The sequence below is a fragment of the Ursus arctos genome, unplaced genomic scaffold, assembly GCF_023065955.2.
Source record: "Ursus arctos isolate Adak ecotype North America unplaced genomic scaffold, UrsArc2.0 scaffold_20, whole genome shotgun sequence".
In the NCBI taxonomy this organism is placed as follows: domain Eukaryota; kingdom Metazoa; phylum Chordata; class Mammalia; order Carnivora; family Ursidae; genus Ursus; species Ursus arctos.
The window spans coordinates 16,040,937-16,113,025 of record NW_026622875.1 but is presented as its reverse complement, the minus strand read 5'-3'; the positions used below and the strand labels follow the sequence as shown (position 1 = coordinate 16,113,025).

The 72,089-nt window shown below is 36.7% G+C and overlaps 1 long non-coding RNA gene across 1 annotated transcript; it reads left to right on the top strand.

Moving 5' to 3' along the window:
- Positions 1 to 19,699: 19,699 nt before the first annotated feature.
- LOC123000957 (uncharacterized) lies at positions 19,700 to 65,954 on the top strand. The gene is made up of 3 exons (XR_006409378.3): positions 19,700 to 19,789; positions 50,731 to 50,832; positions 64,692 to 65,954. It is a non-coding gene; the product is annotated as an uncharacterized LOC123000957 (long non-coding RNA).
- The last annotated feature ends 6,135 nt before the right edge of the window (positions 65,955 to 72,089 follow it).

Sequence of the window (72,089 nt, the reverse complement as noted above, 5' to 3'; positions counted from 1 at the left end):
GGGCATAGGGGATATATGGGAAACCTCTGGACCTTTTGGTCAATTTTCCTGTAAACCTAAAACTGCTCTAAAAATAAAGTCCACTGAAATAATTCCTATTTCTACCAATACAAAAAGGAATTTTTCTAAATATAATAGTAATATGTAAGTAGAATAAAATTAAAATACAAAAATTTTCAAAAATTAACAAATGACGTCTTCAATACTTTTTACTTACTATCATAAACCTAATCTCAGTCATTGCGACTTAATTCTTATTACTGAGTGTGTTGTTTTTTCCTTCTGCAATCCTGTGTAAAACATAAACACCCAATCATACTAATATCTCTTTGGACTGGTACCCAGATTTACTATTGCCAGTCCCACATCACACTCATGAGCCTTCCTCATGTACTCTGAGAAGGGCATCTCTGAGAAAAGTCTGTGCACATTTAGTAACTCTAGAATAAAGACTAATAATTTTCCCCCGTATGTTTTATCTGCTTATTTCTCATTTTGGAGAATCTCAGGACAGCAACAGCTAGAATAAAGACTACATTGCCCAGCCTCCATGCAGCTGCATTTGGCCATTTGACTAGGTTTTGGCCAACGGGAGTTGAGAGGATGTGTAGTGTTCAACTTCTGAGAAGTGTTCGTGGAGATAAGAGTCATATTGTCTCTTTTTCTTTTCTCTCTGCTGTATTGGACTGTTGAAAGACTCTAGCAGCTGGCTTTACTTGAGGATGGTGAAACAAGCCAATAAAGATTGATGCTTGACAGTTACAACAGCAACATGGCTGAATAAGACATCCTTCATCCGTGTCCACCCCCCCCCCCAACAAAAATTTGGCATTCATCCATGGACAAAAATGCTTTTGTGGGATATAGCACCATATGCTAAGAAACCCAGAATCTCACCCACATGTGCTTTGGGGAATATACATACACACCTGTCCTGGCTATAGATCCTGCAGTGGCCCATAAACCTGCTTCAGCCCCTCTTGGACATGGTCCAGAAGACCCTGGAGAGCAGTCTCAGAAAATCACCCACCGATGAAAAAAACCTTTATGGAAGTGCAGGTTTCCTACAACTAAGTTCCAGTGCATTGTTGGAGCAAAAACAATACAACTTTGAATGCACTGGAGAGGGTAAGAATAGCTTGACATTACCTGCGCCACTGCTCCCCAAGGGCAGCACAGCTCAAGGCCAAGAGAGATCTTATGGCCCATGATTTCTCCTGTGAGGGAAAGTGAGGATGTACGCATGGCCCCTGGCTTCTCTAACAGCAGGACAGTGCCAAAAAGGCTTATTTCAATCTTACCCTAACCAGAGTACTGAATAGGGTGCTGTATGACAGAAGGGTGGGAAGGGCTGGTGCAGGGAGCGAAGATAGAACTCTCAGAAAGCATTAAAGAGATGTGGATTCTATTAACTGCATCTTTATCAAGAAGCCCACTCAGAAGGCACTGGGATGGCTCACCCACAAATCTCCCCAAATGGACCAATGGACACCCCTGGCACTCCATGCACTTTACCCACACACACCCCCACCCTGTCTCTGGATCTCTGTGTGCTCTCCTGATAGTGAAGATAACAGCAGATTTTGGCATACAGCTGGTGAGCGGGCACAGAAACCCTGCCCAAATTTGTGGAACAAGGAAAAATTAATATTGTTAAAATGTCCATACTACCCAAAGTTATCTATAGATGTAATATTATTCTTATCAAAATTTCAATGGCATTTTTCACAGCATTAGAAAAAAATCTTAAATTTGTATAAAACTGTAAAAGACTCCAAATAACCAAAGCAATCCTAAGAAAGAAGAACAAAACTGGAAGCACTGCATTTCATGATTTCAAAAAACCTTACAAGGGTATAGTAATTAAAACCGTATGGTACTGGTATAAACCTAGACATATAGACCAATGGAAAATAATTAAGACATCAGAATTAAACTCTCTCATGTATGGTAAACTAATATTTGACAAGGGAACCAAGAATAATCAAGAGGGAAAGGATAGTCTCTTCAATACATGGTGTTAGTGAAACTGGATAATCACATGCAGAAGAATGATATTGAACTCCTATCTTATACCAGTTAAGAAAATTGACTCAAAATGGATTAAAGACATATATAAGTCCTGAAACCATAAAACTCCTAGAATGAAAACATAGAGAAAAATCCCTTTGACATTGGTCTTGGCAATGATTTTTTGTATGACAGAAATTTTTTATATGACACCAAAAGTACAATGGATGAAAGCAAAAATGAATAAGGGGGACTACATCGCTTCTGCATAGTAAATACAAACAGACACACACACATACACACACACACACACAAAACAACAAAATGAAAAGGCCAACTGTAGAAGAGAAGAGAATACTTTCAAATCATATATCAGATAAGTTAATATCCAAAATATATAAGGAACTCAGACAACCCAATAGCAGAAAAAACAAACAATTGGACTAAATATGGAGAAGGAATTGAATAGATATTTTTCCAAAGAAGACATAGAAATGGCCAACAGATACATGGAAAGATGTTCAACATCTATAAGCATCAGGGAAGTGCAAACCAAAACCACAATGAGGTAACACCTCACACCTGTTAAAATGGACATCAAAAGAAAAGGGATAAGTATTGAGGAGGACGTAGAGAAAAGAGAACTCTGCACTGTTGTTGAAATGTAAATTGGTGCAACCACTATGGGAAAACAGCATGGAGATTCCTCAAAAAAAATAAAAATACCATTTGAGCTAGCAATCCCATTTCTGGGTATGTATCCAAAGGAAATAAAACCAGGATCTCAATGAGATATCTGCACTCCCATGTCTTGCAGCAGTACTCACAAGAGCCAAGATATGGAAACAACGTAAGTGTTCATCTATAGATGAATGGATGAAGAAGATAGGGTATAAACATATACAATGGAGTATTTATCAGCCAGGAGAAAGAAGAAAATCCTGCCATCTGTGACAACGTGGATGAACTTTGAGGGCGTTATCCTAAGTGAAATAAATGAGACAGATAAAGGCAAATACTATATGATCTCACTTATATGTGGAATTTGAAAAAGCAAAACTCATTAAAACAGAGATTAAAATGGTGGTTACCAGGGGCTTGGGAGGGGGCAAAAAGATGTTGGTTAAAGGGTAATAATTTCTAGTTATAAGATGAATATATTCTGAGATATAATGTACAGCATGGTGGTTATAGTTAATAAGACTGTGCTACATACTTGGAAATTGCTTAGAGTGTGTATTTTACATGTTCTCGCCACAAAAAATGAAAGGTATTTATGTGAGGGGATGGAGGTGTGTTAACTAATCATACTCTAGTCACAAAACGTAAGTGTATCAACTCATCATATTGCATACCTTAAACTGACACGAAGTTACAGGCCAATTATATCTCAACAAAACGGGCAAAAATAAATAAAAAATAGACTGATGATTGGTAAACAAAATGTGGTATATACATTCAATGGAGTATTTTTCAGTCTTGAAAAGGAAGGAGATTTTGGCACATGCTACAACATGGATGAAACTTGAGGACATCATAATGAAATAAACCCGTCACAAAGGGACAAACGCTGTATGATTCCACTTATATGGGATACTAGAGTAGTCAAAATCATAAAGACAATGGCTAGACTAGTCTGGTTGCCATTGGTTGCCAGGGGCTCAGGGATGGGGTAATGGAGAACTATTATTTAAGGGCTACAGAGTATCAGCTTTGTAAGATGAAAAGAATTATGTGGACGGACGGTAGAGATGCCAGTACAGAAATATGAATGTACTCTGAACAGTACACTTAAAAATGGTTAAGATGGTCAATTTTATGTTATATGTATTTTACCACAGTTTATAACAACAATTTTTAGAAGGAAAAAAAACAAAAGCCCCCAATGATTATGTAATTACCATACCAAGTATGAACTGCCTATGTTTATGTGACCCTGAGGTAAATTTCTATCATGTTTGATGCACTATTTTCCCCCCATACAGGGTCACTATACTTTTTTTTTTTTTACCTTTCCCAACTGATTTAGAGATTCTGGCCATTCATCTTCCTGCTCAAAATTTATAAGTAACCATTAACTCCAGCACATTATTAAGTGTTTATGACAAGACTAAATGACTCTAAGGTCAATATCTCAGGAGTAGTTTCTCTCTCGAACGATCTAGGAATGAGAATGCATAATATAATGAAAACTAACAAAAGTTTTAATTAGGAAATAAAATCAGAATTATGACTCTGTAGATCCCAGTTTCTGTTTTCAATATTGGTGCTGTGAGGGGCTTGGGAGAAACCCCTGCTTATCAGAAGCCTCATTTCTTAGTACCCATAGCCCATTAAAACGAACTCCAATTTTGCTTCAAGAATACTATGGAAATATTGCTTAAAACTACAAACTGTTGTTCAGATTGTAAAGTTGGAAGTGATCTATATAAAAAATACATTCACATGTATTCCTACGTTCTTTTCTGTAGACCATCTAAGATGTGGGAAAGGATATATTAGAAAAGAGTTAGAGATGAATTTGGGGGATTGAAAACATATCTTTAAATTTATCTTCCACAGTAGGAACAAAAGGTCTTTCAAGCCAGGGACTGGGGTGGGTGGAGTCCTAATTACAGAGAAGATTCCTCTCTGGTACAAGTCTGAGAACTGTGACTTTTATCACACGGAGACATCCCAAGACAGACAGCCTTTATCTTCTAGTTCTAGGAGAAGTGATGTTTTATTTCTGGCTGATGTCCTCAACATTTCAGAATATCCAGAACTTCCTCCGCATCCTACGTACACCTTCTCCCACAAAAACTTAGGACTTAGACAGAATCATCCAGCCAACTGCATTCCCTTCCTTTTTCTGCTTCCTGTCTCCCCTTGGCTTTCTAAGTGGAAAGGGACAAGAAGAAATAGATTAAAAAGTGCCTCAGAGATGCGTTGATTTTCCTAACTCCCCTTGAGTTAAAGCAGTTCAAAGGTAAGGAACCTTAATTACGGCTTGGAGATTCACACGGCATACATGTATAAAACAGGTACATTTTTAGTGAGGTGTGATGTCAGGATCTGACTCTTGCTCAAGAATAACCAAGTCCATGTGAATCGAGTTAAGACCAAATGAAAAATTTTATTAATACTCTGGGTTAAATGTTAAAATACTCATATAAAAGTTTCACAAAGAACGAAACAATTGAAGCAGGACACATATCCCCATGAGTTTTATAAAGGAGAGTCAATGTCTTCTAATAGCTTGAAACATTGTGCCAGTTCACAAAACTCCTAAAAACCAGGGAAATAATATTTTACTTTTGGAGAGCGCATGACAAGGGCTTTACTAAGTCTGTCTGTGGTAATCAGAGAAATTTGCATGACTGAAATAACAAATGTGCTGGCCTAAACAGATGACGTTTTAGGTGAAGAGATAAAGAAAGATATTTTAGAATGAAGGTATGCATTTCATAAAATCAAAAAAATGTGAATACGCATGTGGTGAAGAGTGAAGTAGTAGTTCCCATAATGTCCAACCCGTCCCCAGGTTAATTTTGTTCCTATCTGTACAAGTTGAAAATGGATGGGGCTGCAAATAAGACAACCCTTACTTACAGTGACTTAAACAAGTAAAGAGGTCTTTTACAGCAAAATGTCTGGAGATAGATGGCTTTTAGATTTTGTTCTGTGCAGCTCTACCATTTTTTAGTATATTGATTTTCTTTTAAAAGCCTGTTGCCTCTTGGTTGAAGGTGGCTGGCTGCCATATGTTCAGACACTGTCTATAGTCAAGTCAGAAAGAGACAGATGAAGCTTGGCCAATTAATGTAGGGGAAGACGAAGTTTTCCTCAGCCCCCTTAAAGTTCCAGGCTGGGTCTGACAATTAAGCGGACAAAGACAGATCAATGGAAGAAAAGCCTACAAATTAATTTATATGAGTTTTATGTGACGTGGGAGCCTTCATAAAGAAATGAAGACGGGAAAAAGCAATGAAACCTGGGTGTTTCTTTTATCCCAACTTTAATAGAGTGTGGACAGTCATGTATAAATATGATAGATCCAAGAGTGTGAATTAAGTGTCGTGAACTGGGAAAAACTTAGCAAGACCTATTTGTTCAGATTCTCCTGGCATCCCTTTGACTTCAGAGATGAGGACATTCCTTTTCTGTGGGATTAGGGAAGGTGCTCTCTTCGGAGGGCTTTATGACCTAATTCAGGGCAGACAGGTGAGTGGAAAATCAGAGTGACTTTCCTGCTTCTGCTAGTCTTAGAAGCCCCTTCCGCTTAACTATTCAGTACGGCCCCCATCACCAGCCAAATATCAGAAAACAATACCTTTTTCCAGATATCCCCCACAGATTTTACTTACTGATCTCATCGGTTAGAGCAGGGAACCCATGCAATCCCCCAATGCACAGAAGGCTGGGAAATTAGAAAGTGGAATGCTTATATTTGGCTTGAAACAATGATTATTCATCTTCTAAGCTTGGCAAGTAGCTGTCCTTCCCCACCACCACAACAAAAATTCTGTTAGTAAAGAAGAGAAAGTAATATCTGCCATATTAGCCCATATATGCTTAGTCCTGTCTCTATGTCTATATCTATGTTATTTCTCCAGAAATAGATCTCTTTTTTTAATCTTCGTTACTCTTCAAAGGCAGACCATAGTACCCCCTCCTTTGCAAGACTTCCCTATATAGTCTATTCCTAATGGACTAGTACTCTTTTTGATGCATATCACATAAAGCTGCCACTAATTACATCCTGTCTTCAATTGCTTGCTAATTGCTATGTATATAAAATTTCTCTTCTCAAAACAAATGTAAATATTGTTAAGGGAGATAGTAACTGCAACTTATACTTTTCTTTTCCTTTCAATGCCCAGAACAGTACTGGGCACATACAATATACATTAATTAATAAAAAAATTGTTGATCCATTTCAGTTTTGCTTCACGAACATTTAGATTCTTAGAGTTGGTTAACTCATCCTTCCTTCATAACAAAATTCATTGAAAAAAGGAGATTTAATCAGTATGGTGGGTATTTATTGTCCATTCCATGTTCTTAAGCACAGGAAAGCTCCCTTTCTCCCACTTGTGTTTGGATGGAACTTTCTCCCCCTATCTGATTCCTGGAAGGAACACAGATCCAAGGCATGAACAGGTCATCCGTTGGCCTCATTTATTGATGGAGCAACGGGCATCTGATCCAAGCCAGGCAGGCCAACATGGTTCAGTTAAAATATTTTAAAACAAACTATTAGGAAAGAGAAGCATTCTCTTACTTTGGAATTGAAACTGGTGGGATAGAGGCCAAAACCCATGTCTTCCATGGAAGAATTTCTGTTTTCAGGACCTAAGGGTTTGTTGTTTTGCTTTGTTTTCCCCCCAGTCTTTCTGCATTAGCATTCTTGGCAGATAAGAGTAAGGTCAACCCAGAAGAGTGCAGAGCCAAGGGAGGGAAAGAGAAAGAATCTAGTCCTAACAATACCATTTATATTCCAGGATCTAATCAAACCTGAAGTCTGAGTATTTCAATTAAGCAATAAATTTCTTTTTGACAACAAATTCCCATTTCACAGTAAATCCCCTTTTTGACTTAATACCACTTTTGGCTGGATTTCTAGCACTTGCGACAAACCATGACATTTAGATTGATGCTTTCCCTCTTTCACTAGGAAGTCTCTCATTGGTTCTGACAACTCTACACAGCCTGGCAGGATGGAAGCAGCATTGCTCTCAGAGTCAAACACTTACCATAATTTGGGCTCTGCCACTTTGAGCGATGTGACTTTAGACAGATGTGTTGGATTGTGGGTCATCAAGTTGGCACTTCCACTCTCATTTAAGGATGGGAATTACATTTCCCAGAACTCCCTTCCCTGCCTGGTTCTGAGTTAGAGTTAACCAAGAAAGGCATTTGCATGATATCAGAACGTAGAAGTGAAGAAGAAGACATTACCTTTAGAAGGCTGTGGGGATCAGACATGGTGAAGGGTGGTACAAAGGTCCTCAGTGGGCCCCAGCTTGGCATTGCTGTTCCCCTGGTCTGTGTCCAGCTTGTCTCTCTGCTTGCTGGCCCTACCAGCCCACCATTGCATACTTGGCTGTGAGATTACAGAAGCAACGCATTCCTGAGGGGACAGTTTCCACATACACGTCCAGAGGAACTCATCTCAAATTTTCCTGTAAGTTCTCCCTTGTCCTCCTGGGCTAATGTTTCATTTGGACCTGGTTATTACTGTACCTCTGAACTCTACCCTCCTCCCTCCTTTACAGACCTGTGTTCAAATACTCCCCCCACATTTGGAAAAGAGCTGACTTCTATGCTGAATCTCTGATTCCCAAAGTATTTTTACTGGTTCTGTTTTCTTTACCGTATCTAATAGGGCCGGTTACTCTTTTAAGCCTTAGTTGCTTTGCCTGTAAGAAATGGGTTGTCCTGCCTGACTCGCACAGCTGTAGTGAGAATCTAGTGATAATGAGGCTGGTGTGTAAACTGTGACTATGTGGCATTATTGCAGCCTGATTGTTGGGCCTCGGGAGCAAGTGCCTTGGCTCCAGCACACAGGACTTTACTACGCTTCTTTCTTGGGTAAACAGACCCTCAAAAGACAAAAGAAAAAAAGTGGTTTCTATTGTCAAGCAAGTGTTTGCCTTAGAAGTAAAAATAAATAAATAAATAGGCAACTGCAGTTGAAATTCTCTTTCAAGAGTGTGCCTATTTCTTGATCCTTCCCATTTTGTCTCCTTCTTTTTATTCCTAGAAAGAATATTGAGGTTTCCTTATGAGTCACTGATTAACATTAAAATATACGTTTCCCCTATTATTCCCAACTAGATCCTGCAACTCCACCTCCTTCCATTTCAAACCTTTTTAATTCTATGCCTATTTCTTTGCACAGAAGATACAGAAAGAATGAATGGTTGAAAACTTCAATGAAATAAACAGCCATTGAAAATATGTCTTGAGATTTATCTATAGACTCAATCTTGCCCTTTTTATCTGTACAAAGCCCTTCTATATAGTTAATTGAAGATTAACATTATATATATACCCACGCCACATGCGTATTTAAGCCACTTCCCTTTTGTGTTAAAAGGTGTATTTATTTAAAATATATATACAAAATATATTATATATATTTAAAATAGATATAAATATTTTAAATTTAAGATATACATAAAAGCTACTACCCAGTTTTGTTTCTCAACAAGACTCTTTCATTAGCTGAGAAATCTTAAACTGAACGGAAATGTTATGGAGAAAGATATGTTTTAACTTGAGCTTTTGCTCAGGATTGAGAATTGCTCTTCTGATGCAAGCACCTCTTTTCCCTTGTAAGAAAGTATAAAATGGGCATTCTACAGTGAATGCTCCCTTCCTACGCAGTGATTTCCATCAATGTATAATTAAAAGTGGATTTCCTTTTCCTTTTTGGTTGGTGGGAGGGAGGGGCTGGTAAACCTGGCTAAAGAAGGGAGAACAAAGAGAACTTTCATGAGTTCCCCTGCAAACAGTCTATCAGTTACAATTCCTAGTGTTCCAATAGCTGCACCATTCTAAAGAAGTTCTGGAATAAAAAAAGTCAAGCAGGGGGTCCAAGGAAAATTCCACCCGCATGCCAACTAAGGGAAAGAAAGAAAAAGGCAGGGGGAAAAACCCTATCTTTTGTCGTAAAAAGAACTAATGAAGCCGCTGTTAGAACTGTCCACAGCGACACAACAAGGCTATCCACCCACACGGACTGTGAAGGTGTCAGTCATCCGCCGTAATGGGAGAAGGGAACGCTGTGACGCAGAGGCGGCGGCGGCGCACGCTGCTTTTAGGGCTTGACTTGGGAACTCGCAGTGAGGGCACACTCTGGCCTGCCGTGGCTCCCAGAAGTAGAGCACAAATGCATAAGGTTGTCTACTTCGGTCTTAAGGAAGAGATGGACTAGTGGGGGGTAAAATCCCATTGTCATTATAAATTGCTAATTAAATAATTATCAATTAGTTGGCAGACAGAACTCATTCCAGTGTATTCCTCAGAGAGCCGTCAATAAAGAAAAACAGTAATTTGGGGTTTTTTCCCTATACAATATTCTTGCCTAGAGGTGCTGAATGGAGATAACATATGATATATTCTACGTAAGATGTTTCACATAGGCTATTATGCATTATTGATCAAAGATAAACACTAATTATAACAAGCAAACATGAATTTCCATTATTCTAGTTACAGGGCTTTAATTTAACCATATTAACTGATCGACTGGGTCATTTTTTCAATGAACAAGACATTATACTATTTCTTTTCCAGTAAAGGAAAAAATCCCAACACTAAATTTTCTAAGCTATCACACAAAGTATTTTGGAAAACAAAATGTCAACCGATATTATTTCTTAAATCACAGACTGTATCTCTGTATTTTTAACTGCAAAACTATTTTATTTAAAACTTCCTATCTATCTAATCCATCCATCCATCTATCTATCTATCTATCTATCTATCTATCTATCTATCTATATCTATCATCTATCTACCTATCTGATCTAGATCAATCTATCTAATCTATCTATATCCTTTGTTGTGAATTTAGGACTTCAGGATAAGTATTGGTACCATCCTCCTATTTTGCAAATGAAAAATCATGTTTGGTTTTCAGAGAATGAGATTTTTTCCCTCTACCTTTGCAGAGAAATATGAAGCTCCAAGCCTCTCCAGCCATCTTCTCTGTTACCTATGAATTTGGGAAGAATTTTAAATTTTTAAAAAACCTTAGTAAAGTCAGTAGCATGTTATGGAAAACAACTAATAAGTAAAATAAATTTATCTTAGCAGCCATTGAGAAAGACATTTTTCTTTGTACCAAGATATTTTCTACTGCAAATCTGCATAAAGGTCCATTTTGTTATAAAAATAATAAGATTTTAATATTTGACGTTAAAACTACCTATTTACTCATGGCAGACATCTTGATTACACAAACCCAGCCCTCATTATATTCAGTTAATTACCTCACAACAGAAAAAAGGTGTCTCTTGTGACAGCCTGATGTCCCTTCTAGACAATAGTTTACTTTTGGAGACTTGGAATCAATTGACATCTCAAAATCTTAAAAGAGCTTCATTATGGCAAGGTCCTTAATTTGATTTACTTTAAGGAATACTTAATGGTTAAAGGTCCTTACTGTGTTGTTTTATTGAATTCTTGTTCATGGTTCAGGATTGATCCACTTCAGCCTTTCAGCAGGGAGCAGTTTTCCAGGGAGGCCCAGCAGGACTCCAAATCAATAAGGTTAATAGATGTGGGGCCACGCAGTCTGAGGTGAGATGGCTGGCATTTCTGATGCCAATGAAGACAAGTTCTGATGTCACTTTTGCACTGGCAACAATGTAATCCTGATTACCTGGTGCATACAGTGGTCATAGGTTCACAGGACTGCAAATGGCCCATTAATCTGAATTATCTTAGGGGAATACATTTTTAAAAAATTTTTAACTCTTCTTTAAATCACCGGTCTCCATGATTTCTGAAATATCAACTGCTCCGTTGATGTGGAAAACAGCAGTGTACAGATCTTCCTTGTGCTTCAGTACCCCCAGCAAAAGAGTATAACTCTGTTAAATGTTAGCCCCTAAAACGAGAGGGCATTTTGTCTGGGGGAAAAAAAACCAAAACTATGTTTCTCTTATGAAAGGACCCTCATCTAAAGAAGGGGTGTTTAAAGAACAAAATCTGAGAGAGGCAACTCAATCTAGAAAACTCCATGTTTGGTTAGTCTATGTAAAACAACATAAAATATAAACTAGTTAATCAAAGAATGGATAATCAAGTTTTGTTTGTACTGCTTTCTAGTAACTGTTCTTTTTAAGAAGTTAATAGAAAGTTATCAACCCCTTCCAACATCTATCAAAATGTACCATTTATAGACATGCCACAGGGACTAAAGCAGCTGACTCTAAGAGGAAATAGATTCATCTCTTCCAATGCTTCCCATTAATAAATATGCTGATAAATAAACAAGTGCAACATAGAAGTACTAGTGAGTAGTAATTTGGAAAATTTGCTTACCTGCCCTTTAGGGAAAAGCTTGACAGTGCATATTAATTCAAATAATGGATGCTGATTTTACTGTACAAATTAAGGAATCATCCTTGCCCTCACATCATTCACAGAGGGGTCTGTTTCACTATTTTCTACTTTTTCAAATCTTTCTTTCCTTCCCTCTCCCTCCCTCCCTTCTTCCTTCCTTCCTCCCTTCTTCCTTCCTTCCTTCCTTCCTTCCTTCCTTCCTTCCTTCCTTCCTTCCCTTCTTTCTTTTCTTTTTCTTTCTTTTTTCTTTCTTTTCTTTTTCTTTTTTCTTTTCTTTTCTTTCTTTCTTTCTCTTTCTTTCTTTCTTTCTTTCTTTCTTTCTTTCTTTCCTTCCTTCCTTCCTTCCTTCCTTCCTTCCTTCCTTCCTTCCTTCCTTCTTTCCTTCTCTTAAAAACAACAAGCCAAACCCAATGAACAATCTAAAGTCCGTAATGCCCCAAGAATTTCCTTGACAAACTCTACCATGTTCATATATCCATCCTGGATGTATCCAACTTTTGTTTTATCATTGGCTGATTTGCCATACTCTTAAAATAAAGATTTATTATTGGTAAATTTGGAAACATCAGATACTAATTATTATTCTCTTCAGATAAATATTGCCAGTGGAAACAGAATATATGTTAGTAAAGTAAAGCAGCAGATTAAATTACAGTATTCTTTTTACTGTCTCCCATACTCATTAAACCTGTTAAATAGTAAAACATATTAGGTAAACTTGGAAATGCTTCAAGTCTGAAGGAAACTAGATTTTTAAAAAATTGCACAGGGAGATCCTCTGTTAATTGAGTTGTAATCAGTTAGTATTGATCGTGAGCCCTTTCCTTTATGATGAGGATGTTAGTGATGATGGTGCTGCTGATGATGTAATGTGCACACAAAAGGATGGAAATGTGTTCTGTTAATCTGAAGAGGATTCGTTTTTATGCCAAATGTATATAGGTTTACATTTGTCACAACCAAGAAAAAGGCAGGAACGAACATTCCGGGTTTTTAACTAATCTAAAAGGAGGAATTTCCTTAATCTTAAATTACCTTTTCCATTTTCATGTTTGAAATGCTAGCCAAGCCTGTCCTGAAATTGAAATTGTTTGCTGAGGATAAATACCATTCTTCTTCTTCTTTTTTTAATGTTTATTATACTTATCTTCTAGGAAGAAAGCAATTCTTTGGCCAGTTGCACATTTTTAAAAATCATGTCTAATTTGAATAAATTAACATATTTTGTCGTCAAAAATTAATTCTAAAAAAGGACGATAACTAGGAAAGCAATTTAATTGTGTATTTTATAAGAAGAGAGAGAGAAAAAAAACTTTGTTATTCACAGGGCAGCTCAGTGAATTTGATGTGCTTTGATGTAAATTTGGGGGTTGCTTTAATTTCAAAACATATTTTTTCACTTAATAAGGGAGACAAAAGAAACTTTCAACCAGCATCTCCAGTTTGTTATCTCAGAATGTTTTGGCTTCTCAAATGTGAGAACATGATTGTTTTTATTTCCAGGAGGAGATAATAACACTGAAGCAATAAAAAAGAGTCAAGGCAGCTTGCACAGCACAGGAAGTTCACAGCCAGAGACTTAATTTCTCACACAATGTGCTGTGCAATGGGCCCATTAACATAGATGAATAGGCTCTTTAAAGGTTTTTTTTTTTTTTCCTTCTCCTTCTTCTTCCAGATACGCAGCTGCCGCTGAATGGTGATATGTTAATAAGGTACTCACTTGCCTATTCTTCAGGTACTCCGGCATTCTCTACCTAGGTAATCTCCATAGAGGGAAAGCTATTAGGGGGTTGTATCTGCTACCACACCTTCAATTATATTAACACCTGCACTGATAATCCACGTAAGGTAAACTAGTAGGGGGCCTATGGCCTTAGTCCACCCCTTTCCTCCCTACAAAGTTACATCTGAGGAGGGGGGGAAAGGAAGAAGTAGAAGGAAAAAAAAGGAAAGTCACTTTTATTACACATCAGTGGGAACCTTCTGAAAAAGCTTTCATGCCTAGGAAATTGTTATTTCTTCAAACAGCTGACAGCCTGCAGAGGAAACTCTTAATAGAAACCCAGCTCCTGCATTGTTATGCATGGCCCGCATGTAGATTCAGGGGGGTGGATTAAGTTAGCTTCCAAAGGGTCTATTGTGTGTAGCATTAATTTGCAGGGCTCTTGATATTTGAGTTTGAAGGTTTATAACCTCAGTGTTTACTTAGATGAACTACATCCTAGGTTTGTTTATTTCCGTCTGCAGTCTCTTATTTCCTAGTAAATGTTACATTTATATTTGTTAACAGCAAGAACGTTGTTATAAATCTGAAGGAAATAATTACACATGCTTACATTCATTCGTTTTAAAGCCTTGATCCTGGTCCTCCAGGGTCACCCTTCACTGTTACATCTATAGAAGATTATACAGATAAATTGATTTTTCAAGAACATTTATGCCACCCACTTAAACATCAGTGGGAAGACGATATAGTTTGGAGTGAATGCTTAATTATAACCTACCCCAAAGTGGTAACATCCTAGAAAATTAACGTAACTGTCTCTTGTTTCTTTCGTATAGCAATATTCTGAATACATGCCCCCCCCAATCTGCACCTTGTTCTTCCAGATGAACAAATCTACTATAGAATTCATCGTCATTTTCTTGTGCCTGTTTGAATTTTTATTTGTAAAGAGTCAGTTGCAATTGTGTAATTACGAGATTTTTTAAAAAATATTTCCAAGTTGCTATTTGCAAACAATTCTGTGTGGTGTTTTTGATATAAGAACCCTTCAAAAGTCTCATCTTCCAGGATTAAATTGCAAACTTACATTCAGAAACTTGTTTAACACCACCCCCAACCCTACTCCCTCCTTTTCCTCCCTGGATTGTATAGGCAGTTGCTAACGTGAATTTAAAATACAATATGAATAGCTGGGAGGAAAAAAAGGCATGCCCATTGGAACCTACTCCGGTCTTAATCTGGATTTAGGGGATCAATTGTATAGAAGTACATTATGCTTGAACAACTGACGGTTCTACTATTTTTAAGCCTTTTTAATAGAAAACAACACCAATTGCATGTTGAATATTTTATTGCACATTTTCTGCTTTTGGTTAGATTTTTGATGTTTTACAGATAATTTAAAATGTGTTCGTGGAATTACCCATGTTAGCATTTATATTTGGAAGGTCCTATGATACACTGGTGAGATATTTATATTCTTAAACATCAGAGCCAGGAAACTAGTTCTGGCTCCAAGTACCTTGGGTTGGTCTTTGAACCTCTTTTGGGTCTTACTTTTTCATCTGTAAAAATTAAAGTGGTGGTCTGATTTCTAAGGTCTCTAAGCAATTAAGTCCTATGATTCCCATCAAAATATACTACTTCTTTCTTATAGAAGGAACTCCCAATAAAGCTATCACACCTAGACCTCCCCTCCTGCCAATAATTAGATCTGCCAATCTTTATATAATTCCACTGTTGCTTATAGCTGTTACTGCTTTTCAACTACTATTCATTCTTTCTTTTTTATTTCAAGGGAAAACTGCTGATCGGGCAACTGTAGTTGGAAAAACTCTGACAGAGCTCCTGGGTGGCTCAGTTAGTTAAGCGTCTGCCTTCTGCTCAGGTCATGATCCCAGGGTCCCGGGATCGAGTCCCACACCGGGCTCCCTGCAGGGAGACTCCTTCTCCCTCTGCCTCTGCCTCTTTCTCTCTCTCTGTCTCTCAAGAATAAACAAATAAAATCTTAAAACACACACACACACACACACACACTCAAACTCTGACAGGTCCAGCCGAAAACATACTGGCTCATAGTAGTGAAACCTAGAAGCAAACTTTTCAGATTTGATGACACTTAATCTGGCAAGCAATGTGAAAGACGGGTCAGATTACCAATACATTGTTTGTTGTGTTTGTTTTCACCATGCCGTTCTCCAGGCTGTTCCTGTGTACCCTGAAAGGAATCCATCAAAAAGTGGAATTTCATTGATCCGGCAAATATTTCTTGAGCCCCTCTCAGATGCCAAGCATTGTGCTACATATTGAAGATATGTTTATATACAAGAAAGAAATGGCTCCTGCCCTTGTATAGATTAGTCTGGAAGCAGCGCCTGTCGTGCTGTAGACATGTAACAAGTATTTTACTGAATGAATGAAGGCACATGTGATGTACAAATGAATGAATAAAGCATACCTTTAATGAATTTGTGTTTTGCCTAAGGCAGATAAGATAGATAGGTTCAGTTCAGCTCCTTTTAACAGTAACTTACTGAATATCTTCCACGTGCCAGGTTTTGTGGTCACTCTTGGAAATTTTTATTTAGGGAAATAAAATACTAGCAAAAGTTGATATAGCAAGGTAGGAACCCTTGTATGGATTAGACTCTTAAATAATTGCCAGGAGACATTCATTTCCAGTGCTACAATGTCTGTGGAAGAGCTGGCCCCTGTAGGCTTCATGTAGTACAGGTTTGGTCTTGGTCTTAAAGTTGTTATGCGAGTTATGTATTTTATTATAGTGTGAGGGAAACAACATTAAGAAAATACTAAGACCTCGAAAGTCACTCATAAGTTTGATAAAGTACCATATGGCTCAGTACATAGTGCCAGAAGGAAGAAGGAAAGAGGAATGCAGTTTTTAGTTACTGCATAGTTATGATAAAAGTGAAAATGACCATGATGCTGTCAGCGGTCTTTTATACTGAGCTTATGAAATACCATATTTTGTCCTGAATGTTCTCTATGTTACATAATTCAGTTTTTTTGTTTTTTGTTTTTTTTAAGTAGGCTTCACATCCAGCATGGAGCCCAGCACAGGGCTTGAACTCATGATCCTGAGACCAAGACCTGAGCTGAAATCAGGAGTCAGATGCTTAACTGACTGAGCCACCCAGGTATCCCAGGTTTTCTGATAGCCTTTAGAGGCAGGCATTATTATCCCCATTTTACAGATAGAGAAACTGAGGTTCAGAATGTAACTTGCCTAAACCGCAAACGTAGCAAGGGATAGAACTGAAATTCAAAGTCAAGTTCCCCTCACTTCTCAGTCTTTCCTCTTAATCACTGCATTACTGTTATCCTATTCTTGCGGCCAAAGCCCTCTACCTATTTTGGGTCTGCTAGACGCTAGCTCTGTTCTTTCTGCAATTCCTTAGGAGACTGCTGGGTACAAACATTAATTGCAGCTAAGTACAAGAACAGCTTTCAGGACTGCAATCCATCGAAGAGAATTTTGTTAAGCTCTTGTCCAAAGTCTAGAAATATAACTTCTGGAGCAATTTTAAAGACTTCTAATGAAATATCAAGTGTCTGCTTATTAAAAGTAAATACGTGTGCGTGTGTGTGCGTGTGTGTGCGTGTGTGTGTGTGTGTGTGTGTGTGTGTGTGTGTGTGTATCATTGCAAGAATAAGATGAAGGAGGTGGTAATGATTGAACAGTGGGTTTATGAAACTTGCAAACTGACCTGTTTAGAGAATGACACCTGCATGTCATCATCATAGCGGAAAGTATGAGAACTTCTAAATCTGAATGAGGAACATAAAGGAACACATAATATTTTTATTCTCCCAAAAGGCAAATGTAATACAGGGAGGGAAGGATGGAGAAAAGCAGCTGCAGGCAGGCCGGGATTAAATGTCTGATCCACGACTTTGACAACTGTAAAAACATATTTGATCACTGATGTCATTACTGGAAAGCCTGATATCATGCTACGGGTTTGCAGACAACACGACCTCTTCATGCTTCTAGAATTGCCATTTCCTGGTTATTTGACTTACAGGAACTTGCTATCACAATTTGTTTACATTTCCACCCATGTGTTAGTAAATTGGTGTATGTACAAAGAAAATTTGGACCTAGTTTTAGTTAACAATTTTGTTAAGGGCAGTAACTTGAGATTCGAATTTCTTTTTTTTAATCACAAGTAAAACTAATGTTAAATGCTATTAAAAAGAAGATGTAAGGACTGATTTTTATTTAATCGTTTCAGGTAGAAGTACAAACAAATAATGAAGTAAGTATACACTTGTGGCGTTTAACAAGTGAGCATATTTTCCCCTATCCGTTACAGAATTTCAAAACATACTTTTGATGCTCTGCCTCAATATGATTTAGTTAAAAGAGAAGGTGAGTTGGTGCCTAATAGTTCTGGGAACAAATGCTTGCTATCACAGTTACTGTGTGGCCTTAAGACAATACCTTTCATCAGGCCCAGTACCAGAGGGGGATGAGAATGCCTACATTTCAGGGTTGTAGCAAGAGTTCAAAGGAATACCCATGAAGCATTGCACACAGGGCTTGTGCTAAGTGTTGACTAAATGATGGGCACCTTTTAGTAATAACTAGATGCCTGGGAAATCAAGGCACCAAGAGAAGAATGAAAAAGAAGGATATTAGTAATAACAAAGGCAATGCAATAGATGAAAAGATAATTTAAAATGGCCAGTACTGGTTGACAAAATAAAGATGTCAAAAGCCAAAATATTAAAAGATAAAGACACTCAACAGAAAAGTTTGTCCATAGAGTACTATTCTGATTTTTGGAATTGTATTTTTACAAATAAGCACAATGCCCCAGAAGAGAAAAGAGAGAAAGAAAAAACCCAACAATATAAAACTATGGGGAAATTAAACGAAAAACAAGAAAATTAGATTAAATGTGGAACTTTTGTCAAAGAGCAGTTGAACAATACAAAGAGAACAATATGATAAAACAAAAGCCCCAGGAAGTCTTGAAAAGAAAACAAAAGAAAAGCAAAGAAACATGGGAAAGACAGGCAAACAGCACACACTGAGAATGCAGGGTTGAAGCGGGCATGTGTTCAAGCCAGTGAACATGCACAACTCTGCTTTTAATTTTGACTGCAAAAAGATACCTGAATCGAGCAGATTTATTATAAGAAAAGGGCATATACGATGTTAGAAAGCAATGCTTTTCCAATTCCCAAAACAGAAGGCTATGTTTAAGCATGATATACCGGTCTATGTTTTAAATGCGTATGGCATTCTAGGTTTGGGGCATAAAGAAATCACTTGATTTCATTATAAATTTACCCATCTGGATGCCAGAAGTGAAAACCCTGATTGTTTACTCATCCACCCAATCAGAGAAGATACTTTTTTTTTTTTTCAAATTGTAGTTCTATCAATAGATGAAGTAGAGATCTGATCTAGTTAAAAATCTGTTAAGAGTCCTTTTCCTGAGTGGATAAAACAACAACAGCCAAAAAACTGTTTCTGGCCAGACAAAAAAAAAACCCTAAAAGTTCTTTGGGCATCAGTTCTTTCCCTTCTCTAGCAAAGTAGCATGAGTCTATCCACCACAAATCTACAGGCAAATCGACTTGCTCCTGTTCACTTGTCCTTGCAATGAGGCATCTGTTCCCTGGTGTTTGTGTGTGTTTGCTTGTTTGGTTGGTTGGGTTTTTTGCTGTTGTTATATTTTTGCCCAAATGCTCCAATTCAAAACATCATCCCATCACCTTTTTTTAGTTGTTAATTCCTCTTGTCCTTGTGGCTACATCTCTAGGATCTCATTAACAAACTAGTTCTGCGCGCCCGGAACACTGAGGCCCCTCGCCTGCAGCTGGCGGCAGCTCTCTGCTCAGACTGCAGTGCCGAGTGACACAGCCAGGCGACATAGTCACTGAGCACTAACTTCTATTAAATGCAGGCAGACCGTGAGAACCGTATCGGAACCGCGTCAAGACATGAGAGAAGCAAAGGTAATTCTGTTTCTATATCCAATTTTTTGCAAGAATCAGATATTTCCATCTGGAAGGGACGAGTGAGCAAAAGGGGAGGTGGTATGTTCAGTGTCAAAACTGATAAGCAAGGAAATAAATTGATCAATCAGCTAGGAAATCGGTTGCCAACACAGAGAAGAGACTCTGATAATTTTTGTTTGTTTGTTTGAATGAAGGTCTCATGCACAATGAATGCAGTGGTTTAGGATCTAGAGAGAAGGGGAGTGTGCTAGTGAGGGTTTTGTTCATGAGAAGTGAACTGCAGGCTAATATCCGGTCATGAGAGGAGTTTTTGTCTTTCTGAAATCTCTAAGTTGGAGAGGACTTTAGAGATCATCCAGTTTGTCATGAATGATCACATCTAATACTTTTCTTTTTTTAAAGGGATAGCTGCAAAGTTTTGGACAAGGCCTCTGCAGGCAATTGGAAGCACAGTGTACCCAGGTGGTGGGACTCGTCTGTGGCAATATATTTTTCTGTCTGTCCAATTGAATATGGCTGTAAAGGGAATAAAACCCATGTAATCTCCAGCAGTGACAATTTAATCAGTTGTAGAAGGGGAAGAAGCAGAGTCCCCTCATTTTCATATTTGCATATTTGATTTTTGCGTTGGGGAATAGAGGTTATGTTTTTCTATTACTTCCCATTCAATTTTAATAGTTAACTCTTTTATGAGTAAATTTTTGCACTGATAGAAAATAGTGAGTCAAATTGGTCTAAGAGGAAGATTCCATGTCAGCAATAAAGCACTGGTGCAGCGTGCTTTGTGTAACATTTTTCCCCTACAAAGAATCTATATGCCAAACATGGCTTGCGTGCTCCAGCCTCTGCACGTGATGCGTCCGCTATTAACATTCAGAGACCTACCCTGAAAATGAAGGCAACTGTTTGGAGAACAATGCAAAATGATGAGGACTATACCATAATATGCTCCCCCTTCGCGTTAATATTTCTTAAAACCTTAATAGCTGCATCTATTTCTGAGGAAGTAGGGTTTCTAAAATACCTGATAAACCGAGGGGTCAGTTTTTATGAGGTTGGAGAGGAACAATAAAATACAGTTATATTAATAAAACCTCATTGTTTTTTACAATTAACAGAATATTATCGCCCATAATGTAGTAACAGATTATGGGATAGATTTTAAGAGAAATAAGATGCAAGTAATTTGAAATCATCATCAATTACCCTTATGTGACTCCCATGAGTATATTAAAACTCTATTCAAAATGGCGTTGGATTTGAATTACTGGAACATGGATAGCTGTTTTTTTATGCATCAATGAATGTTAGCCTCCACTTGTATAAGCCCCAAAAGTATGTTGGGTAATTTGAAAGAAGAGGGGGGGATAGTATTCTACTTGCTTCATGATTTAGAATTTCTTTATAAAAAGTGGACTCTGAAGCCGACATTTCATTGGCAAGGGAAGGAATAATGATATTGGTTCTATATAATTTTACAAAAAGGGAAAAAAGCATTAAGCAAAAGTTTTGAAATGTTATATGCATTAATCTACAGATATATTCACACACATGTGCACATGTATGTGTGTGTATATCCATATATGTACATGTATTTGATTATTAACAATTAGGTCACATATATATGTGTGTGTTGATGATTGTTGATAATCAAATTCCATGAGAGGGAACCAAATTTGGAATTCTGAAAAGATAAGCCATAGGATTTCATTAAAAAGCAGAGCAGATTCTCTATTTAATTTACATATGTGAGATGTGCACCAGCGGAGTATACAGGCATGTATAATCATGAGATGACAGGTATAAGATGCTTTGGGGGTACACATGGCTCCACATTAAATTCAAGCACATAATATGTCAAGTTTGAATATGTTCTTATTTATCTAAATCTGCATTCTGATGATCACCCTTTCAAAGAGGTTGCAAATATATGAATATGTGATCCAATGATTACATATTCAAATTAACCCAGTTTCTTTGAATATGGTCTAATGATTGAATGATCCCCCAAACACTGCAACTCCTTAGGGAAATATGCTGATGCCTCAGCAGGTTTTCTCGAGGCCTGGAGAGTACTAGATCCGCCAAGGAGTGCCTTGAAGCATGGAACTCTGCTCTACCTAAACACGAGTCCTAGGCTTTAATCACAATGGCTAGGTTCACACTAAAGCAATTAACCATATGATTGCTTTCGCAGAAGCCCAACCTCATCAGTATCTTTCCTTCCGGCAAACTGACAAGGCTGGATATAGTCAATGACTCAAGTGGATTTGATTGCCTAAGAGGTACAAGTCTCTGAATACACAGTTCCCAAATGCAGAGTAGGAATATTCATCCTCATTCTATTTTTTAAGTTGCCATTTCACAACCAACACTTTAAATGATTAAGGTAAAATAATTGTTCCATTAAAGAATTAAGAGTTGGCAAGTTTCATCGCAAAGGTTCAGACCAAATAATAATGATCTGTTTTATAGTTTGTTGTTGTTGTGTGTGTGTGTGTGTGTGTGTGTGTGTGTTTGGTTTTGGTTTATTTGCTTTGTTCTTTGTTGGCTGGAGGTTGAGAGTGAGCCCGCAAAACCTAACATAACAAACCTGACGTTGAGAGTTTGAAAGGGATAAAGAAGCCTAAGGAATGCAATTTGTAGTTGAACAGGTAGCTTTAGATAAGGTTAGAGGTGTGTGTGTGTGTGTGTGTGTGTGTGTGCACATGTACATACAGAAACATATATGTGTATGCACTTGTACTTTTATAGGCCTATTTCACCTTGTGACTTCACTAGTCATTTCTGAATCTTGGTGATACATTAAATGTGAACTTGAAGCTTTCTAGTGCCCTCTTCTTGGTATCCTAATGGGAAGTTTCTGCTGGCATAACAGGATTTTTGTTTACACTCTATTAAGATGATTTCTCCAAAAGTGAACTATTAGAGGATTTTCAGTGTTTTCCTAGATTAAAAGCCAAGTATGAATACAAGATCTGAACAACAGAGGTTTTCCGGAGGGTTTGTCATTTCTCAGCACTTTTGTAGATTATCCAAATATGCTTCAGATGCAATTAAAATACACAACAAGGATTCACTGTATTCCATTCTGGAATGCCAATGTACTTATTTCTGTGAAAAACGTTGAGATCATGAGACCGATTCCCCCAAATATTTTCACAATTTGGAATCCAACAGTTTATTTTATCACCTTCAAAGAAAGAGAGTATGCCTATGGAATTTTAGCCTTGATGATGTGGGGGGCCTCTTAAGTAAAAGCACTTATACAGTTCAAATGGAGATTTTTTTCTTCAAGGTGTTAGGATGATTTGTCCTGAACCAGAGAAGACTTTATAAAAGTTGCTAAATCTTACTTTTAAGCACAAAAATGTGCTGCTTTCTCATGTCCACGTATTTAGATGAATGATCAGTGTATCCAGTGACTCACCAAATTGTGTCCCAACCAAAGTCCACATCGTTTTGGCGGAATGTTCTGAGAATCTGGATGATCTCTTGCTGAGTGTCTGGGGCACAAGGTAAAGCACCTGGGGATCTGAGGGGGAAATGTTGAGGGGACCCAGTTCTTTCACTGTCCCTGAGAGAACAAACCCCATGGAGATCAAAATATAGTTGTCCTTGTATTCCATAGAGCCCATCCATCTATTTCTTTTCACCTTTTTCTATGCTCAAAATGTAAATATATATAAGTAAATCTAAGGACAGAAGTTATGAAAATCTTTGGCAATATGGAGTATAATTGCAGCCTGTTGGAGGATTGATTAAAAGATAAATGGGCCTGCACCCTCCTCCCACTTGCTGCCGGCTGCATGCTTCCACAGAGGCTGAAACTCCCCAGCCCAGGGCTTGTGGCTCACTCTCCTCCTTCAGCTATTCTTGGCTGTGGATTCCCCTGTGCTCTTTGTGCACTTTAAGTTTAATTTTGCATTTAAAAACTCAATTGGCTCATCTGTTAAGCATTAAGCAGCTCCCTTTTGAGCCACAGGGGGAGCCCTGGGAAAACCCACAGCTGCTGGAACATGGAAAATGGGTTTAAAAAAACAAAACCATTTTGAAACTTTAAAGCATTTTAGCAGCCGTGGATTTCCCAATCCTTACCCCCCAAATGGTTCATCTGTTTAACTTTTATCTGGTATTGGAAAACACAAACCAGAGCATTAAATAGCCCTCAAATGACTTTTTGTTTAATACAGAATGAAAGTAAAAGCTAAGCAAGCCATGTGGGAAGATCTTTCAGAGAGCTATGGCCTGGAATACCTGCAAGGATATTCTCCCTCCAGTTCCAGGAACAGTTCTGGAATCCAGCCCTGCCTGCTGGAACCGCAGCCTTGCCTCCACTCCCTTAGACAGCCCCGTCCCTCTCCCGCACAACGAAAGTGGAGTAGGCGGGAGAAAACAAGTCCAAATCGCAGCTTATAAAATGACAATAAAACTGACGGAAAAGTTAATAGGCTGGGGATATTCATGAAAACCTCAATCAAGATTTTAAGTTTCATAATGATTTGTCATTGACTAAAAATTCATGTTTAATTACAGTTGGATGGGCTTTAGATAAATCTAGATTATTCTTGTTTTTTCCATGTTTCCCCAATATTCCCCTAACTAACCTGAAGTCTCCCAATGGTAGGGCCCTAAGTCCCCCAGTTAGATACCAATTCCTTTGAATGATGGACACTCCTAGCAAAATGAAAATATTCTTTGGAAGAGTGACAACTGCAAGGCTGTTATTTAACAATAATGCCTAATAGAGGAACACTCACAAGGAAGTTGGAGAGACACAAAACAAATCATTCACCTAACTTCTTTGCGTGGCTTTTGCCCTGATGAGAATCACTGAATTCTCATACAGAATCTGTTTTATTTTTTAACCTATAGGGCTATGATATTCCAAAGCAGATGAATAAATGAAGTCCAGAACGTAATTCATCCAAAACCATTCCTTCTAATGGTCAGTGTCAGATTCAGGAGTGAAATTATATAATTCCTGATTCCTAGTCCAATTTTTGTCTTGGGATTTCTTCTTTGAGATGCCCTTGCTTGGGGTGGGGATGCAGCGGTTAGTTTGGGAGGAACACACTGCTGGAGCGTCTTTTGCTGTGTACTTTTAAATAAACATTGTATTTTCGAAGTCTTCAATTTCAAATTTATCTCATACTCTTTTCTTCCCTCTCTCTCTCTATCCAATATGCCCATGCGTTTTTTTAATATGTTAATAGGGCATTGTAGTAAGGGGTTGAATATATTCTGTAGATCATTCAAACTTTATGATGCTCTGCAACGGGGTTCTAAGTAAATGTGAAAGGGTGTGTATTAAAAAATAGTAAAATAAACTTATAGTGGAAAAGTAGTTACATAAAAGAGTTAAGCCGGGCACATATACTGACAAATTCTGAAATTATAAAGAAAGAATTTATAGCATCTTCAGTTTAAAAAGACCAGAAAAGATGTCCATTTTTCCTATCTTCAAACTCAAATATTAAAGTTTCAAACTGAGAACAAGACTGATGATATTTGTCTATGTGTTGGAGATGGGGACTACCTCTTTTTTCTATTATCTTTAAAAGTTTTTCCCCGGGGGAATAAGTCTTTATTGAACACCTACTATGTGTCACGCACAATGCTAAGCGATTAAAATGATTCATGTGTCCAGGGATGATGCCAGTTTCCTATTTTCCTATGATTTAATAAAAGCTGTCCAACTTCTTCCTCTTGGTCCATATTCCTTGAGCTTCAGCTGCTGTTCCAAGTTTGGAGAAGGGACATTCAAGATTCATACACATATGAAAGAATTTGACTACTATGTGTAATGGGGCTAAAAACTGTAGTTTGCAGCCAGCTTATACTCATGAAATACAGCGCTAACCAGAATATTCTCTCTAAGCAAATGAAATCCATTTTAATCTAGCCGAAGCCAAAAAGAGCATGAACTGTGGCTCATCTTAATGGGAAGGTAGAGCCAGATTCTAACAATGTTATCTAGACTCTTCATCTGTCTCCTCAGCTCTCATTTTAGCTTTTCTCTAAATTCTGGCCAAATTCTCTCTTCAGCTCAAAAAGCTTCCTTTATATTGTAAAGGTAGAGGGTGGAGTAAGGTCGTGGCATGTTTGGTAGCCCCAGAGGGAAGATGATCTTCCTGGCTTTATTGTAAATAATCCTAGTAAAAGTTCTAATTGGCCTGGCTCCCGTAAGTGTGCCTGACTTCTGGACAAAGCACAGTGGCCAGAGGCTGTGTTTCTATTCCGGTTGGGCCAGGGTCATCTGCATACTGTTACGCACTGCGATTGACTTTCCTAAGAATCAATTGATCAGAGTAAAAAGGCAATGGAAACACAGAGAGGCTAAGTAATTTGCTCAAGGTGACACAGCTAACAACTAGTAGAGCTAGAATTCAAACCCAAGGGATTTTATTCTAGAATCAGTGCCAATGCGCTCGATATTAATATTGCTACATAACATTTCTTTTGGTATAGCATGATCCTGGTATCTCTTTCTCCACTTCTTTTTTTTTTTTTTTTTATGATTTTGGTCAATTGTCGTTGTGATCACACAACATGTTTGAAGCTGCACCAACCACCTTGAGCTTTTAAGGGAAGCTTTTTGGAAATCATTACTGTGCTGATCACATTTAATTAACTATCCTGGAAACTACTACTTTCTTACTTCTTGTTATACGAAATAAAACATCCCTCATTGTTCAGCCACTTTGGTTAGATATCCTGTTATTTGTAGCTACAAACATTCTAACTGGCTCAGGACTGTAAGTTGTGCTATTTTTCTTTTAATAGTGCATCGTGGATGAATCCAAGGCTTATAGAACAACTCAATAGACAAGGATAGTATTCCGGGTGCCAAATGACCCTGGAGGAGAATGTGTTTTAGAGGAGAACAGAGAAAACATGCAATAAAGACCATGAATTCTGTTTTGAATTGAATAATTCTGTTTATATTTTCAAAATATCTCTACCCCTTATTGCAAGTGTGCCAACAACTTTGAAGTTATTTATCTAGTTAATTATTTAATATTCAATATAATTTCTTTCTAATCTTGCTCCAATGGCATCAGATTCCACTTGCTCCAATGTGTCTTTCTTAAACTACCCCAGTGGTTTTCCATCTCACTCAGAGAAAAGAAATTTGATATAAAAGATAAAATTATTTTTTTCACAAAGAGTGTATTTGACTTTTTTCTTCTCATTCCTACCTACCCATCCAACACTTTATTATAGACATACTTCTCTTCCTCTGCAATATTTTCTTGAGTCCCTCCATTGTTTTCCTTCTCTTTCTACAGACTATATGTCGTCAAATCCCAAAGGATGATCTAGGAGAAGACCCCACAATTTCTCAGATTTAGGAGAGGACAATGGGAGAAGAAAAGGACTTGGGAGAGGGTGGGAAGGATAGCTCTGCAGGGATGACTCTGCAGAGATGAGTCATTTCCTGTAGGATTTTGATGTCCAGGATGAGAGTATTTCAAGAAGAAGGTGGCTCTTCTCAGTTGACTGCTGTTAAGAGGAACATTGAAAAGTGGCCTTTGGATTTGGTGACTTTAGTAAGAGCCGTTTGGTAGTATGATGCTGGTAGAAGCAGACTGGAATGGGTTAAAGAGGGAGAGGAAGGCGAGGAAATGAAGTGAGAATGGACAACCCACTGAAGAAGTTTGGCTGCAGAGGAGAGAAGAGAGGTAGCAGGATGCTGTGAGTGCTATGGAGATGGAGCAAGACGGGGTGTTATTTTGAAATGGATGAGATTGGGGTGCGTTTAAAAGCTGATTAGGTAGAAGAGAAAAAAAGAGAATGCTCAATGTATGTTCCCAAATGAAGGAGCAGAGGACAGAATCGGAACCACAGGTGGAGGGATTGGCCTTAGACTATTTGAAGACAGGTTCTGGATCAAAACAGGAAAGAAGGATAAGAGCAGGGAGTTAGATGGTATACTTGCTGCTTCCCAGATTTAGAAACATTAAGACTGTTACAGTTCATTTTGGTTCCTTTGTGTTACTGTTATATTTTTTTCCTTATACCTGTTCTCGCATATTTGAGATTCCTTTGAAAATCCTCAGCTAGGATTAAAAAGAAAGAGCTGTCATTCCAATGTTTTTACATGACATGGAAAATAATAGTGCAACTAACTATTTGTTGTAATAATAAAGACCAGAAGCAAAACCAAAGGCCAGGATCCTCGAGTCTTTCATGTTGACCTCTGTTCTATTATGAACTTTAAAATCTGTTTTACATCAGACACTGCAGGAAATAAAATAGGAGAACATGGGAAAGGAATATATCCTGCTAAGGTTGCCTCGCTCCTGGGGGATTGGTGATGTTCCCAAAGACAAACAAACAGCAGTTGATGAGGGTTTTCAGTACAAGCAGAAATGCTTTGATGTCAGATAATTTTTTAAAAGAGAGAGAAAGATACAGATTTTAGCGAGTGGTATTAAAACAAAACCCAGGTTAACCACAGTTACATCCAAGAAGGAAAGTTTCAGGGAAGTGAGTATAGGTAAAGGCCATAGAGCATAAAAAAAAGTATTCAGAAGTCTTTTGTTAGAACTCATTGAAAGTAATTTCATTAGTCATATGAAGTTTTTAATTCAGCATCCTTTAAAAAAAGTGTGATAAATTGCGAAGAATAAGTTTTAATACGGCAAGTTATTCAGAGCCCACTTTGGGGTAGATATTCTGCATTTCACTAAATTTTCAAATAAATATTGTCCTTTAGTTCTGTAAAACATCTTAATATATTACAGCTTTTCTAGTTTCTGTCTCCTCTTCCACTCCTGTCATTGTCCTTAAAACTGTTCTTGGTGTGATGTTATCTACCCTTTTCTGACAAGGTTAGAAGCACGGGTAATTGACGACTAGTTTCAATGGATGTGGTATGGTAACAATTAGAGTAATGAGTGAACAACTGTACAACTGCAACGCAATGCCAACACAACCTGTTGCGTGAACCAGCATTTAATACATGCTACAGAGAACTATTCCCTCATGTGATGCTACACTTGACATAAGGGTTATAGCTGGGAAGTCAAGAGACATCCCCAAAGTAATTTACTCCACATAATACATAGTCGTTCAGTCTCCGCAACCCTCATCTTCCCTCTTTAACTTGAGGAGATGGCGCTCGTGAAAAGGGGCACACATGAGCACAGTTATTGCCCACCTGGTAAACCACTGAGTCACTCAAGATTCATTTTGAGACGTATGCATTCTTTGGGGTTTTTCTGATCCCCCTTTCCTCCAGTAGAATTTATTTCTCCTTTCCTTACACTTCCAATCTGGGGAGAGGAGAAAAAGAGAATGAATCTAAACTACTCCATTTATTATTAATTAGTTAAATTATTTATTGCATTTGGGTATAATTCTACAATGTATTTATAATTTGATTCTTCGGCAGGATGGGACTGATTTCTTTGCATTGCATTGTTACCACAATCAATGTTGTATTTGGAAAGAATTAATAAAAACAGTAATCAAAAACTGAGTAGAGTCTGACTGGATATTTTAAACGTGTGAATAAGACACAATTAAAATCAACATAAAATAGACCTAAGCGTTTTTTAAAAACTCAAAAATCAGGTGGACCTTCTTAAAGGAGTATACATCGGTTTTGTTTTCCTGAATTATTTGAAATTTTTTACTAAAGGTAAAATAGGGAGAGAAAAGCAACAATATCTTAATATTACTTTATTTTTTTAAATGGATTCAAATCTTTAAAAATTCTGATGCTGAGCTGATTTTGAAAAATAAACGTCTTTCGTGTTAGAAAAATTTTAAATTGCCAGTTTAAGCTTGTTAAAAATATTTTTATTGCATTCTTAGTAATTTCCCATGGAACATTTCTAAAGGCTCAGCAAAACATTTACAACTTTATAAAACCCTTTAAATTAATTTACAACTTAGCTGTGAGCTTCTTTTTGGGAGACTCAAAACAGTGGGTGACCTTATATCCATAATGTGTATGCTTAAATGTTTTATTACGACGAAATGAATTAGGATGGAATTACTTAACTGTAGACACCAGCATTTCATTTACTGCAATCTGCTTGGCCCTTTACTTAAGCCTATTTGGTTTTATACAATCACAAGCTCACTTTTGTGTGTTTTGTTTTGTTTTATTTTCAACTGTGCAATAGCTTCAAGAAGGGAATGGGAGAAAATGCTGACCAAATTTAGTAATTCTCATGGCATTTTATCGCATTGGGTGTCTAAGAAGATCAATGTTGCCCCATAATCTTGCTTAGTCTCAACTCCGTGGGCACCCAATCTCATGTTCTCTTAATCCACCTTTTTTAGTTCAGCTGTTGCTATGACAACCAACTGTGTGCAGGTGTAACCTGACGTCACATTGCAACAGCCATACCTGTCTTTTAATTTCTGTCCCAGAGCATATTTACACTTATTTTAGTTCTATTTATTTTCTAATAAATGCTTTCTATCATGTTCACACGATGAACCATGTAGTATTCTCATTGCTCATTTCTACTTAGAATTTAATCTTAGCTTTCATCTCCCAAGTTAACCTGGGGTTACTTAGAGAAGTCTTCCTGATGTCTAAATAAATATTTGCCTTTATTTTCACAGTTTATTCCCTGAAATGTACCCTAAGTGATTTCTGATTTGGGGTCCTCACTGAGATTTCCCTTGTGTGAAAGATTACATGGTCTTTTAAAATGAAATTTCCATGGATACGGAACCATTTCTGTGTAACACAATGTTATATTGGAACTCTTTCTACCTCAGGTCTGGCTGATGTCACGAAAACTGAGCAGCAAGTATTCTCATGTTTTACCGTGAGGGGCTCTATCCCGTTATGTAACTCCTGCAAAGAAGGGCCTGGAATCAGCTTTGCAATTCTTGCCCACCAAGAGTCCAGCTCGTGTAAACTGCAGACCCACACAACAGCCAGAGATAGGTTAGTAAAGAGAGTTGGGGGAGGCTTTTTCGGGAGAGAATTGTTGACGGATGTTGAGTACCACCCACTCCTCTGTGGAAGGATGAGAAATGCTTCAATTTACATAAAGTCTAGTGTGAAAGAGACTTTCCTGAGACCACCCAGACAGCTTGGTATGTGTTCCTTACAATATCAGACACATTCCTGAGAAATTTCAAGAATGCAAATTGTGTGAAGCTCCTTGTGTCATCAGAATAGAGAGCTAAAGTGGATGGGAAGAGAATTTCCACCGACAGAGGGCCAAAGATGTGCATGTCTCCTGGTAAAGGCTACACGTGCAGGGAGTGGACCGAAGCTGCCGTTGGGCTGTGACATTCACTCCACTGTCATACATGTGAAAACTGATCAAAGGCAAACTTTTCAAACTACTTATATTTTCTACGGGATTATAAGCCTAAAAAGATATTAATGTAAAATTATTCAATCAATTCAAATTAAGTCTTCCTATTAATGCACATAGCACATGCATATTACTTTCAGTAGTACTTTGGTAAAGTCCCTCTATCCCCTGGGTGGCAGGCTTCTCTCCCCAGCAGCAGTCTAGACCATCACTGTGAATTGGGTCCCGCACAATGACCCTTGTTAGAATGAGATCTGCACTTGTCTGGCCAGATGACTCCAGTGTTGGGAGACCAGAGGAACAGCTGGGGCCCTGGGGTGAAAGAAAAGTGCCTTTGAACTGTAAAATGCCTTATTCCCACCTGTAGCAAGGAGCTCCTTTTCTCTAATTGGTTTCCCTAGGAGTGTGGTTCCCGTTCAGACCCTTGGCTATGATTGGGTATATGTAAACTAATCCTAATGTGTTAATCCTAGGTGTTATCAGCACCTGTATGTTCTTTCTGCAACCCACACCCATATTACCATAGCTTTTATAGATTCAACAATTAAACAATCCTCATTCGCTGCTGCAGACAAGATACTGCGGCTGCGATTGGAATTTAGCATCACAATTCATGAACTCACATTCTTTAAACCCAACCAGGTGTGGATCATAGGCAAAAAATCAGCTGGGATAATTCTAGGAAAAGTTCAAGATTGCTATCTGGGTTTTGGGTGAGGTGACCTCTGTGGAAAGAGTCCAGAAGCATAACAGAACCCAAGACTGGATCATCAGTCACACTCAAGATGGTATGTTTTTAATTGCATCAAGGGACCCAGTGTTCGGGTGTCTCCAGAAGAACCTGCACAACATCCTTGAAAGAAAGACTGAGAGTCAATATCTTCCATGGCCAGAGTCAACACTAATCAAGAAAGCCTTTTTCTGTGCCTTAATTTTCTTCCCTTCCCTGTTTCCACATTGGAGGAGCCCAGTGAGTAGGAGGGAAAAGAAATAGAATCCCAAGCTAGGACAATGCTACGGAAGTCAACCATGCTCCCTGCTTTCCCACTGCAGGCTTCCCATCAACATGGAGACAGGTGGAGAAGAGGCAGAAGCGCTAACATTAAATCATGCTCCGAGTTTCAACTATTGCATTGTACTGGACATTTAGTTATTGAATTGAGTGTGCATTATGATTCAAAGTATCTGAAGGACTTTTTAGTTGGTGAGAGTGATCAGAAAAGTGATAGCGTTTACCCTAGGAGAAGGAAGCCTAGCCCAACAGAGCGGTGATTTGGGGTGGAAGTGGTTGCTTCCTAATTGTGTTCTCGAGTCTCACTTCTTCAGTGGTTGCTTTATATGTGTGTAGATCATTTCCTTGCCATGCTATTCAAATAATTTCTATCAGAGGTTCGCAAACTACAGTCATAGGCCAAATCTGTGTCATCTGTAGTCATGAAGGGTAGAAGAATGTGCCACCCCAAAATAAGACTGTAGGAGTTCAGGACATGCCACCCCAAAATATGCACTTTGGCACATTGATTATTTTGAACTCTGGGCACTTAAAAAATAGTACATGCAGGTAGAGCTTTTCTCTGTACTTCCCTTATTTGCTTAAAGATAAATTCTCCAAAAGGAACCTGATTGTCGTAGATCCCCTCCCCAGGACTTTTCATTGACCAGGGAAGATCGACTCTTATTCCAGGAGAGGAGACTAGAAGTTGACACCTAGCCCAGACAGACTTTGTCACAGACTATCATACCTCCCGTCTACTCTCTCTTAAAAATCATTTACTCTTCCCTAAGAAGACTACAGCCCGCCCCTTTTACTATTTTTTTTTTAAGATTTTATTTATTTATTTGACAGAGGTAGAGACAGCCAGCGAGAGAGGGAACACAGCAGGGGAGAGGGAGAGGAAGAAGCAGGCTCATAGCGGAGGAGCCTGATGTGGGGCTCGATCCCATAACGCTGGGATCACGCCCTGAACCGAAGGCAGACGCTTAACTGCTGTGCCACCCAGGCACCCCCCCACCCCTTTTACTATTAAGATGACATTTAATCCTGAATTCTAAGCCACTTCTGTGAAAATTATTCACTTTTCCTGGGTATCTCTGATGTATATATAAGAAGTTAATAAACTTCTGTTAGTTTTCCTCTTGTTAATCAATCTTTTATTATAGGGATCTTGGCCCAGAACTCATAAAGGTAGAGGGAAAATTATTCTTCCTCCTCTACAGTTGAAAATAAAGTTTAATTGGAACACAGCCATGCCCATTCATTTATGTATTATTTTTGTCTGCTTTCACATTACAGCAGCAAAGTTGAGTTGTGCGACAAAGACCACGTAACCTCAGGTCTAAAGTATTTCCTACCTGGCCCTTTGCAGAAAATGTTTGCCACCCTTGATTTAAATCCTTCTCCATTTTTAGTCACCTAAGCACTTGACTTCCCCCACTATGTGAAGTTGTCAATTTCCCTTGGTTTCTTGTAACACTTTATACTTTAAAATTTTCCAAAGCGATGTGGCAGTTTCATGACTGACATATTTTTTACGGGCCTCTAGCTTTATCACGTCCAATGTATCTCCTTTTCCTTTTTAATGAATGTTACCTGGGATTCTCTTTTGTCCAATCCGCATAATTAGATGCCTGCTGTCTTTGAGTTAGTATTTGCCTAGTACTTCATTACCATCAATTAATTTTTAGTCTACTGCATTACTTCATAGATATTCCTCTTTTCTTTGGAAAAAAAAAAAAAAAAGCCCAAACCTTATAATTCCTTTTTAAAAAAGCGTTGACTTGGAGAACGCGCGTGTGTGTGTACGAATTCTAATGCTCGTATTTTTCCTTACCGTATTGTTGTGTATCACCCATGCTCTTTGGCTCTGTTACGTTTTTCTTATCTTCTTTTAACTTGATCCATCAAGCATACTTGTTTCTTTTTCTCTCATTTGTGGGTTGATGTTGTAAATCCTACTTCTCTCTGCTTTGTGTGTATTTTTAAAATCTTAATGTACATATTTCAATTCACTTTTCTGCTGTTATTTAGATTTAGCCATCTTAATTTATTCCTTACCATAAAATGGGAACTTTGCCTACCTTTCTTCATCCTCCTCACTTGTCAACACTAAATGTCGTGATCATTTGGAATATTATGAGAATATTATTTTAAATGGTACCCTCAATTATTTAGATTCAGTTATTCATTTTATGAAACTGTTTTCCTCTATCCATCTTTTCCCAACATTTTCCCTTTTGGGGGTCATTACTATTTTTTTTAAAGATTTTATTTATTTATTTGCAAGAGAGTGAGAGAGCAAGAGAGAGCACGAGCAGGGGGAGGGGGAGAGGGAGAGAAGAGAGAGAATCTCAAGCAGACTCTGTGCTGAACACAAAGCCCAACATGGGACTCCATCCCAGGATCCCGAGATCATGACCTGAGCCAAAGTCACACACTTAATTGACTGAGCCACGCAGGTGCCTTGGGCGTTCATGAAAATTATCTTTGGGAGTCATTTCAAGTATGAAAAATATCTATTTTGATCTTTCACTTGAATGTTTCCCCATCTCAACCATGTTCCTTTAAACATGTTAAGTTCTCTGTACATAGCCCATTAAACTTTCATCAGTGAAAAATTTAGTGTGCTGACTGGTTTCTGCCAGGATCTTGAATGTGACAGATTTTATATCTTGAAAATCTAAGAGATGCAAACCATCTCTTATTATCATCTTAGGAAACTGAACACTAATAGATATATATTACATATATATGCCATGCTCAACATATGTTTTTACATACAGGTTAAAAAAATGTACCAAGAAGTCTCCCCCTGCCCCCTTCTGTGGTTTCACTTTCCAAGGTTTCCATTACCCATGGTCAGTGGCGGTCCGGAAGCAGATGATCTTTCTCTGACACAGCATCAGAAGGTCACTAGTAGCCTAATCCTAGTTCCCAATGCCTATGCCATTCACCTCACTTCATCTCATCAGGTAGGTATTTTATCATCTAACATCATCACAAGAAAAAGGATGAGTACAGGAACAATAAGATATTTTGAGAGATAGCAAACCACCACATTCATATAACTTTAATTGTAATATATTGCTATAAATATTCTATTTTATTATTGGTTATTGTTGTTAATCTCTTACTGTGTCTAATTCATAAATTAAACTTTATCATCAGTATGTATAGGAAAAAACATAATCTATATGGGGTTCAGTATTATCTGCAGTTTCAGGCATCCAGCAAGGTCCTAGAACATATCCCTCACCAGTTAGGGGGGACTAACGTAGTGCTTATGCTAGTTGACAAAACCTCTTACCCAAGTAATAAATTAACCATGAAAGGAAAGGGATCTAGATGAAGAAAAGTATAAAACTTCATAAATAAATAAACAAATTTTACTGATGGACAAGGACCCTGACCGTAACAAAACCTAAACCACTCCTAGATGACGTCACAGTGAGGCTGTGTTTGGTTGCAAATTGAGGAAATGGAACTCAAACGGACTGCAACAAATCAGGGCACTGCTTCCCAAAAATGTGGTCAGTGAGCATGCTGCGTTCTTAGCATCACCTGCGTGCAGTCTTGTTAGGCAAATTCTCAAGGTTTACCCCAGAACTACTGAATTAGAATCTTGAGAGGTGGGGCCCAGGAATCTATGTTTTGGGCCTTCCAGGTGACTCTTAATTCACATTGAAGTTTAAGAAGCACAAGTGAAGGAGATTTATTGGTTTACAAATTGGAAGTGTAGAGTTAAATTCTGTGGCTCAATGTATCTTTTTGCATTTTTGTTCTGTCTCTATCTGGTCAGTTTCATTCTCATTCTGCTTCCTTTGGGGATTGCCAGGCACTGCCAACAACCTTAGGGTTGTAAATTTCCTTACCAACTTGAAGGGGAAAGAAAGAGTAGGTTACATATGGGAGCTCCTTTACAGAAATAAAGAAATTTCTTTCTCAAAAGCCCACACATACTTTCTCCTTATGCCTCGTTGCCCACTTTGGGTTGTGGGTTTGTCCATAAATATGGGCCAGGAGATGGGATAATGCTGATTACCGTGTGTCACATGCCCCCATCCTAGAGACACAGAGGGGTGCAGCATCTCTCCAAGCTGATGGGATGTATGGGGGATGTGTGAATGCTTGAATTCAAATTAGAGTTCATGCCATGAGAAGGAGTAATAAATGACGGGAAGCCAACCACAGCATCAACTCAACATCATTAAAATGTCAATCTTTCAAATGATTATATAAAATTAATTTTAAGTCTATCAGAATCCCTACTAAAAAAGATTAAATCTATTTTAAAACTTCAATAGAAAATTGCCCAACGTTTTAAAAAGTAGATGGCCAATGGGGAAGGACCTACCCAAACAGATTTAAAATATACTGCAAAACTTCAAAAATCAAAATTTGTATACCTAGCAAACTTACTGAAACGAGAATAGACAATAGATTAATGGGATTGAAAAAATATCCAAAATGCATAAATAGGAAGATTTTAATATATAGTAAAGATGGTATTTCATTCCTGTTATTTGATAAATACATTCAACATAATTAGCTACCCATCTGTATAAAAATAGATTATTTTATTACACCATTTACAAAAATAAATTGTAAGCGGGTTAAAGACATAAATGTAAAAGAAATTCCATATTCACAAAACAATTACGAAACTATTTCTACAACGATGTGGTGGGGAGAACCTCAGAAGCAAAAAAGGAAACTTTATAGGAGAAGATTAAGAGATTTGATTACAAAGAAATGTGAACTTTCTACATGGAAAAATATACCATAAACAAGGTCTAAAAACAGATAAGACCGAGAGTAAATATTTATAATATTTACAGCAACAACAAATAATTTGATAAGTACATAAAAACCCATAAAATTTGGCAGTAATATAAACCATCCAGTCACAGAGGAGGGAATGCCAATGGAAGAGAGATATTAATATATAAAAAGATGTTTAATTTCACCAGCAGTCAGGAAAATGGGAATGGAAACATAAGTGACAGGGTAGTTTGTTTAGTCAGTGCATTTGGCAAAATTATGTGTGTGTGTGTTTAATATATAGTGCCTAGTGCTGATGAGAAGATGGGGAAATGGAAATTCTTATACATGCTGGCAGAAGGATGAAATACTATGAGCCCTTTGCAACAAAATTGATAGTATCTATTAAAATTAAATATATATTTACATATACTTACTATATTACATACATATTTGTGTATATACATATACATACAGACACACACACATACATCCTTTAACCAAGTAATCTCAGTTTAGGGAATCTATCAAATAGAAATAAAACCACAGATATATAAGGAAATATGTACAAAAATGTTTATTGTAGCATTTTATAAGTGGCAAAAATAAATCAGCAAACTATATTGTCAATTAATAGGAGACAGGTTGAATCAATTAAGGTACACTCATGCTGGGAAATGCTACACAACCATAAAAAAGGAATGAGCTTATTCATTATTCATTCAACAAACATTTAACATATACCTACAGTGTTCATGTCCTGTTTTAAGTGCTGACATTAAAGCAAGTTCTACAGTAAAGTGTATCTTTCATGACCCACGTACTAGGGAGGATGGGAAATAAACAAGGAAATAAAGAAATAATTTTAGAAAGTGGTTGTATACTAAGAATAAAGTAAAACAGGGTGATATAATAGAAAATGATAGATAGGGAGATCAACTAAGACCTGAACAAACTGAGAAAGCCTCATGAAGCCTAATGGAAAAGAATATTTTAGGCAGAATAAACATCTTCCTTATAGCACTATCAATGGATCCAGAGGGATGTTCAGATAATACTAAAAAGGAAAAATGACAGGAAAATATGGCATAATGTGATCCCATTTTTGTTTAAGAAATTAGGAAAATTACTCTCCAGGTTGGTATGTGTATGTTATTTTTAGTGAGCATAGTGAAAACAAAAGAATACATCATGTTAGCACTAGCTAACACAGTTGATAATATTGGAGTGGGGAGGTGTAGATATAGTCTACTTTTTCTTTGTAGATGTCTGCTTTGGGCTCATAACAGCAAGTAGATGTTTTTGTAGTTCTGAGGAAAAACTATAATCAAGATATTCAAATTATTTTTTAAAAATTTAGGATGTAGGTCATTTCTACTGTGAGATTCATTTCTCTAGTAATGAAAAATCTTCTTCATTCTTCTATTATTTCCTCCCCATTGCTCTCTCCAACAGTTCTTTATGGAACACCTGTAAATTGGTCATGCAGCCTGGCTACTCTAAATTGCAATTAATTATTTCCAATTAATACTCAAGACTCTGCTAGGGCCAATGCCTGCTCGCTGTCGTGTTGAACATAGGTTTTTGAAGCCTGAGCCATTTCCATCCCCACAGCTGTCTTGTGTCGATATTTTTGGCTTTGTTTCTTTGGCTTTCTCTCTTTCAGAATTTTTCCTCAAAGTATCTTCTAAGTACTCCCTCCTCCCCGCGACGTCACATTTATCCCAATCAGGTTCTGTAGCTCATTAGTCACATCCCATAGTGTTAGAAGTGTTCTCAGGCAATGTTTCTCAGTGCCCCCCCCCCAACTTTGTATCTGCTTTCAAAGAACCAAAATGTCTTGGTCAGTTCAGACTGTTATAACAGAATATCATAGACCAGTGGCCTATAAACAACAAATAGAAATTCCTCACAGTTGGAAAGTAGGAAGTCCAAGATCTAAGTGCTGGCAGATTAAGCATCTGGTGGGAGGACGCTCTCTGGTTCATAGATGGCTGTCTTCATGCTACATCCTCACGTGAAGGGAGGGGCCAGGGAGCTCACTGGGGTCTCTTTATAGGGCACTAATCCCATTCCTGAGGGCTCTATGCTCAAGACCTAATTACATCCCAAAGGCCTCACGTCTTAATACCAACACTGGGGGTTAGGATTTCAAAATATGAATTTGGAGGGAACACAAACTTTCAATCCATAACACTGAATAAATTTTGTGCTGGGGAAAGGTAGATGTTCAGTTTCTCATCTTTATCCAACCTCCTGTTCCTTCTGCCACCTTAGAATTTACATGTCAGCCTTGCATGATAATTAAGCCTAAATGTGAGTACTTGCAAAACTACATGGTTTTAGAACACAAATAACTCCTTCCATTTCATGCGTTCAGAATATTTATACCAGTGCTCTGAGTTTCCACCAATTGTGGGTTTTATTATCCTGTCTACATTTTCTTCTCAAAACTATTGGTTTTGAACATGATTGCTGAGGGCACAGCTCCTAGAGCTAGAATGTTGCTTCCATTCCCGCTTCAACCAGAACTACTTAGTTGTTACCCAGTCAATATTGTATGTATCTGTTTAAGGTCTTGTCAAAAAAAGAGATGATTATTTTTAAAAGAGTTGGAGCAGCACCTTAAGAAGGATAACAAAAGCATCCATAATTCCTGCATTATCTTTGGCTCGCTCTCAGTATTCTCCTTGATCTCCTCTTATTCCCAATTCTTCTATGACCTGCCTTCCAGATGCTTACAAGCCCATATGGTCCTCAAATTCTAAGACCTATTCAGACTCAGCTTTGCAATAAGGATGTCCCGAGCAATCCAAGATTACCTTTGTCTGTTACCCCAATGAAAATGCAAATTCCACTAGCACATCAGATTTTTTCAAAATGTTACAGAATTGTCTGATTAAAAATTCACATACAGTTGTTAAAAGTGGATAGGAAATCCCCAGGAATCATGTTGCATTCTAAAATTGGATATTATCTTTTCTCTTGTTGGTAGACGATATGCAGGCATGTCTGTGTCTATGTGACCCATTCTTCACCCTCCCCTTGTCTGTTCAGTGACCTGACATATTCTTCTTATTGAAAAAGTAGGAGGCATAACACTGCAAACTCTTTTTATGTGTCAAACTTAGTGATTCTCAAATTAGTGAAGTTCTTGAGGAATTTTCTAGTGGCCTATAACAAAATGAGAAAAATAAGGCCACGATAGCGCATTTTCATAAAGCCAAATCGATTCAGTTCATAGAACTATAATTTATTCTGTGAGGTGTGTCCTGTTTTAATGAAATAATTATTGTAGTAAAAAGTACAGTTGATCCTTGATCAACATGGGTATGAACTGCAAAGGTCCACTTGTATGCGGATTTTTTCAAGAAAGAGTATAGTACTCTAAATGTATTTTTCTTGTAATTTCTTAATAACATTTTCTTTTTTCCAGCTTACTTTATTGTAAGAATACAATGTACAACGCACATAACATACGAAACGTGTGATTGGCTGTATTACTGGTAAGGCTTCTGGTCAACACCTATTAGCAGTTAAGTTTTTGGGGAGTCAAAAGTTATAGCAGATTTTTGACTGTGCAGGGGTCAGTGCCCCTAACCCCTATGTTGCTCAAAGGTTAGCTATATTCTTATTTTGACTGACTGACAAAGCAGAATTTCCTGATCTGGACAGAGCAGAATTTTCTATTGTACAACTTCCAATTAAAAAAATAAATCTGTAAAATACCAAAGCCTTTCAACATAATATATGCTGAGCTTTACGGGGAAAGGACTTTATCTTATCCTGCACCATATGCCTTCTGCAGAGCTTAATGTCTATCACACTATTGGGCCCACTATTTGAAGAATTGAGTTATGAGGTAGAGTAAGCCAAACCTTTTCATGCTATCCTTAGAGTTTATGCTGACCTGTATTTGCAGAAACCCTACTAAAATTACATGTGATAAATACCGCTTCATATAAACCTCATGCTGTGGTGTGGATTTATGAGTACTCTATTTTTTCCCTCCAGTTAGAATCTCAAGAGAATCTATTCATTTGGTCCCAGAGAATCGGCAAGATGATCTAAGTTTTCTGCCTCCCCATTTCCCCAGATTTTCATTTCTAGAAAAAAATCCCTCTTGGCATATTTAAAACTTCCTACCATCTTTCTAAAACAGGTTTCCAGCCATCAAAATTGTGTGTCCTTTTACTCTAGCTGACTGGTTTCTTATCTATCTTTATATGTAAATTGTGCTAAATTTAACTAAGAAGACAAGGGGGTCTAATTTAAAATTCCTATGGCTCATTAGTCACATCCCATAGTGTTGGAAGTGCTTTTAGGAAATGTTTTTTAGTCCTGGAAAAGTTATAAATGTACAACATGTCTTGTTAGCAATGATTCTTTTCCCCCTGAGAAACTTACCAAACGACCTGAAGAAATATTTGTAATGTATATCTCACTCATTATCTTATTAGATTTTTCTGTTTTCTCAAATTTAATAATATCCATATAATTTAATTTTTGCCAATTGAGATTTCTTGGCTATTCCTTCTAAAGGAAAATTTTGTTCCTTCAGTTGGAACTCTGCCCCCATAACATACACATCTTTCCCTTTTGAGATCATTTAAGTACTTGTTTTCTCTCCATTTCAGTTAGTTTTATCCTGTAACAATGGAACAAAAATTCTCACGTACAGAATCTTTCACCCTGTGCTAGTCTGGTTGTTCTCTCCTCCTGGTGAATACAAGACTCCTCCCTGCACCTCACATTCTACCCCATGGAAGTACATGACAGTGATTATGCTTAATGTAGACTGTCTCACTGTTTTAGAGGACCTGAACAGAACAGGACTGTGGATATTAAAATAGTGGCACATATATCTCATTTACTTAACCAATGCATTAATGAATGGCAAAGATATTTAGCATAGGTCAATATCAGTGAATAAATTGTTAGAGGTTCAAACATGTCTTTTTTGTCAGTTGCGGTTAAATAAAAATGCATATATGCAAATTTTTGTATAGTTGGCCTTTGATCATTAATGACAAAAAGGGCAAGACCATAGCATGGATGGCCATGGGAGAGCATGATGCTTCGCTGCCCTTAAAACACACGCAAAAGACCTTGAGAGTCGAGACCGTGAGCTCAATTGTCTTTCAGTGTCAAAGGACCTCCCACTCTCTGGACCCAAGCGCCACATCAGGCTCTCTAGTGCTCGCACGCCATTGCACATGCTATCCTTGAAATTTCTGATAAATCTCTAAGGTTCTGTTATACTTTATCCTTTCTTTCCTAGATCAGGAGAATATGATTTAGATGTTTTCCCAAATAAAAATATCTATGCTATCATAAACATTTGCATTTGGCAGTGTACCTTCATGGCTTCATTTTAAATATGTGTCTTTCATTCTATTTAATATATATTGTCTGCCCATCAAATATGTTTATCACTATTTTTTTATGTACACTTGATAAATATTTTCTATCTTCAAATTCTGAAGTCTCACTGATGGCTTTTTAAAAATTCCTGTGCTCATACCATCAAAAAGATTTACTCCTCTGTACATGTTATGAAGATAAGGATGATAAGCCCTCAAAGTTATGAAAACTTCATACATTATATAAATAGTAAAGATAACAAGTAACTTCCCACCCATGAGAATATCATGGAGCTAGTTTTCTTAACTCAAATACGTTTTTTCCAGTTATATTGCTTTAGCAGTAGATGGTTGACTTTCCAATTTCCAAAAACTAATTTTTTTCTTCAATAAGAAATGTTAGAAGATAATTTTCTTAAAAAAAGTTGAAATCATGATTATCATATGATATAAAATGAACACGTGTGAAAGATTTTAGCTTATTAATTGATGAGGGAGCAAAACTGATTCAAAGAAAACTCAAGTACCACAGGTTCATTGCAAGATAACCAAATACTAAAATGAATTTAGAAATGGATGTAAAATTAGGAAAATTAGGGATGTCTCTGTGGCTCAGGCAGTCAGCTCAGGTCATGATCCCAGGGTCCTGGGATCGAGTCCCACATCAGGCTCTTTGCTCAGTGCAGAGCCTGCTTCTCTCTCTGCCCCTCACCCCACTTGTGTACACACACTCTCTCTCTCTTTCTGACAAATAAATAAATAAAATATTTTAAAAATTAGGAAAATTAGTCAATATGCACAGGTCAGTGTGCGTCGGTCAAATGCATTTTATCAGACACATTTGTATCTTTATAGATAGAAATTATTTGCAGTAGAATTACTTTTTTAGAAGTTAATGTATATCTCTACAAAGTTGTGAAATATTCTGGTCAAAGAAAAAATAAAGTGCACCTTCTTGTAGGATCAGTTAATCTCCAGAAGCTATGATGTTCCACTGAAAAGATACCCAGTGATTTCTTTTATCCATTTCAGTGGAAAAAATATCTAGTGATCTCTTTTATCCATAATTTGCCCTTCCTTTGTGATCTTAATAAGCTCAAAGAAAGATTATTCTTGATCGCAATATGAAGTTGGCTTGGCATGATTTCTTGCATATATGCCCCAGAGTCTTAATTTACTATGTATGCCTTCTCAAGATTATTTTGCAAAATCCAGACCCATACAGTATTGAACAACCACAAAGTTAACTTCTTTCTGCAAATTGTCACAGGAATCTCAGGTTGGATTTTAAAGGCTTCTATTATGAAGGTATGGCTTCAACATGAGAGTATTGAAACCAAGCCAAAAAAACCTCTTTATACCAGATTTCATCCACAATAGCTACACATTTGGATGAATTTTTCTCCTCTTCAAGTCCCCAAATCATCCTTAAGTTTTTTGGCATGCCAAGAAGTGAACTTTCTTACCATCCGTAACCCTGGGACTCTGTAACTAGAGTCTGCACCAGGCCAGTCTCTCTAAGGGGACTTTGTAGTCATCAATTTTATAGGTAAAGTCAATCATAGCTCCTTAAAAGCTCCTTAAAACTCTAACGCCCTATACGAGGACGTGCTTGCATAACTAATTATCTTGTTAGAAATGAGGACAGATTCTTACAGAGCCTAGGTAAATAACTGAATGAACATGAAAAGTCAGAAGACTGAGGAACTTCTGGAGAGGGTCAATGGGAAATACTTTAAAACGTTTCATTTCTTTTATAAAAGCAGAGTCTATCAAGTTGTCATCTTTCACTGGATTTGGGGTTACAGTTCTCATGAAGTTCTTTTATTCTTCACTTAGCCCAGTCTGAAAGTTGTCTAAGTGATGTCATCAGAAGCTTTTATGCAAGAGTCTATTCTTTGAATTGTCAATAGTGTGCAGTCCCTGGAATAGTCCTTTCCTGGTGAACTGACACGGTCTTTACCAACAACATATGAGTAAAACGCTGGTAGCTTCTAGCAGAGACAATCATCAGAGTAAAACAAAGACTGTAGAAGACAGAGACTTAATTGCTATTGTTAAATCTATTACTGAAATTTTCAAGTGTGAAAGAATTAATGAGAGTTCGTCATAAGAATCTGTAAGTGACAAAAATGTGGGTTGCTTTTGTGGCGCGCAAAACATGATAATAAAGTCATCACAAAAATAATTGCAGATAAAGTCTCTCTAGAGATAACTGATTAAGCCCATTTTCAAAAAGTCAGTGAATGTTACACCTGATTTATAAAACAAGGTGAGACTAATTTTATAGAGGATAATTCTGGGACATTATACACATAATACACAAAGAATACACTGGGAATAAGATGTAAAGAGATTCAGTAAGTAAGGAGTAAGTCTCAGACATCTGTATTTTTATAAAACTATGAATAAGTCTGATATATATCCTTACTTGAGAACCACTGGCCTTGAAGATACTAGATCCTAATTAAAGTATTTTGTGACCAAGTTAAAAATTTAAATAATTAAAAAATGATGACCATGATACTGTACTGTTGTCTAATATCTACAGGCAAATCACCAGAACTATGACAAAATACAGGGAAAATCAACTGAACTATTTCATGAGAGCTTTGATTAGTATTTCCCTGATCATAAAAATTTATCAGGGACAGTGAGGGCTCTGATCCTCACTGTTCATGGATTCTGTATTTATGAATTTGCCACTTGCCAAAATTTATTCGTAATCCCAGAATTAACTCTTAAAGATGGGCAAGTCCGAGTTGAGGTCAAGCAAGGAGATGTTCCGCCTTATTTTTTAGCTTTCATATTGCGAAGAGGCAATCCTTTCACGGTCAATTTAATGCTAATTTTTTCATAATCTTCTGCTCTTTTATTGGTGATTTCACAGTCTAAAATGACCTTCTTATGAAAAAAGGGAACAATAATAGTAACATGTTATAACTCATTAAATAAAATTAGATTTCATGAGTCCCTGATAACAACAGATACATAAATAAATAAGCAGGAAGAGAGGAGAACGTTGTTCCTTACAGTCAAGTGCTGACTAATAAATATAGAAGGAACAATGGAATTAGGAACTATTTTGCCACTGTCACTGTAAGCACCTATTAAGAAAAGAATAACTGTACGGTAAATCAAAGGTGGGGCAGGGAGGTTAGGATGAGGTCCCTAATGTTTACATAATCTTGAGAATCTCCCTGCGAGTTGTGTATTATAGTCAATCCTCATTATTCATGGATTCTGAATTTGTCAATTCATCAACATGCACTTTAAGGCCTCTTGAGCAACTGGGAAGTGATTCACTTGGGGAAATTTTTTTGGGTGGCCCTCTAATTCTAACATCTGTCTTTTTTATTCCAGTTTCAGAGGCACCTTAATCTCTAAAGTTTGAGTTTCTAATTCTACCCAGAAATAGATTTTAGTACCTCATCGTGACCCTCTGTCCCTGATACAACCTTCATTCCACCCCACCCTGTAATTCTCTCTAACAGACTTCCTGGGATTGTAGATGTGACTGAACACATAGGCAGACGCATGAGGCCCTGAGGGCCACCTCATAGAGCTGGACTAGGCATGGTGGCCCTGTCCATTTCAGCCTGTTAGCGGCAGGCCACGTGTTATAGATGTTTGATCTGTCCGATCATTGTTGAAAGAATTCCACCTTTCCTTTAATAGAGAACATATGTACCCTTAATTGTTTAAAGTTTTTAATTTTTGTCAAGTGTTCCTGAGCCATCTTGGTTTATTTAGTACTGATCTTCTCAACCTCAGCAACAGTGACGTTTTCAACATTCTTTGTTGTTGGGAGGGGCCTTGTGTATTGGAGGATTGTCAGCGGCAGCCTGGCCTCTACTCATGAGGTGCTAGTAGTACCCTCCAAGTAGTGGCAATGAAAAATGTTTCCACACATTGCTAAATGTGTCCCCAGTTGAGAACCACCAGTCAAATTCTTTGTTTTGAATCTTCATTGCCACTTACTAGCTAAGTAATCTTGAGCACAATACCAAACTCCAATATCCTCAGCTGTAAAATGAGCAGTTTATCTGATACAAATAATTATTTTTTAAAGTACTTGAATTTATTTATTTATTTATTTGAGAGAGAGAGTGAGGTGCGGTGGGAGTGGGGCAGAGGGAGACAGAGATTCTCAAGCAGACTCTGTGGTGAGCACAGAGCCCAATGAATGGCTCTACCTCATGATCCTGAGATCATGACCTGAGCTGAAATCAAGAGTCAGACGCTTAATCGATTGATCCACCCAGGTGCCCCTTGATACATATATATGTAGGAAATAAATATGGAGACACATATACATAAGGAGATAAGTGAGTTAATATATTTCAAGCTCTTAGTGTAACATCTTGCACATGATAGGTGCTCAAATAAATGAAAGCTCTTATTATTTTATTATCGATTGTAGATAGTTAAGGGAATAAGTAATGTTCAAAATAAACATTTGTATGCTACTTTGAAACACACCGTTATCCCATAGACTGATGTTTAGAATGACTAATTTTAAAAAGCGGTTATTTTCTCAGAAGGCCTATTTAAACCATTTTGTTGATTTAGTCCCACTAAATCATGAAGTTATGAAAAATTTTCCCGACACTTTTTGAGGTCTTTAGTCTAATATCTAGGATGCTTTAAATTTAGGTGCAGATTTGTCATTAAAATATTCTCATGAAGTTCTTGATGAATTAGAAGACTTTGCCTATTTCCTCATAGTTAAACTTCCCTAATAGCAGATGGAAGTCATCTAAGGCGGATGCAGTATCCTATTTATTTTCTGTACAGTACACAAACCACCATGACTTTCAATGAACTCAATTTTTTAAGTATACCCTTTTCTGGGAGAATCCTGTAGAATTGACATTAACTATTGGAGAGCATTAGTTTATTATGTGAGCTATCTTAGGTAGCTGAAGAAAATATATCAATATGTCTCAACAGGTAAAATCAAAAAACTTTTCAAATAAAAGATGCTGAAAGCTCTCATTCTAAAACAATACTGTTTCCAGAAGGTCTCTGTTTAAATTAAAACATACTCTCCATTAATATATTATCCTAGTGAGGAGTACATTGGGCAGTTTGGTGATAATGGGGCATAAGGGGGATGTAAATGTATTTAAAGCATGATATAGAATCTAAGAAGAGCTGATGTTAGTGATTCAAGCTGGTAGAACCAACTGGAAACTCTCATGTTCTATGTGTCTGATATGTCTCCTGAGCACAGTGGAAACCTGGAGATGTCCTCGTCCCTAGAGCACCAGGGCCCAGGCTGGGCAGTGGGCATAGCCTCTGGAGTTTCAAGCTATAGACAGATACTGGTGAAGGAGGAACCTTGACAGAATTTGTATTTTGTGAGAGTTTTTAATTAATAGAAAAATAAATGCTATGAAGAGAGATTTCTAAAGTCAAAGAAACCAAAGAAAGACCAGCCACGTAGAGATATCAAAAGCTTTAGAATCCAAGAAAGCTGGTATAGAGGGCTGAAGCTGTGAGCTGGAGCAATTCGCTTGAGTTGAGCTATTTGCCAAGTTGGGTTTATGTTGTTGTTGTTCGGTTCATTGTTTTTCTTGTGTTTGCTTGTTTGTCTGTTTAAGGCAGAGCTATACTTTCTATTGGAGGTAAGGGTTGAGGGCCTACTTTATTCAACATTATTCATGTTCACTGAAAAGATTCGTATCTGCCAGGTGATTTGTCAGGTGGCAGAGATGCAGTGGCAGGTATATTCAGGATTGGTTCTTGCTCTCATAAAGCTCTCAAGTCAATAAAAGATACAAATCATCATATGAATATGTAATTACATACTAAATTAGCTGCTAATCATGAAGAGAAAGGTGTTCTATTACAGTAGGGAATAGGGAAGCCAGATCCATTGTGGTGGTGGTGACGGTGTGTAGCTACAAATCTGGGGAAGCTTTCCCAAGGAAGGGCTTTCTTTGTTTTGTTTCTGTTTTTATTTTTGTTGAGATTCCATAAGTGTGTGGGAAATCAGCAGTATTCCAAACAAAGGGAATTCATGAGCACAAAGACTGGATGGGGGAGTTCAGCAGGACTCAGTAAGTGGAAGACGGCCAGGAAGACTTGAGCATGGAGACTGAGGGGAGGGGAGCACTGCCAGACCAAGCAGGATGTTACTGGCCATCAAAGGGATCTGCATCTATATCCTAAGCTTACTAGATAATCATTGGAAGTATTTAACAGAGAGTGAACGATCAGGTGTATAATTTACAAGTATTCCTTTGACAACCCTGTGGTGACTAAGGGAAGATTCTTGGTAGGCTACCATTGTTCTTTGGCTATAAGATGATGGTGACTTGATTAGAGTGAAAGCATTGTAGGAGGATCCATTGATGAACTGGGGAGATACTCAAGAGGTGTGACTGGCATGATTTCATACTGGATTAGACTTGAGTGTAAGAGGAAGGGAGGAGTTCGAGTTGACTCGTGCATGGAATGCTGTCCTGGGAATTGAACAGATAATGATGCCTGAATAGGTCTCATGGGGAAGATCACAGCACCATTTGATGGGCTGACATACCAAAAGGAGGTGTCTAAGAGGCAGGTGTGGCTTTGAGATACTAATCTGTGGGTCTTCTCTCCATAAATGTCAACTGAAACCATGGGCTTGAATGAGATTTCTCAGAAAATATGTTAGAAGAAAAGAGTCCTAAGCCTGAGCTTGGAAAATGCCCCCATTTGATAACTTAGCAGAGGAAGATACACTGGGAAGATACACAGACAGAAAAGAAAAAGACAAGCAGAGTGTGGCCCAACCAAAGACAAGAGAAAGGTGTTTCAGATAAAGAGAATATTAACAGAATAAAATCATGCTAAAAATTAGGGGAAGATATGGATTTATTTGGATATTAAGGCCGTCATTAACCTTAGGTAGCTCTTAGCGAGAGATGTTTTGGTGAAGGTAAAAGGCCAGGTTTCTGACAGCGTTTGAATCAGAGGGGGTCAGAAACAATGTCAGACAGAAGTCTGGTTGCAGAATGTTAGGGTAATACTAGTAGTGGGATACAGGTCATAGGGAAATTGTTAAAAATTAAGCTGGCAGATGTTGAGCACGTTTAAACCTGAATAGAGAAGACATGCATGAAAGAAAGCACTAGAATAAAAAGATGATGTAATTGAGAATGGAGAGTTGCTTACAATTATCTTGGAAAATCATTTGGAATCAGAAATGGATTACTGAGACACCAGTAAAGTTTGCATGGGCCTCTTTATTTGTGGTGTATGCTATATTTTTGGTCAGCTTTTTGATGATTTTGAATGCTATTTTTTTCTCATTTTAAATTAATATACATTAATTCCTAGCTTTTTATGTATAATTTTGTATGACTTTTCTTAAAGAGGATCTCCCCTAATTTTGTATCAGCCCACACATTGCTTGGTTCCACCCCGTTTTGCAACTCAATCTTAGTCAACTTAATCATGTTTTCCTACAAAACGTACTAATATCACAGTTTACAGTCTAACAGGGTTTCCTCTACTGTGGTTTCTAGAATTCATTTTCCTCATTCTAATGTTCTGTTATTCTTGCTTGGGTTACCTTCCCTTTAAGTAAAGTAAGTACAGTATTTTACAAAAATCCTCCAGAGAACAATTTTCCTGGAGGTTTTCTTTAACATACAATGACAATTCTGTAAGCTCAGCTGAGCTTTGAAAGTTAAAGAGTTGGGGCCTCAGTTCACTAGTTTTGGAAGCAAGGCATCCATACACTGTCACAGTTTGCTAGCACCTAAGCAGCAGGTGGGAAGGAAAGAGAAAGCAGACTGGATGGGTTTATAAGGCAGGGAGGGGAAACCTGTAAGCTTGATCCAAAATGTTGGCTGATATTGTCAAAGTGAAAATGGCAGTAGAGAGATCTGTTGCGTCATGGACCCTCACTATTTGACTTATGAATTTAGACAGTCTAAGACTGAGGAAGGAGCTAAATGGCCTGGGGGAGTGATGTCATTTAGTCCTTTATACTGGAGAAAACATATGCTTCCAAATGGGTCAGGCACAGCAGAGGAGTATGGCTACAGTCTCCAGGTGACTTTCAGGATTGTGGCAGTTTTTCTGCTCAAGGCAGCAGCCAGGAATGGCCCAGGAAATCTTCTACGTCTACCCCCCCTCTAAAACGGCTCTTTATCCATGCGTTGTCCATCTGGGGCCTTGCCTGATCTTTACCATGTCCAGTCAAGAAGAAAGAGGAAATGAGAAGAAAATTTTCATGGGAACTTCACTTTGGAATGTCACAGTATCTGAAAACTATTTAAGGCTCCACGTAAAATATATTTGGATTTTAAAAGACCTCTGATATGGAAGGAAAGAGCCATTACTATCTACAAAGACAAAAATGTATTTTATGCTGTATGTATCAAATGGACGTGGCTCTATATCGATCGATCGATCGATCGATCGATCTACTATCTGTCATCTCGATCGTAATCAAGATGCCTGTCAGTGTGAACACTAGAGAGTTGCTTCTTGACCTTCACTTTTCTGTCTCTATCCCTCTAGGCTACACTCTCTTCCTGGGCTGCCAGAGAATTCTCTTTGTGCCTCCAGTGTCTACAGTGTGTGTCACTCTGGAAGTGTTCAGTACATCCACCAAATAAATGGGTAAGTTTGGAGCTCTTATTTTTATATATAAGGAGCAATACTATATGAAATGTCTCGATTCTATTTTCCCCAGCTTTATCGAAGTACAATTGACAAGCAAATTGTACTTATCCAAAGTATACAACATGATGATTTGATACGTCGTGACATGATTGCCACAATCAGGTTAATTAACACATCCATTACCTTGCATAGTTACTTGTTTATGTGTGTGGTGAGAATGCTTAAGATCTACTCTCTTAGCACGTCTCAAGTATACAATAGCTAGTATTAACTACAGCTATGGTATCCATCAGGTCCCCAGAACTTACTCATAAAGGCTTATACCCTTTGACCTGCATCTCCCCATCTCGCCCCACCTCCCAGCCCCTGGCAACCATGGTCCTATTCTCTGTTTCTGTTAGTTCAAATTTTTGTTTGTTTTTAGATTCTACATATAAGTGAGATCATATTGTATTTGTCTTTCTCTGTTTGGTTCCTTTCACTTACCTTAATGTTCTTCATGTTCATCCATGTTTTCACAAATGGTAGGATTTCCTCCTTTCTCATGACTGAATAACATCATATATATTTGTATATACAGCACATCTTTTTTATCCTTTCATCTGTTGAAGAACATTTTGGTTGTTTCCATATCTTCACTATTGTGAATAATGCTGCAGTGATGATGGGGGTGCAGATATCTTTGAGATAGTGATTTCATTTCCTTTGGTTTTATACCCAGAAGGGGTTTTGCTGGAACATGATTGTTCTTTTTTTAATTTTTTGAGTGACCTCCATACTGTTTTTCAACGTGGCTGTTCCAATTTACATTCCACCAAAAATGTAGAGGGGTTTTCCTTTGTTCTCCACATCCTCACCAACACTTGTTATCTCATCTTCTTGATGATAGTCAATCTTGCAAGTGTGAGTTGATATCTCATTGTGGTTTTGATTTCCATTTCCCTGATGATTAAAGCTGTTGAGCATCTTTTCATGTACTTGTTGACCATTTGGATGTCTTCTTTGGAAAGATGTCTTTTTAGTTCCTCTGTCCATTTTTAAATCAGATACTTATTGTTATTGTGTTATATGAGGTCATCACATGTTTCGGATATTTACCTTTATATTAAATATATTTTTTGCAAATCTTGTCTCCTAGTCCACAGGTTGCCTTTACTATTATATATTTTTATTTATCATTAAACAATACTTTTAAATAATTTAATCCTAAAATTATTAACTCTATCTTTTTTTTTTTTTTAATAAAATGAGCTCTTTTTTCTCCCTGTAAGATATACATATACACTGGAATCACGAAACACTCTGCAGGCATGAACACAGATGCTTTCAATTTTGAAGTTTTGTATAATTTATTTCTTTAGTTAAATACCTGTTAATTGGGGCAAATATCAGATGTATTAATAAGGAATCTTTTGAGTTTTTAACTCAAATCAACGTAAGAAAAAAAGGAGGGCTTTATAATTTTTTCGTAATTAAAATTCTAGGACTAAATCAGTCTCCTTTTGACACACTCGAATCCAGGGTGTCAAATTATGTCATTTGCCGTCACTCATGACCTCCTTTCTCTTCTCTTTCTCCCTCTTGCTCCTCTCATTCCATCCCTTGCTTCTGCTGCCTTTTGTGTGTTGGTTTTACCTCTCATGAAGGCTGTTTCCTCAGGGATATAATAATATGTAATATTATTTTGGAATTATAATATTGCAATCATGTGTTATAATGCATTTAATATAATTATAATAGTTTATAATATAATTATAATTAATATGTGATATTAATTATATAATAACCTATGCTATATATCAATCACTAATATTATATATTAATAGTGTAACATAATATGAATATATAATATCATACAATTAATGCATAGCAATGTAATTAGAATCATAATATAGATTTATTATGTAAAATTTCCTACACAATTCAACATTGTATTATGAGCATAATTTAATTAAAATTACATTATGAGAATTTCTCTATGCCATTAAATTTCTGTGAAAAAATTTTAATTAGATCTATTTAGCAAACTATCTTACAAATGCTTTTATAAAAGTCTTCCTTTATTATTGGAGAAACATAATTTTTAAATTAAAATATGCTAACTTTGTTTTGGTGTATGCTTGATACAGGCAGGTTTTGTAGGGGTTTTGTCTTTTTTTTTTTAATGAGTAAATTTAAGAAGAATGTAGAGGGTGAAGAATGATAATATGCTATTCTTTGTATATGAAAATGGCAGTCCTGACCTGCCATTAGTCGGGGCACTTATGCCCATGATAGATTTTTCCGGATCCATCTGCTTTTCCTTCCAGGCACCCCAGGCTTCTCAGGACGAAAGGCATAATCGGCGGTCTCAGAACAGAGCAACGCTAATGAGGATGACCCTGACCTCATGAGAATAGTGTTCTGACCCCCTGACCCAAACGGAAATAGAAAAGCTTGAGCAGTACATTTAAGAGTAACTTTGGGATTAGTTCTATGAGTATAAAGATAAATGAGAAAATAAATTCCTCTCACAAGTAGAGACACTTGGATAATTGTATGATATTTGAAACATAAAACTTAAACTGAAAACTATTACCCTTGTAAATTGAATTACATTATTATTCCTTTTAACTAACATCCGAATTACCTTTTCTTTAATATTTCCTTAGTTAATAAGAACCAAATCTTATTATAATAATTAAGGCTACTAAAAAGTCTTTAAGCCTTTTTCTTTTTAAGAGATGCATTTGTTATTCATTTATTAGGTCTATTTGAAACATATGCTGAAATTGTGTTATTTTTAGAAATTTCAATTGAAATATATTGAATATTGAAATATATTTAGGTTATAATTAAATACTGCCAAGTAATTCTTTCCCATCAAATATTATGAAGACTCTTTAATTGATAATTAGATACCTACCATGCATCTTATCTCTATTAATAATGATCGTTCTGAATTATTATCTTGAATCTGTTTTACTAAAATCCTTTCATATAAATTCATTAATACTTTAATTACCTGATGATATATGGAAGCTCTACTAATATCAGAAACTTTAAATGTACTATCTCTAGATAAAATTATATGAAAAGATACAGAACAAAATTATTTATCTTGTTTTGCTTTGGTAAGAGATAGGGTAAATTTTCCTATAAATCATAGGCACTTAGAGGCAGTATGTTAGTCATTGAAGTAAGACACACGACTGAACTGCTCTGAGAAAAACAAAATCCTTATTTTTCTCTTTTAAAAAGTAAAAGAACAACCGCCCCCATGAGGACTGGTTGCACCATTTCACTATTTGTTTATTTATTTATTTATTTATTTATTTATTTATTTATTTATTTAATGGGAGCTTCAGCTCTGGATTACCTAACAATGTGTGAAAGCAAGGCACTTCTTGACTGTAGGCATCAACTTTCAATAGGACATAAAACCAGATTCCTGGTATTTTCTGGAAGAGTGGAGTCACTAGCTCCAGTGTCCTGGCCAAATTTCAATTTGGGTAATTGCATTCTGCTTCCTTTAAAGGCCCCTGGTTGGTTCAGTTCGATAAGGAGCTCTTCACTCCGTGCCCGAACAGTTACGGAATGTGGCGGTGCTCTGGGAAATGGTTACTGGGTTTGCTCCTTAGATAGGCGAATGTCAACACTGCAACACACACACATATACAGAAGCATTTACACACTCACAAGTACAAATACGTGAGTGGTGAATTGAAATCTCATGGGAAAGGCACGCTTCCGCACACATCCACGTTTTCATAGGCCAGATTCCATTGTATCATCAGCACCATGGAAATAAGTATGGTTCCTGTCAGTACACACAAAAAAATTCCAGTTATTGAAGAAGGCAATGATGATTTAATTTTTAAGAGTCAATTAGATTAAAACTAAAGCATAGTACATAAAAAAATAAAACATTGACTTATTAGAGAAGAAGAGATTATATGTTGGATGCCCCATCTTATGGCTGGAGGGAAACCCAATTGATAAACACATTACTGTGACTTCCTTTAAGAAAGCTTCAGTGCATGTGTAGCAATTTTTTAAGGAGATTTCCAGTAACCTCTAACTACTCCAGGTTACTATTCACAATAAGAAGAGCAGAATTTTAGAAGTCTCCCTAAAGAGAGTAATAGCAGGATTTAGTTCCTAGTGGATTACAGCCCACATTATGAAACTACTGCACATTTGGCACAATTATGCACCACTGGCAGCCTTTTCTCAAAGGAAGCCTCATGTTAAATGAACACTTAGAATCATTTTGGAACTCATGCATCTTGCAGCTAACACTGTGCTAAGTTAAGCATCTAACGCCATGCCCATCTGGTAGAGAGAGAATATCAGGGCTGCAATATCATCAGTCCTTTCCCCTTAAAAGCTTTGATTTCATTAAAGGTGACCTCTCAAAGTGCTTTAGAAAATGAGCTACTCTACGAAATGTGCTGAATAGGACAGAGGGGCATTGAGTACATAAATTACCGTCTTACCCATTGTTGTTTTTAAGGTTTCAGAGGATCTTGCAGGTTGGCTGTTTTTCTGCTTTGGTGTCCTATGAAGCCAGTCTAGCAGATATTCAGTGGGCACTGAAGGGTTGAGGAATATACATTTGCAATGAGATGTTCTGCCCATTACTCTCCAGTGTGTGATTGGGATCAGAGATTTCAGAAGAGAGTTCAGAAACCTCAGAAATAAAATACAGACTTCAGTTCCTTTCCAGAACTAAGCATTTGGAAAACGGGATTTCAAAGGATGAATATGAGTTTATTTCCTACTGTCTCTACTCTCACTACAAAATGGTGTTTTAAGAATTCTGACACAAATATTTTACAAAAATATGTAATCACACAACCACAAACCATGTATTCTAGCCCCAGCCACCTTGCAATAATACCTGTTTGGAACACAGTACAAAGCATGAAGCAAGCAAGTAAGACCCCTGCAAAGAAAACCCATTAGGCGAAGTTCAAATTGACTTTTACTTACCACAAAGCCTGCGGAGTTACTGCTCAAAGATGATTTATTTCAGGTATTTTATTGAAATGATTTATTTTTGCTTAATTCACAGTGCCCTGAACTTAGTCATCCAGCTTCAAAGTCAAAATTAGGAATAACAATTACACGGGGCCTGCCATAACCCAGTCTATGTATATTAGTGGAAAGTGATAGCATTCAAAATTTCAGAAACTACAGCAGCCTTTCATTTTATGATTTATTTTGCCTACAGTAGATTCCAGGGGGATAAAGTAAAATAATCTTGGCCATCATACTTTGTTTTTTTTCTTATGTCCATGTGCTAATTTCCAAAACCCAGAGTTGGAAACGTCATGCAGGCCTATGTATGTTTTACTCCACTTTTCCCTTCATATCTGTATTTGGCTTGTTAGACCGTCTCTCAGTTACTTAACCATTCAATGAGGATGGTAATCATTGTTTCATAGAAACAGATAATGGAAAAAGTTGAATTTCATATTTCAATCGATTTTAAACTTATAATTATACAAGAAGTTTTTATTTATGTTGAATAAAATAAAGCTAATTATCCTAACTGAGCAAGGGTGTATTTAAAATATCACGAGACTGTTTCTATTTTAGAAATATTTTCATCTGAATTAAAGTTAATTTTTAAATGTTGATAATTTCATGTTGAATAATCACTTGTTCTGGGGATGAGCTTACCCACATTGCAAAATCCTCAAGAGTTCTAAATAGCTTATATTATACTCCACAAAATATGTCGGTTCCATTTATTTCTTAGTGCTTCAGTAGATCCCAGGAGAATATAAAGTAAAACAAAACTAAACTAAACTAAACAAACAAACAAAAAATGGACACCATACTTATTTGTTTTTATCTTATAGTCATGCTATATTCATATTCAAAACACACACTTAAAATTATAAGCAGGTTTTAATTTATATTGTATTTATAATTTATTTATGTTGTAATTTATTTGTCATATTTATCATTTTGATTTCAAATCTTTTTTGTGTTTGGATTATTGATTCTATTTTTTTGCCTTATGAATTCCTCATTTAACCTTTTTCCAAATGAAACACGTTTACATTATTACAATTACAAAATTATCCATAAATGAATGCTCACTGTATACATTTTAAATATTAAGAAGCTGATAAGTCAATAAATAAAAATCCCTTTAACCCTCTTTACCCTTATTACATAAACACCACTCAAGGGACTGTCAACACACACCTTCCAGGATTTCACAGTGGACCAGGGATTGGTCTTGGTCTCTTTTTTGAATAAGAGTACTCCCCTGGTTACCTAATACTTGTCCTGCCATTGACCGTTGGGTGTGTTGGGAGCTGATAACTTACCTATTTAGTTTACAGTTTGTCTTTTTAATTGAGACTAACTATTCTCAAGGAGCTGATATTTAAGAACTACCCACTGAGGAGCCTCCTATGCAAGCGAACATAATTTAAATTTGGATTTGAACCTGAAACCATAATGGGATGAAATCCGGGGGGACTTAGAAGGGAGGTAAATTATTTTACATGTGGGATGAATGTGGATTTTGTAACCAGAGGGAAGACTGCGTCAGGTTGTATTTTATAAAATCAGACACAACATTATTTCTGGCCCTACAAATTTTTCCAGAGCCTTGTCATCCCTCAGTGAAGAATTACAGTCTATTTCCCATCTCTTTGAAACTAGATGGAACTTTGTAGCTGTTTCGATTTAATAAAATGTGGTGGAAATGATGCTACATGATTTTCAATTCTATCTCATAAAGTAATATGGCTTCCACCTGGCTCTCTGCCTTTTGGGACACTCACCCTTTGAACCCAAACACGATATCCCAGGCCACATCAAAACATCATGTATAGGTGTTGTGCCTGGTAGTCTCAGCCAAAATCCCAATTGACAGACAACAACAGCTGCCAGACATGTAAGTGAGTAAGCCTTACGATGATTCTAGTTCCCAGCAATCAGGCCATCTCTGCCAACGCAAAACAGAGAGACTAGTTTGCCACACTAAGTCCTGCATAATTTATAGACAAACTTGTGAGCAAAATAAATTTGTTTAAGTCATTGATTTGGGGGTGGTGGGGCTGCTTTTTCCACACAGATGAAAATAGCCAAAATAGATCACAGACTATTTTAGATAGCTGATTAGAAAAGTATGAAAATAAATCTGAGCAAATCTGTCATGGCTTCATCTAGAAGACTGAGAATTGTTTATGTATTACCTAAGTCTTCATAACCTAGTCTTGGGGGTATCGGACTACTGTCTCAAGACCTTTTATTGGTGCCGTAGGACCAGAGAAGACCAGACCTGGGCATGTGTGTGTATGTATTTAAGTATAGAGTTTCCCCAGAAGAACGTGTATATTCCCACTTTAAATTATACTATAAAGAGACCAGTGCTGGGGCAGGAAATCGAAACTCAAGGAGTGAGGGGGTGAGTGAACAAGTGAGTTTGTAAAGAGAAAACTTTTCTCTTCCCTTTGGGGTCAGGAGTTATTCTCACCTAGACTGAAACACAAAGATGCCTGGAGCCCTATTGTGGTGGTAGATTTGGGAGTGAACTACCCATACAGGTGATAAAGTTGAGTTTTGTCTGCTCAATAGTGGGGGTGAGATGTCTCTGGCTTATTGAAGTTAGGGAGAGCACCTGGGCTTGTGTAGTACTGTTGTCTGTTTTGAATTTCCCTTCCATTGTTTCTAATCATTCAACAAAGTTTCATGAAAAATTATTTCCTGATCTCTGCTCTCCTGAGCCTATACAAAACAAGGAAAAAGGGCTGGTCTATGCTTGAGGGAGTAGATAAACAGATATTAGTGTTTGATACCAGAGGAAAGATGGCAACGCTAGTCCCTGGTGAAAAGTGGTACATAGTAGAGCGGCCATCTGGTGAAGTTCATCAGAACCAAAGGAAGCATTTTGGTTGCATGATGCAGAGACTGGAACTAACTAATCGCAAAATTCCATAATCAAGTCTGATTAGGCAACACTCCAGGAAATTCTTGTAGAAAGCTAATTTATGGCAATAAAGCTGCTGAGAAGACTTTGTATACTATTCTGGATTATAACAGCTAAATACACCACTTACTAGATGTTTGACCATCTGTAAAACATCTCTCTTGCTCTCTTTCCTGTAAAGAATAGTGACAACTGTCTCATGCAATTGATGTGGTAGTTAAATGAACTACTGTCGATGTACTGTCCCAGTTGAGGCGTTTTCCTCTAACCAATCATTAAAATAAATCCCATAAAGTAAACCAAAGTGAAATGTAACAAAATCATGAAGCACTCAGAAGAAAATAAAGAAAGCATTTTTTTTTTCTTATCTTGGGTTTGGGAAGGATTGTCTAAACATAGAGACAAAAAATGACACTAGCAAGAGAGAAAATTAATTTGACTTACACCGAATTAAAAAAAAAAACTTTTTGATCTTAAAAATTAAAAGGGAAGGGGCGCCTGGGTGGCTCAGTCGTTAAGCGTCTGCCTTCGGCTCAGGGCGTGATCCCGGCATTATGGGATCGAGCCCCACATCAGGCTTCTCCACTAGGAGCCTGCTTCTTCCTCTCCCACTCCCCCTGCTTGTGTTCCCTCTCTCGCTGGCTGTCTCTTTCTGTCAAATAAATAAATAAATAAATAAATAAATAAATAAATAAATCTTTAAAAAAAAAATTAAAAGGGAAAATAATAGGAACCACATCAACAAAGAAGAAAATAAGAGCTGAAGATCGATAATTTACTTAAAATTAATATTGTCAATAAAGTATAAAAGTATGTTCAAACTCACTGATGAAGAAATGAATTTCAAAATGCTCCCATGGGGATTATTCTATTGTCAAATCCCAGTGCTGAATAGAGTAGGATGAGAGTGGAGCTTTCTTATTTTGATGGAAGGTGATAAATCGGTGAAAAAATTCCAGACTCTAGAATTATTTTAGAATCTAGAGAATAATTTGACAGTATGTAAGAAAAACTGCAAAATGGTACACTAGTTGATCCCACATTCCACTTATAAGAAGATATTCTGAGGGCATAAGGACACGTAAAAAGATTTACATACAATTATTTTACAATAGTTTAAATAATACAATAGTACAAATTAAATATAGTATAACAGTTCAAATACACTGAGTACAATAGTGACGTTACTGATGCTGTAGGACACTGCCATTACAAACTGTCATAGTGATAAGACAGACTGTTAGTAACATGTTCCTGAAAGAGTAATTGGCATGAAGAGGATAATACGGCACCATTCCAAAAGATGCATGAGGAAAATATTGGAATAAAATGTAGCAAAATAAATACGATGAATTTTTAGATAATTTTTGTTTTCTTCTTAACTTTTCTACATGCTACAATTTCTTTTTGAGGAATTTATATTACTTCAAATTGGGACAAGTATTTGAATATTTGAATTCATAAAAATGTAATGAAACACAAAAGATAAAATTTTAAAATTTTCTAAACACTTTGCTTTACAGATTAAATTGCTATTAAAGTGTATTAAAACTTGTTCAGCTGGAATAATTGAAGGTCTTGTATGGTCCAAGTACAGCCAATAAAATTACAATTGAAAAGATTCAACTTCTGAATAAGAAGGGGAATGAGAAGCCTGGGCTTCCAGTTATGGAATGAATAAGTCATAGGGGTGAAAGGTACAGCGCAGGGAATAGAGTTAATGATTTCGTAGCAGCGTTGTATGGTGACTACCCTTGTTGTAAACATAGCATAATATATAGAGTTCTCCAATCACTACGTTGTACACCCAAAACTAATGTAACATTATGTATCAACTTTTCTTCAGTTAAAAAAAAAGATAATTGATAAATTTCCATTTGTAATAAGAGATCTGACTTTTAGTATCAAAGTACATCTGCAAACTACTGAATTAAAATGTTACCTGATAGAAGAGTCAGAATTGAGGACATTAATTCTGTTTCAGTTGCCAAGACAACCATTTCCTTTCACTATATGCTCAGATGGTGACTCATTTGGAACCTGCCTTTTCGGATATCTGGATTCCGCAGCATCCCCCACGTTTCAAGGCAGGGGAATAGACAGAGTAAAAGCAACAAAAATGGCAATATGTATGATACGTGTATTTAACTATAGTTTAAAAATTATAATCTGGCAGAATATTGACATTTCAATATTAAATAGCAGTAAACTGAGGGGTGACATCAGGAAGATGGCAGGCTAGGAGAACCCAATGCTCATTATTCAGACAAAAACAACAACAATGAATACAAAACTCCAATGAAAATAGCTCTGGGAGAGCTCTGGATTACAATGAGAGAGCTGCAGGAACACTGTGGAGCACTTCTGGGTATAAACCCTAAGGAAACAAAATTAGGATCTTGAAAAGATTTCTGTACTTCCATGTTCATGTCAGCATTATTCACAATAGCCAAATATGGGAACGACCTAAATGTCTGACAATGAATGAAGAAAGAAAGAAAATGTAGTGTGTGTACACACATCCCCCCCACACACAATGGAATAGTATTCATCCTGAGAAAAGAAGGAAATCCTGTCATTTGTGACAACATGAATGAATGCGGAGAACATTGCACTAAGTATAATAAGCTCAATGTAGAAAGGTAAATACTGCATGATCTCACTTATATGTAGAATCTAAAATAGTTGACTCATATAAGGGGAGAGAAGAACGGTAGGGTCCAGGAGCTGGGGGGGAGGGATAAATGCAGAAATGTTGGTTAAGAGGTACAAAGTTGCAGTTATGCAAAATGAGTAAGTTCTGGAGATCTAATGTACAACAAGGTGACTGAAGTTAGCAATACTATCTTATACTTGCAATTTGTTAATAAAGTAAATTTAAAGTGTTCTCAGCAAACCAAAAATGTGGTAACTATCTGAAGTGATGGATATGTTAATTAGCTCAAATGTGGTGATTACTTCACAATATGTATGTATATCAAATCATCAAATTATATGCCTTAAATATATATTAATTGTCAAAACAGCAAAAAATATCAAACAGCAATATATTGAATTTTATGTATATAAGATAGAATGCTTAACATTAACATATATGTACACATTTATGCATATGGAAAATCAACTTTCAAAAATACACTTTAAATTAAATTTTTTAAAGTATGTATATTTTAAGTGTCCAAAATGTCCTTTAAGTATGCATTTAGTTTAAAATGTTCCAAAATTTTTTATATCTCATGGTTGTCAAATAAAAACTTGAATTAAAAATTTGAAGGTTGGGGTAAATTTAATCCTCAGATCAATTTCCTAGTTGTTCAAAATATTTTGATGCCAATCTGGCTGTGTTCAAGGCAGAAAGCAAGCTCAGGGTCCCCCCACTACTCCTCCATCTGAACTCCCCCAATGGATTTCACTTCTTCGTTGGGGTAAATTAAAAAAAAATTAAAGGTGAACATGTTAAACCCATAATGTGGTCTTGCGCACCTCAAAGTACATTTTCTTTTCTTTTTTTTTTTAAGATTTATTTATTTATCTTAGAGAGGGAGTCGGGGGAGGGGCAGGGGGAGTAAGAGAGGGAGAGAATCCCAAACAGACAGTGTGGGGCTCCAGTCTCATGACCCTGAGATCATGACCTGAACTGAAACCAAGAGTCAGATGCTTAACTGACTGAGCCACCCAGGTGCCCCTCAAAGTACATTTTCTCATTGCAAATATATTCTTACTTACGTATCCAAGATATGTATCTCTAGATACAAGGATATAGTTTTTAGTTCCTCACTTATGAGAATTTTTGTGAGCTAGCCAAGATATTATAGAAAAATATACAAAAATACATTTGTAAGCCAATACTGCAACTTTGATGTGTTAGATGTAATAAAATATCGTTATCGTAGATTACATGAATTAGAATTTTTATCCAGATAAGGTCTTAGCATCATTGGCATCTTAAGAAGCCTAAAAGCCAATAACTTGTCCCCTATCCAAGTTTATCAGAAAAGGAAAGCTAAGGACAATTACAGACTTTTATTACTTACGTAGCTAATATTGGAGAATGTGGTTTATATCTGCAGGCAAATGAAATATCTATCATTTTCGGTATTAAGCATATTTACCCATCCAAAGACAGGGTTGTCTCAGGATGACCTTGCCTGTGTAAAATGCGTGCCTAGGGAAAGCAGAGCTAAATTTATGCTTACCGTGGGCAACTTCCTCAGCGTGCTTGACACTGGTATATCTAAGAGCTTTTATCTATTTTACTTTAACTACTGCTACTAATGAGTAATTAAAAATTCTAGATAGGCAGATTAATGTAGTTGCAGATATTTTGTCTACTTGGTCAAAGATTTTGTAGAATGTGCTTCAAATAGTTAGTGGAATACTAATAAATGATCCATATCTATTGATTATGGCTAAGCAGAAACAAAACTGATTCCTAAGTACACTTCATTTTAACAGTTTATATATGGAGAGTAAGAGTATTTCAATGGAGGTAGGAAAATACGTGCTTGGTCTTTACAAAGGAGAGTCCGTGATTGTGAGGTGTCACCTTTCTGATACGGGCAATCCACTTGCTCTGTGTGCTGATTTTACTACCATAGTGATTGAAAACACTGCTGCTGAGAGGGAAGGGGAAAAACCGAAACATACGTTCAAAAAAGCAATTTTTGTGGTTAAAGAAAATAGTAGGTGAAAAGGTGATGAAAATGGAAGTATGATTGAAACTAGAGAAAATGTCGAGAGAGATTTACGAGGCTTTTTAGACAATTCTAAGAGATTCTAGATCTTGTATCTATTGCATAGTGTATATTGACCTCCTAGATCCCATGACCTCTGCTTGCTAAGAGAATTTCTTTTTCATCCTCCCCATTTACTGTACCACGAGTTCATCCACATTGATTTAACACACCATCATCTAAAGAATGTGATAAGTTGGTGTTTCTCTCTGTCAAGGGACCAAAGAGATGAAAACGAGGCTTCACCAAAAGGTATAATTTTAGGTTGTTGGATACCCCTGCATTTTTCTTAATTATTTCTGACATTTTATCTATTTCACCATGAGCTTCCTTGGAGGTTACAGATAAAAAAAAAATGTTCTTCATGACCCAGAAGAAGAAATACATCTTCTCTTAATAAATCCCACCTGAAATCGCATAGGGGAAGGAAAGAAGGAGTAACAGTTCACATTTATCACTTGTACTGTTTCATTTGCTAACCTCTTTTTGGAACCTGAAAGACAGCGTCTTTTCAGCATGAAGGGAATCCCATATAAAATGTGAGGGTCAGGAAAAAAACATTTTTTTTTTTTGGACAAACTATATATAAGGAGCTGTGCAAGGGGAAATTGAAACGTAAAAACTGAAATGTAAAAAAATTCTCTGTCGTTATCCTAAGCTCTCTGAAGATAAGACAGAATTTTAAAATCGGTGTATCCCTAGCATTTGGCATGTAGTGTATAGTAGGTATTCAGTGAGTATATCCTGAAATACTTTGAATTTCATACGGCATTTTATTTTTAGTTAAGACAGCATGAATCCTTCAGGAAATGAATGTGCTAAACCAGAACAACAACCATAAACTGAAGACGACAGGAGAGTGTCTATTGCACTTACCTAGAACCTAGTGTGAAAGTTACTCTATGTATGTTACGTTATGTATGTTATGAAACATACATGGTTATGAAAGATGGCAGAACTTCTAAGATGCCCCACTGAGCTGTGCCTCCTGGTATTAGTACCTTTGTGTAGTCCCCTTTAGGTTGAATCTAGGCAGGCTCGGTACAATCCGTAGAATGCAGTGGAAATGGCTGTCACTGTTTTAAAATCTTAAAAACATTTTTAAAGTTTTTATTTAATTTCCAAATGACTGTAACTTCTAAGGTCAAGTCGTAAGAAGCCTAGTAACTTCTTTCTTACTTTCTCAGAAGGAGCACCCTTGGGGAAGCCAGCCACCATGCAAGAAACCTGACAATCCTGAGCCTGCCACGCTGTGAGTCGGAGCTGGCCACATGGAAAAGTTCCCCCAAAAGAAGATATTAAACAAAAACCAAAAGAAAGAAAATAATTTATTGGAGAATATATTTTTCAGACTGTTTTTATTAATTGATTAACTCAAACATGTATTTATTCAACTTTAATCAAGGGCCTATTATCTGTTGGGGATGGTACAAAGTGTGGAAGGTGTAACTGGAAAGACATAGAGAAAGTCCTCTGTCCCCGAGGAGACTGTAGTTGATTAAGGGCTAAATCTGGTGAATAAGGGCAAGTAAACAGACAAACAGAAAGCCAACATAAATCCTCAAGATGTCAAATATTCAGACACGTTAGAAATCCTAGGTTATCCTCGTATATCTGTTGATAATAGAATCCTGGAAAAAAATATCCGTATCAGTTGAGTTGTGAAGGCAACTCATTATTAAAAATAAACACTGGCATGCGTGTATGAATACTTCGATTTTTATCTTTCTCTTTGTGTGTGTCTGTATCTAGGCCAGCAGTCATATTACATTTGTTCCGTTTTCTTGTTCTTTCACTGTTCTTTAACCTGGCAAGCAATTGGGCGGCGGGCAGTAATATTGGTAATCAAAGTATTAAGACTTCATTCTGGGCATTTTCTTTTGATTTATTTTCTGGCTTATAAACTTTCTTCTTCAGATATGTTTAAGCTACTACTAAACCTTCCACTGAGTTCCTAATATAATTTACTGTATTTTTTAGTTCCAAAATTTCTGTTTTGTTATTTTTTATAGTTTTCAGTTTCCTGACAACATTTTCAATTTTCTTGTTGATCTTCTTAAACACATAACTATAGATCATGTATAATATACATCTCCCTACTGCATTATCTTCACATCCGTGACTGTATTTCAACTGACTCTCGTTTCTACTCGCTCTTTCATTCGTTTCCTTTTCATTTACAGTTAATTTTGATTAAGGATCAATTATTTATATGAAACGTCATTGTAATAACTGAGGCTTCTCGATAGAATTCACACTTGCTCCTGGTAAGTGGCTAGGACATTGGCAATCCAAACTAATTTAATTGTACTCCAGGTTTTTGATATTTTAAAGCTAGGCTTTGGGGCTTGCTAGGCGTAGTCTACTTCCAGTTTCCCCTTCATTCCAAGATAATCGCCTTTCAGGGTCCGATCTCAGAGAGTGCTTGTGAGGATGTTTACCAAACCATACTCGAGGCAGACACTGGAATCCAGGAGCGATCCTCCTAGTTTAGAGGCTGATGGAAGTTTTGCTCAGTTTTGCTCAGCAAATGCTTCTAGTACAAATGCAGTGTCATCAATCCGGGGAGCCATCTTTCACTGACTTCTGGCCTTGTGAGTCCTCGCTGCCTTTTTAGTTCTCTGATGTATTGAAGCAGGTTTAAAAAAATGTTTTATCTAGCTTTTCCGGTTGTTCTCAGTGGGAGGGTTGGCTCAAGTTGCTTATTCCGACATGACTTCGAAGCAGAAGTTCTGCATCCTTATTTCTTTGATTCTTTTAAAAATTTGAAGGAAAAATAAAATATAAATTAATCCTTATTCAGAAAATTACATAGATATATATATATTCTTTTTCACAAGGAAATTAAGGTTTTCCTTTTCACAAAGAAATTTGAAGTTGTTTTTACTTGATTGTTCACAAGCTCTACGTCCTGATCTTCAGGACACAAGTTGAGATCTGCAGAACTTCCATGTTCAGTACTCTGCTCTTTCTTACATGTGAATTATTAGTTAAGAACTGAGTAAGATCATTTGCAAAATTCTTCCTTAATCAATGTTATTTCAAAATGAAAGTTCAGGGTGTTTTTATTAATGTATAATAGAAACTAACTCTGGATGGCAGAGTCTTGGGCAGTTCTGAAGATCTCAAAAATGGTACCTCATGGATGGACTCCTCAGAAGAGCAATGCTCCTAACATTTTTATACATTGGGTCTCTCCAATCAAAACCTTGTTTTGCCTCGGAGCCCTATCAACAAGGAAAAGTACCGCAATGTTTTTTATATAACCATTTACTGAGCGACTTCGTCCTTTTCCAAGTGCTGTTACAGTTGCCTCACTTATTGCCTGGATGTAACAACTTTGCAGGGTCGATATTATACTTTTCATATTACACAGAATTTAAATGAGTCGTTTACCTATTTCCCTAGAGTCAGAAACATGTGAGTAATATTGAGCTTTCTTTGGAGGGAAATAATGGGTTTAAGGAGAGTTAGAATCATGTTCTTAAGGTCATAGGATCAATACATGGTAAACCAGGATTTCCACCTTGACTTAAGTCCTTCCCACCACATCATCTCTTTATATTTGGGGACAGCTTGTTTTCATGAAATTCAAAAGGAAAAGTTATGATAAAAAATAGGCTCTCTCTGTTGACCTTACAAGATTAAAACAATGATATAAAATTGAAAGCAGTCTTGCTGTTGTGTTCATTTTGTCACCTCATCTTCAGAACTGTGATCTGTATTGGGTTGTATCTACCTTACAGGAATGATAATAGCTTATTAAAAATGGACACAAAAGAAAATAGTATAAAAATATCTGTATACCAGAGTGCAGCTATTAAATCATATTATTGGACATCAAGAGAATGAGATTTACTACTGATGTGGGATGTTAACCGTTCATTAGTTAAAGCAAGTCATTATAAGCTCATTAATAAAGCCATACTTTTTTCAAACTTGTACAGATCTCTTTAGGGAAACTTCCAGATTAAAAATAAATTTTATTATTTTAGCTGAGAGCGGCCTTTCTAAAGTCATAGAAATTACATAGCTAATTAGTAGCGTTAGTTACCAGTAATGCTAGCAATCCCCTAAGGACAGGCTAATGTTTTTTAGCCAAGCTTATAGGAATTTGAATATCCTTGAGTGGTTACTTTCTCTGTGCTTAGCTTCCAAACATTCTTCAAAGTCACCAAATCTCACAGGTAAGTATTCTTTTTATTTCACATGATTTTTCCCCCCTATGATGAGGTAAATTTTGGTAACCAATAATTGAGCCAATAATTTCACAATTTATGTGTCACCTTATTTGGCATCTCATTTATGAACTGATGCTTAAAATTCTCTACCTAATCAAGATCATGAGCATAGTAACTGATCTTTTTAAAATTTTCTCCATGAATGCTGCATATGGTAATTTCTAAACAGTTCCAAAGACAGATGTTTTTATTTGTCATATATTATCATAAATGATCATTGAATTTCAGCATTTTTATTCATATTTTAAAGTGTCTCATCCTAATAAAGTAGTGTATTATATAAAAAATTATTCTTTTAACATTATAGCATAGCGAGACTCCCTATTGGATAGGTAAGCACATTAAATCTATTTTCAAAATCTGCAAGTACAAATTATACGATGTCAGTGTACAATTAGATGTAAGTGCTTTTTCCACTAATGTAAATTTTAAAAATGCCTAGACTGTTAAGAATGTAAAGCTAAACTATTAAATGTAGAGTTATTTGATCATAATATGTTAATTTGCGAAGTATTAATAAGGCTTTTGTGAAACAAAATTAATACTGGGACTAGGGCTAAGTATTTTGAAAAGATGAAATGGTTCTAGAATGTTCTCCTGGAAGCCTTGGTGCATTTTGTGAGTCAGGTAAGGAACAGAGGGCAGCACAAGCAGTAGATCACAGAGAAGGATGGAAGGAAGAGTACACCATAATCTTCTGTGCCAGTCAGGAAGGAACACAACCTGCAGGTATGAGGGTAAAGTTCGGGGACTTCACATGCTGAGGTAGTCCTAGAAGTCTGTTTCTAAATGTCATCTAAACACTTATATTTGATTTTTGTGTTATTAAGTATGTTACTTTCATTAAATTCTTTATTTTATCTTTATTATGTCTTTATTGCTCTTTTTCTGTATTTAGAAGATAGTGATTTTGCTGTCAGCAATATTACATGAGACTAATTACATGGAAATTACATTTTAGTGTTTCATTTTCCTGAGATAGTTATTATATTGTGTTATTACACTTAGGTTATTTCTTAATCCTCACAACTACTCCTCAAGGAATGGATTATTATTCTCCTTATAAAGGCTCGTATTTGGGGAGGGGCAGCTCCCTGAGACGATGTGTTAGTAGAGCCATTTTCTAGACCCAGATTTGTTTTGACTAAAGTCTTGTTTGCAGTTCATCATAATGCAAAAAATACTTTATTTCCCCAAACCTGAGAATACTTTCAAGCAATGTGCTTTTTTCTACACCTAAAGATTGCATAACCAATCATCACTATAAAGTGACTATACTCTCAATTTTGTTTGTTCTCTTCCAGAGGTGATTATTTATTCCCTCTGTTTTATTTCTAATCTCTTATTTATGATGCATTTGCAAAATATCTGAGGAGGTGGGTAGTTGCACATAAGTGGAGTTGAGTGTCTTATAGGAGATCAAATCTCTAAGTTTAATCTCAATAACGCTCTGCTCTGATCTTAGTGGTCCTATTTTGCACCAAAAATTATTACACATATTTTTGACTACCACGGAATGGCTGAGTTTAGACAGCCGTTGGGGGAAAAGAAGGGCTGCCACATTTTTTTTCAGTATTTTTAATGGTGCTTCATGTCTCTTTCTTTCTTTCTCCCAGTCTAATTCATCCACACCACATTTTTTTCCCCAGCCTCATTATCATTTTTTAAATATGTTAACTGGTCATATTTTAAAAATATATTTTACTTAAAATTCTCAAGAATGAAACTATAAAACCAAAATATCAAGGGACAGATTTTAGACGCCTTACTTGGTGCCCCCCTCAAACACATCATATAAATGGTTGCCTAATCTACTAAATTATAAATATTTCGAGCAAAAGAGCTTAAGTGTATTTGTTTTTGTATAAATCAGTGTGTGTGTGTTTGCTCATATACACATGTACACACAGAAAACTACTTTCATGCAGTACTGTATTTAAACATATACTTGCTGGTGCTTATAAATGTCTCGAATAAAAATATTACCTGTCTTGTCTTACTATCACAAGACAAGTCCTAATTTGAAACAACTTAAGGAGGACTTTCGAAAACAATTAGGCATTTTACGCTTTCACGATACAAAGCAAATAGCTGATTGAGGCAAATAAATATCAGATTTATAGGAAAATATCAGAAGTTGAATAACCATAGGTCTTTCAGCCAGTTCCACACTAATTTCAGATTAAGAATTCAAAAAGCAAACCCAGGTTTTACTCAGGCATCGTTGTCATGCTATTATACCCAGTGTTAGTCGCACCATCTAAATTAAAGACAATTAAATTTTGTAGTATAGCAAGTTGTTAATAGCACTCAGGAGTAAAAAATTACACAAACTGACAAAAGTCAATGCTTTCTTTTGTTATTTCAGAGTTATTCGCCAACAGGAGGTTTAAAAAAAAACATGCAAATGGGAAAACTGTACCAAGTCACTAGTATATTTAAATGAAATCTATTTACCTTTTATCCAGTCTGAATAGATGCTTTTTAATTATTGCTAATTGTTTAAGATGCCTTTGCGTGCCCCAGAAGATTTAGTCGGAATAAATTTAATTCCTTTAAAATCTCCTTCACTTACAGGCAAATACAGTAAGAAGCCCCATAGGTATGGCAGTAAAATAGTCATAAAGGCAGAAACATTTAAATGAGCAGAGCAAGGAAGTCTTCCCCAAAAGAGGCAGAGAAGCTATATGGCGGGAGAGGCAGGAACCAAACGTGAAACACACAGTTGAAACATTTCAGATGACTGTGAAAAAGGTCTATGTTCCCTCGTGAAAGAATGCGCTAGGGCAGACTAAAGCATGTGAATGGTTCTTTTACAGGTCACAGCGTCCATTCAGCCTGCGGACATTGTTATTTCCCGACAGAAATAGATGGGCCTAATTAATATTCTGAACATACCTGGGAGAACATTCTTAAGGAAATCATCCTCTGGTGGTTTGGAAATTTTAAAAAAAGAAAGAAAGAAAACTTAACAGTAAGCATTAAAAATGGGATCTAGATAACAAAGTCAACTGCTCTCCAAGTTTATTGCCAGCTGCAAAGAGGAGCCTGGTTTGTGTACAGTTCTCGGCGTAAATGGCTGTGACTTGTGAAATAAAGTTGAAGAGTCTGTTTGAATTTATTAATAATTATATTCTTGCTATTTTACCAAATAATATAAAAATCAGCTATGGAAACCTTGTCATAGTGGACTTGCACATTCACGTAGCGATGAATCGTCTAGCAATTCATAAAGTTGGTATTTATTAATGTAAAATGCATAGAGTGAAAATAAAATATCAGAAAAAAAACTCTATTTTAACGAAAAAGCGTGTATGTATTGATTTGGGAAACAATCACCTGCGGAGAATGTTTAAGTATTTCCAAATGTTTTCTAAATAAATTATTAGTTCAAATTTTATATCTTCATATATGATTCAATCTAAATTTATCACACACACCTATGATATAATAAGCTATAAACTTTTCATTTTTTAAAATTGTGAGCATTTTACATTTTGAATATCATTTATGCAAAAGTAACGCAATTATACTTTAAAAAATTTGCTGTTGTAACTAGGGATCTAAAACCATAATTAGTTTAGAAATATAGTAAAGATAGGGTAGAGGACAAATTTTATGAGCTACTTCTATATTTTCTGAGCATATATAAAACATATATATCATACGCATATTTATCTATAAATGCATACCCCTGTATAAAACACACATACATATATCCATATACACATATTAAAGAAAGAATAGAGGATAACACTATAAAATATTTAATGAAACAAGATTGGAGAATTGAGTAGTTAAAGTACCTATCCTGTTCAAATACCTGCATTTAACAAAGTGATTCATGCTAAAATGAGAGTCAAGTGTTTAGTGCCCAAACCTAATACAGTACAAATAAAACAAAATCCCTATTGAAATGAATGGAGCCATTCATTTCCGAGACACAAAAAGCTGTACTTTCTTTGTCTTGCTACTTTAAAGCCCCTTGATAGCATTTTCCCTTTTTATGGTGCTTTAGGTATAGATGCGTGTCTGCTCAAAAATCATGAAAAAACGACAAGTAGCAAATACCTAAATATGTAGCAGATGTATAAGTGCTCCTTGGGATAAATGGATTATGGACAATTAACTGTCGTCACATCCCTGTCTCCGTTTCCACTCGCTCCTGTAGTATACACCTGTGGCTTATTAGGAATATAACCAAAGTGGCAGCACAACTTCCAGGTTCAAAGGTAACCTAGGAAAATCTGCTGGCTTACTTTCTTGAGTGTTTCTTATGCAGAGAGCAATAAGCAAGGCAGAAGCAAAGCAGCGGATGCGTATCATTCCAGAGAACCTTTGTAA